The 72,089-nt window shown below is 36.5% G+C and overlaps 1 protein-coding gene across 1 annotated transcript; it reads left to right on the top strand.

Moving 5' to 3' along the window:
* The first annotated feature begins 21,356 nt into the window (after window positions 1–21,356).
* Window positions 21,357–48,338, top strand: LOC131944585 (DNA-directed RNA polymerase II subunit RPB1-like). Its single transcript, XM_059305271.1, has 3 exons — window positions 21,357–21,522; window positions 44,457–44,536; window positions 46,500–48,338. The coding sequence occupies exons 1-3, from the start codon at window positions 21,357–21,359 to the stop codon at window positions 48,336–48,338; spliced, it is 2,085 nt and encodes a 694-aa protein (XP_059161254.1).
* The last annotated feature ends 23,751 nt before the right edge of the window (window positions 48,339–72,089 follow it).

Here is a 72,089-nt window from a genome sequence, read left to right as displayed (position 1 = left end):
CGGAGCACAGTAAACTTTTCAGTCAAGAGAAACAGAGTTTGCACACCTTATTTTATTCTAGTTCTAATGCCATTTATTTTCTCCATTTGATTACTATATATTATGCAATTGATGGTCATGTCTTTGATGCTGTGTAAAACTATCAAATAAATTATTATTACTATTTTAAATGTTTAAAACAATTGAATTAATAAAAAAATAAAAAATAAAACTGTTTGAGGACTGCCATAGATATAGATGTTTGAAAGGGAAGAGTGTTTTGATTTGATGTGTCTCATTGTAATAACAAAACTCTTCCAAATGCTTAAATTTGTATCATTTAAATTCTCTGTATTCCCAAATTTATTTCAGCTCTACTTAAAAACCCTAATCCCCCCCTCCCCCCCTCACATCCCGCAACGCCCATGAAAAAAAAAATCCCTTGAATCATCATTTAATTACACATTTGCATTTCAGGTTTTTTTTTTTTTATATTTTTTTATATTTAGACGTTTTGTATTAGATCTATGTATAAGTAAACCATCTTAAATGAATGAAAGTAGGCTACATGTAAGAAAGAAATATTACTATTGTAAACCTGTATCAGTCCTCACAAGCCGATGATGAAAACTGTAATACTAAAGCGAACATGCCAGGCAAACTGACGCTGTAAATTACATGTCTGAGGCGGGGAAAAAAAGAGAGAGAAAAAAAGAGTACTCTTAGCACAAAGGAATATTATAGGTCTACATTAATTAAAAAAAAAAATGATTTCTAAAGTTTTCATAAAAGCAATCTTCTTTAGACTTAGCGTTCCATTGTGCAGGAGAAGTAGAGTTTATATATTTCTTGTCCTCGGCATATGAAGGGAAGGTGTGGTCGGCACTTGCCCACCCGACTTAACTTTCCCCAAATTGAGGTAGGTACCCATATGAGCTGAGTTGATTCAGGGACGTTCTACGCATTTTTCACGGCTCTCCAAACATTAATAGCATTGTAATGTGTCTTATTTTTCTTGGTAATGTATTAATGGTGGGAGATGTGTGTGTGGGGGGGAGGGGAGGGGGGGGGGGGATAAGTAAAGTTCCCTTTTTGAACCTGACGGTCCATGGGGAAAGTGAAGTAGAGTTCACGAGTTTCAGCATATAAAGGGATAGTGTGGTCATAATTATGCCCAACCGCCTTTACTTTCCCAAAACGTCAGTTCGGTATCCATCAAAGCTAGGTTGACTCAGGGACGTGAATCCGGATTCAAACTCAAGACTCTAAGGTTAATAGTCTAGCGCTCTACCGATAGACCACGCCGTCCCACATGAGCGAGGGGTACATGAACGCAATACCCTATACACCAAGTGCAGTTGTGTACGATTGTTTCCTGTAATTAAAACATGTGTTGTTAATCAGCAAGGTACAACCATCGCGTACATAGTTATCGTTCCTGAGAAGAACCCAAGTGAGACTGACGTCACAATTTTTTTTTTTTACGTCAGAGTGAGTATATCGCGCTCACGTTCTATTTTTAGACCCTCGTGTTTATCGCGCGCTACCTGCCGTGGAGTACATGGGCGCGCGTGAGGAAACGATCAAATGCGCGTGCTGTTGTCGACGTGCTCAACAAGCGAACAACAGCCACGGAGAATGTGTTGATATCAGCTTTGATAAGCCTTTCGTGGGGGTGTGTACATGGTATAGGTCATAGGGTTAGAGAAATGGGTATTGAAGTTACTGTAGGTTTTGGTTTCAAACAGAAGTTAGTCGGTTAAATAAGTTTAAGTTAAAGTTATATTTGTATGTTGTATTCATAAGTTTGAGGGTTAAATAGCTTTGTGTTGAGGCTGTAATTAGTATATTTTATACAGAAGTTAGAGGTTTTAAAAAACATTTGTTTTGAAAGTACATATTTGACTGTTTCTTATAAAGCTATAATGCTATTTAAATGTGTATTAAAAGTATAAATTGGCTATGGACAAAAATTTGTATTCTAGCTGTAGTGTTGGCTATACTTAATATAGATTTATGTCATAGATAAGGCTAACTAAATTCAATATATGGTGTGTATATCCAGTTTAATAATTTGGTATTATTAGCACACATTATTTTTCTAACAAAGACACCTTGAATCTGGATAAAGATTAGCTACCTTAATGTTTGACCTTCATGGGCAATTTGAGTACATAATAGTATTAAATACTTTAATTTATTTGTAATTTCTTTTTTTTTTAAAAACTACAGAAATAAGAACAGACATTTACAAAACTTAGCGATCTAGAGAAATAACGTGAGTTAGGTACCCATCAGAGCTGGGTAGACTCAGGGACGGTCTATTGACTTGAACCCGGATTCGAACTCGAGACTTACGGTTTAACAGTCTACCTCTCCACCACTAGACCACTTTACAAAACATAATGATCTCATTATTTTGCCACTTTTTTTCACAAAACCCACTCTTACAGAAGTACTTCCGTACTGATTTACCTTGTAAATATACAACCAATGTCTAATACGTTCTGAATATACATTCTAGAATCACCGCTTGGCTTATCTTGTTGAACTTGTCTTACATTTTCCTTTGAAGCTCCTGTGGAGCTAATGGTTGCAGCTATACCTCTTCACTTAGCTCTGTTTTGGGCAGCTCTCTTGAGTTAAGCTCACATAAGCTCAGCAGCCGCAGATTTGTTTTTAATTGTAAACGAATTTAAAACTATAAAAACAGCAAGCAGTTGGTTTTTGCGAACGCTTAACATTCTACTAAGCATTTGGAAGTTCCAGTGTGTTTACGCTTTTAGGTTTCATCTACTTGTGTGTTTGTCTGTTTGTCTTTGTGGGTTAGTCTGCCTCTCCCCCGTTTCATGCATCACGTGGGAGGTACCACTTGAAGCCATTACTTGTACCTGTCATTACGTCACTTCCCGCCCCCTACCCCCGACCCCCCATCTTCCATCAACGTCACCTGTGGTTTAGACATTCGCTTACATTCTACGCTAACGTCACGGGCAATTACATGCTTACATCGGCTGAGCAATTGTTCAACGGGCTCTGGTCTTGCTATGGTAAATGCGAATCGTCGTAGATATTCAGAGATTGATCAGTTTCAGTCTCACAAAAATATTTGATAAAATTGCATCTACACTAATGAGATTTTAATACTTATCGTTTTTCTCAGTCATAGATTCAGATGAACGATTTTTTTTCTTCTTCTAATTCGTTCTTAATTGTAATATTGGATTTGACTTTCCCCATCAACATAATTAAGTATTATATTTCAAAATTGTATGTGCAGTAAGGCCCGTTGACTGAGAATTCTGGCTGCTTTTATTTTGGATTTGCTTCCATAGCTTTTGTCACACTAGAAGTAACTACAAGGCAGCAGATGTTTGATTTTGGAGTTGTCATTCCTGGAAAGGTTGCTATCCGCAGCTAACACACCTAATCTACCCGGGGTGCGAACTCGGTATTTATTAAGTTAACAATCATACGTTCTTATGAAAATATCTATGAGGGCTATATTCTTAACATTAAAAGTAGTCTTTATGTAAAAGAAATGTCACGTTTACTTTGTTTCATGAAATAGGAGTCTAAAATAAATCGACTCAGTAATGTAAGTTAAAAGACAAAAGTTAATTACTGAATTTAAGATCAGAAGTCTGAACGTAGGTGTTAGGGATGGGAATATTGAGCGAGTTAAATCTAGAGTTTATAGAGTTGGAGGATAAGAATGATAATGTTCAGCTTCGATGGGGGAATCGATAGATGGATGTTTTGAATCTTCTTCTTCGTTATTAATTTTAGTGTTGGATGGAAGTCCCCTCCAACACAATTAAGGATACGTGTCAACGTGTTATGCGCCATTTATGCCATTGACTCCAATTGACCGAATGATGGATGATGAATGGATGGATAATTGATAAGCCAGTGAATGTATATGAACAAATAGAAAAACGAACGGATTGATGTTGGGATATATGGATGGATGTTGATGGATGAAGGTGTTTGATGCTACAGTTGATGTGAGGGGGGGGGGGGGGTGGAGCTTATGGAAAAATAGATGTATATTGGTTTGTGTGGATGCATAGTGGATGGATCGGTAAATTGATGGGTGAGCGTATGGATACATGGATTACATGGGTGTATGTCTGTATGGATTGATGGATGTCTGATCGTTGGTTGGGTGTATGTAATATAACGTATACAATTGGCAGTAAATATAGAAAGATTCGTGTATTGATTTAGTTGACTGAGAGATAAACAGATAGACATATGACATTTTAAAAAAAAAAGAAGATGCGACCTTGTCACATTGTCCTAATTATCGCTCCTACATCCGCTTTCAAACTCACACCTTTAGTGAAAGCAATCAATGTCTCTATCTCTAGACCAATCCCTTCCTATCAAGCGGATTAAGAAACAAATTATGTTTTCATCTACTACCTAATAACATCACTACTACAAGTTACTCTTACAAGCTACAGTAATATGATGATAAAACGCCCGAGGCCTAGGTCTTACTGTGTCGCATTAATTGGTATTTGCCTCATAAGCTTGACACTAATTCCACAATAGAAGAAAATTACATTTTTTTTATTGATAGCTTGACTGTACCAGTGCGCATGCCAGCTGTGTGACGTCACGTAATTAGCAGACGGTACGATTTTGGAAAGATGTAAAAAAAAAAAGTTAAATCAGTATTATTTTGTCATCTGATGTTGTGTCATTTTCAAAGCTTTGATTCTCGTAGCCTAAAGGCTGAAACGACGGAAAGATCATTTTTTTTGAGTTTTTAATTAATAAAAATAAATAGACACGCATTGCTTTTTTAAAATCCTTAAGATGATGTCAAGGTAATTAACTAATTTGACGTGAGATCTTCGTCATGATATACACAAAATATTTTTTAAACTTTATGGACGAATCTTAAGTCCTAAGCAGGATTAATTTAATTCGTCATCATCATATCACGTTCGTGCCTAAGATACACTGATCAGATGAAGTAGAGTTAATCATTTTCAAATACCTCGACATACAGGGTTGTAGTGTAGTCAACACACTATGCTCATACGCTTTAGTTACCGTAGAGTGAGTTAGGTACCAATCCGAGCTGGGTGGACTTCTACAGACTTGTTTCTGTGACCTCAGCATATGAAGGGATAGTGTGGTCAGTACTATGCCCAGCCGCTTTTTTTCCTTAGCGTGAGTTAGGTACCCATCAGAGTTGGGGGGGGGGGATTCAGGGACGGTCTACTGACTTGAACCCGGATTCGAACTCGAGACTTACGGGTTAGCATTCTCTCTACCGTTAGGCCAACCCCTCCCGTGGACTCATGGAGGTACAACCAATTTCAGCACGGGATTCAAACTCAAGACTTGCGGGTAAGCAGTTGAGCGCTCTATCGTTCAACAACGCCTTCCCAACACCAGCAAGCACTAAAAACCTAATTCACATTGTCCTCCAACTGACGTGTGTGGAGGCGCACAGCACAATTGCGGGCACCACAGCACAATTGCGGGCACCATAATTTCGGGCACAACAGCACAATTTTGGGCATCACAGCACAATAGCGGGCACCGATTGCGGGCACCACAGCAAAATTGCGGGCACCACAGCACAATTTTGTGCACCATAGCACAATTGCGGGCACCAATTGTGGGCACTACAGCACAATTACAACCTGTCGTGACGTCTCCATCATGGAAACAATACAACCACTTTTTTTTTCGAGCAATACACTTTAACTAATCCATGCACTCCACGCTAATTAGCTTTAATCGCCGGAAACACGATTAAGAAAAAAAAACAATTGAAAAACAATAATTTAGCCCGCTAATTTTTGAGACGTTTTCCTATTTTTGGCGTCACTGAGAAAAAAGACAAAACGATTATTTTTTTTTTTTAAGATTATTCGAAAAAAAAAATACTTTGAATTTCACAATTTTTTTACCAGATTCACGTGTGTTTTTTTTTTAAATTTCACCGCTCATTTTCTCACAATTTGCGGAATTTTTTGTACACGCCCATTGAGTTTTTTTCCAGCCCTCCTACCCCCGAATAAATATCTACCACGCCCCCATTCCCCCCGAAAGAAATAATTTACATGTAAAATATATACTTTTACCGGTGTCCGCCACCCCCCCCCCCCCTCTCAGAAATTTTAGGGCACTCCTTCCCCCCGATAATTTCAAGTGCCCCACGGAGAAAAATGTGTGGAATAAATACTGTACACGCCCCAACCAGAACGTCAAAATGCCAGAAAAGTTAAGCTACTTGATTCAAAACTCCCAGTTCAAAGTATTTGTCTTACATTACACCATTCTGTTGAAGGCATGTCTTCTTCAGTAACTCCTACCCCGACATACTTTGTCTACATGCCCCTCCCCTTCCCCATAATTAGTTTAAACACCCTCTTACCGAAATGTGATACGTCTTTCTTTACAAATCCCCCCCTGCCCCTACCAACCCATTGTCCTCAAAACCCCTTTCGCCTAACAACACTTGTAATCAAAACCCCCTTCCCCTACAAAATCCTTGTACTCAAAACATTTTTCCCCTACTAACCCGTCCTCAAAACCCCTTTCCCCTACCAACCCCTTGTCGCCAAAACCCCGTCCCTACCAACCCCTTGTCCTCAAAAACCCTTGCCCCTACCAACCTATTGTCCTCCAAAACCCCATTCCCCTACCAACGCATTGTCCCCAAAACCCTCTTCCTCTACCAACCCCTCAAAATCCTCTGACCCAACACCTACTTTAACACTCCCTGTCTAAACAACCCCCCCCCCCCACCTCCACCCCAACACCCCAAGTCTTAACTCCAGGCATTCGTCACTCAATCAATCAATACCCAACTACTCGCCAACGACTGTAATATCTTGGAGCGTGTGTAAAGCAATGAACGAAATAATAAACTAAACATGAACGGGATTAGGCTATCATGTTGTCCATTGGATTGGGGTCTGAGCTTTGGACGTGATAGAGTTGGAATTATTTCCCCTTACAAAACAGTATATAACGAAGCCAATTGATGCTGTTAACCTTTCATCTAGGTCAAAGTTCTAATAAAATGTGTTACAAGCGTGACTACAAAACTCAATCCAAGTACAGTAATCAAAATAAGTATCAATTTAAACCATACTTAATTAAATATGGCTCATCTTTTACTTATGCGTTTAAAATTAATACAAAAAAAAGAGAAAAAAAAACTACAATGTTAAAACACATAATAAAAAAAAAATAAAAAAAAGGAACTTTTCCTTAGAAATTTTATATTAATAATGAAAAAATGTCGATGATGAAACATAGCATCGAAAAAAAGCTACAATTATTTAACTTCGAATGTTCTCCTATGATTGTTAGACGGAAATATCTAAACAGATCACCTGAACATATATTTATCTAAAAAAAATAAATAAATAATTATCTATTCTTGTATGTTTTAAAAATAATTATATTGGCTAGAAACGGGTTTTGGAAATTATCTAAAACTCATATCTACAACATTGTATATTTAAACTGGAAACCTTAATGTAATATATATATATATATATATATATATATATATATATATATATATATATATATATATATATATATATAATATATAATATAAATGCAATACTACGCTATACACCATTGATCACTAATATGTATTTTTATCATGGAAAACAATTGTTCTAACTTGTTCCGGTTGACTTCAAATAGAGGTTGAGGGCAGTTTTTGAAAGTATTTGAATTGATAAAATCATTCTAAACGGCTTTTCAACGGCTTACATTCAATTTAGAAATTTAAAAATTAGTGTAATCGATGGTTCCCAAACGGCTTTAATTTTTTCAAATGTAACTTTAATATAATCGCTTGCCATATTTTAAAAAAAAGATTTTTCAAAAAAATGTAGTTTGATTACATATACATTCTATGCATATTCTTTGTATAATCTTGGGTTATTTAGAGTGGGTATCCATGTTTTGTTTTTTTTTTAATTGTTTTTTTTTAATTTTAGACAAACAACTGTTTGTTCTTAAACAAAAAGCCAAAAGAAAATCTCAAACATAGTTCCTATGCACCGAACTATTTTATTTCTTTCTTCACTGAAAATTCTCATCGATTTTCTCAAATTTTGACTAACCTCTCATCAATTTAAACTACTTCTTTCAGTTCAAACAATATAATTATATCCAAGAAATTTTGTTAACGATTTATTAAGGAAAAAAACATAGTGCTTGTCATTACCAATCTGAATATTGGAATTTTTAAGGAAAATCTGGTTCATTTAAGAGTATTCTCTCCCTTGTTGGGATCCGTAGATATTAATTGGGTCATATCGGACTTCACGTGAGCGGTATCACGCAACTTCAGGGTCAAGGAAGAAAAGAGTTGGTATTCTAGAAAGACAAGATGATTTAGTATAAATAGGAGGTAGTCAAGTGAAAATATCAGTTAGGAGTTTACAGTTTTTCTTTCCGGCCTTGAAAAATGACAACTTTTAAGTAGAACGAAATATTTAATGTCATTGAGACGATCATAATGTAGCTACGTAGAAAAAGTTTATAGATAACATTACAAGATTTGTTGCCAGTGTTATTATCTGTTTTGTGAATCCTTTTTAAATTATTTATGTTTAATATTTACTTAGCTAACGTCTTTTTATTTATATTAGATTTAAATACTAAATGTGAAATATCTCTAATATAAATTCTACACAAAGACTTAATAAAAAATTAATAATACTTATGTTTATATTAAAATATAATAATGATATTTATTTTGTTTGTAATGCTATTAAACTTCTTTTAATTTCATTCGCGTTAGTGTATATTATTGTAAGTTGCCTCCCTTGTAAAATTTAAATAATCAAAGTACCGTTATAGGGCTTGTAAGTCTCAATCTCTCTCGCTTAAATGTTGAAATATCTTTAGCCAAGAAGAGATACATTTTCGAACTAAATTAATTGTTTTGCAAACGATTCGCATATATGAAAAAAAAATATGGCGGGTATTTGTTTCTTGGCTTTGTTTCAAAACGACGGTACTGCGATCGCTAACTATAACTAAATTACGGAAAAAATCGGCTTTGGAAAAATGAACTTAGTTCAAATTAAAGAAGAAATGTATTTAGAAATTAAATACGCCCCCGCCCCCGCTAGTTCGGTGCGTATTCTTTTTTGCCGTTGTAAGTTAACCTCACATACCACGGACTGGGTAGCATACACATTGATTGTAGTTGATATGCATTACTGAAACATTTGTATATTTTTTAAATTTTTAAATTCTATTTTATGTTTGTTTGTTTGCCTCAGGCGTGTAATTTACAGCGTAAGTCTGCCTTGCCATATTCGCTTTGGTATTAGAAATTGTCGAATAATTAAAAAAAACAATATAAAACTGAAAATAATTTTAATGAAGTAGTGATTCAATGTTCTGTGGGGAGTTAGATGGCTTTGGGATAGTGTAAAAATATTTTCAAAAAGATAAATACATGTGAAATCAAATAAATATTCTAACAGAATGGCATCTTTACTGTAGGATGAGGGCATGTGCTTTTAGCTTAAGCTGTAATAATTTTTCGATTGAGAATAGTTATGTTTAATTTTTTAAAATTATTTTTTGCTAAAAGATTTTTTTCTGTTAATTGCCGACATTGATCAAAGAGTGATCGAAATAACCAGCCTTCTTGGGTCAACAAATGTAGCCTACTAATTAAACCTGTTAAACTTTTTAGGTTTACAATATAGTAAGACAATAACTCTAAAGTTTTATATTATATACATTACACTAGAGAATACAAAAAAAGTTATTTAATGCATGTAAATGTGTAAAAAACAACATAAATTCTATTATTTCAGTATTATGGTTTAACTTCTTTGTATTCAAATGACTTTTGGTCTCACAGTTTACGGTTGTTTCCCTTGGTTACATTTAATGACGATCGTGTGCATGTGTGTTTGTACACATTCAACACTATGTAAAATATATAGATGTACACAACACGTTTTAATGCCTTGTATCAATCAACGATGCATTTCTTTTTTTTTTTTACACGTTAGCATGGTTGTTTTATTCGTCAATATCTCCAGTAGGAAAGATTGTTTTCATGATTGCTTTTCTTTATAAATATTGAAACAATTCGTTTTGTATGCCTTCTTAAAACACCAATACTATTTTGTTGTTTGTTTTAAAAGCGTGCTCGTTTAATGCCTATATTAAATCCGTCTTAACCAGTGTACAAAGTGCATAATAAATACGTCACAAACGAGGTGCATTGAATATTCGTACACTCTACGCCAGTGGTTCTTACAGTGGCGTAGGCAGGGGGGGGGTTAGGGGGGGGGGGGTCATAACCCCCCCCCCCCCCCATAGACCCCTCGGTATATAGAAAAAGTATGAGGGGGGTGTGCAAATCGAAAGTTTGAGGGGGGAGTGCAAATCGAAAGTTTGAGGGGGGTGCAAATCGAAAGTTTGAGGGGGGGGGATGCAAATCGAAAGTTTGAGGGGGGGGGGGGGCGGTGGGGTGCACAGTTTGAGGGGGGGGGGGTGCAAATCGAAAGTTTGAGGGGGGGGGGTGCAAATCGTAAGTTTGAGTGGGGGTGCAAATCGAAAGTTTGAGTGGGGGGTGCAAATCGAAAGTTTGTCCCCGGGTAAAAATTGGACCCCCCCCCCGCCTTGAGACGATCCTGGCTACGCCACTGGGTTCTTAGCATTTTTGGAGGTACCGAACCCCAACTGTTTCATATGCGTATTTACCGAACCCTTCTATATAGTTCTATCGTCCACACTGACAAAATCCGATTGTGAATCATTCATTGTTTCTTCAAGACTTTTTTTCTCAGGGGGGGGGGGGGCACTTGAAATTTTCGGGTGGGGGGTGGCGGTAGACTTTCTTCGGTCTTCGGGGGGGGGGGGGACACACTGTAAAAAGTATATATTTTCTATCTAAATTAATTATAAACTCATTTCGTTGGGGGGGGGGGGGGGCGGTAGAATTTTTTCGGGGGGTCAAAGGCTCCTCAAAGAGATGCCTGGAAGAAACTGGAATCATTTGAGTCGGGTGTGTGTCTTGATCTCCGCCGAACACCTGAGACTGACTCACCAAACCCATGGTGGGTCAGTGCCCTCCACCATACCTAAGAAATAACCTGTGATTTTAAATGCAGACTATGAAATAAGCAGTAAAGTGCTAGGCTGTTATAACCTGAAAGTCTCGCGTTCGAATGCGGGTCCATGTCAGTAGAACGTCCTTGAGTCCACCCAGCTCTGATGGGTACCAAACACATGTTAGGGCAAGTAAATGGGCTGGGCAAAGTGTTGACCACACCTTCCTTCATATGTCGAGGTCAAGAAACATATGAACTCAACATAATCTGCCCAATGGGTCGTTTGTTCAAAGAGAATACTTTACTTATATCTGTATACAACTATAATGTCTTAACCACGTAGCGCCTGGCTTAAGATTAACTCTGATTGCTGGAATCTGCTAATGATTATAACCAGAAGTGAACGGACTGTGTCTAAGAGTGCCTGGGAAATTATAAAAGAGGCCCCTGTTACAATTTAATACATTTTCGCTATGCTTTTTTTCTTCTACAAAAGGTTTACGTCTTGGAATAAAGGAAAGATAAAATAGTAAAATAAAATCAAATCAAAACTCTAATAGCTCTATTACAGCACTGTTCCTGATGTAATTGATATATTTGTCCTGGGGCCAACGGGGATTTTTTCCCGGTAGACCGGCGAGAAAGTCCACAACTTAATATCACAGTAAATTAAAGTCATTCCTAACACAGAATCATTGAATCTACATAGCGGGGTGCACGTACACTAACTTAACATTTCCCTGACAAGAACCAACGAAGGAGATAGCTATTGTGTCAGAGTTTGACGGATAGTGGACACCCGAGTCAATTCACATTAATGCTAGTGTGTGTCTTCGAACACACATTTGATTTGAGTCAAGACAGTTAATCCCTGACAATAAGCCCGTATCCATGACGAACGTAGGATTACAGTGAAGAGTTTACGCTTAAAAGCACAAACATTCACACCATACATGAAAACAAAAATAAAATTATCTCACCTGAGAATCTAATTAGATTTATTATTGCAGCTAATGGAGATAATTAAACAGGTCGATTTCCAATTGTTCCACACGATTTAGAGATGATTCAATTATTGTAATCCTGAAATACAGTAAAAAATAACTCAAAATGTATATATATATATATATATATATATATATATATATATATATATATATATATATATATATATATATGTTTTTTTATGTGTGTGTGTATGTGAAGTAAAAAGATTAATCAGGCTGCTTATAATAGGATTTGCTGTTAACGAATAGTGCATCCTCTTACTGAAACAAATTATATTTTTATTATTTCGACATTGTGTTTATTTTTTATAAAAAAATATCTCATCTTCCGGCTTATTTGCTACTAGGCAGTCAATTTCCCTCTGTGGTGTTGTCGAATTAATGATGTGTAATGAGATTACAGAAGTACATGTAATTATGATTAATTATTTATTTTATTCCTCGTGACCGTTAACATCAGTTATATGGCTTAGAATGTGGAGACAGTTGGGACATGTGCTAAGAATGAAAGCTGAAGTATCGGCCATGACATTTGTCAGATAGACACTATAAAGCAAGGCAGTGGCGTAGGCGGGGGGGGGGGGGTTAGGGGGGGTCATAATCCCCCATAGACCCCTCGGTATATATATATATATATATATATATATATATATATATATATATATATATATATATATATATATATATATATATATATATATATATATATATATATATATCAGGGGCGGAACTAGAAAAAAAGGGCCACCCCGCAAAAAATTTTTTAGGCCCCCCCCATATATATATATATATATATATATATATATATATATATATATATATATATATATATATATATATATATATATATACAAACATATAAATACGAACATATGATACTTCATTACTGGCCTGTTCGGGTTTTGAGACAAAAAAAATTTCAATCAAAACAAATTACAAGATCATGTCATGTGTGTAAGTGCGTTAGTCAGTTTGTTTTGTGAAAATTAGTTTTATTTTAACTCTGCTATAAATCCTCACTCTAGTCGGTATAAGGAATATAAAACATGAAAGCTTTGTAAAAGTAATGGTGTCTCGTGTTATGTTTTTTTTTTTGTATTTATATTATTAATTTCCTTTTTGTACAATATCATTCTTTAGTCAATACTTTATGATGAATAATAATTAAGAGAAGTAATTCCTTTTTAATTTGTTTAACACAAATATATTAAAAGGAGCTTATGAGCACCACTATTTAAAAAAGGGAAATAAGTCATGGAAGTGGTTTGAACGTTTGCTTATCTTTGATAAGTTTGACTGTAGGAGAAAGAGGACTCGGCTTTCACAGTGGTTTAAAAACAAAGGGAAAAAGAATATACATGAGCCTGGGGTGGTATAGAATAAAGATAATCCAACCGCAGCTACGGTAATCTTTTTGCAAAACAACCATCAAGTCAAAAATGCTAAAAAATTATTTTTTTTAACTATAAAAAAATATTATGGTCGGCTGTGGACCCCTAAATGGCGTGGGCCCCCCCGCATTGCGGGGTCTGGCGGCACTGTAGTTCCGCCCCTGATATATATATATATATATAAGTATGAGGGGGGTGCAAATCGAAAGTTTGAGGGGGGGGGGGGTGTAAATCAAAAGTCTGAGGGGGAGGGGGGTGCAAATCAAAAGTCTGAGGGGGGTGCAAATCGAAAGTTTATCCCCGGGTAAAAATTGGGAACCCCCCCCCCCCCCCTTGAGACGATCCTGGCTACGCCACTGAAGCAAGGGAAAACGAAGACGGCCATAAAAAAAACATGGGGAAGATGTTGAAAATGTTGAACAAAAGATGGCTAACATTCGATCAGGTAGAGGTTCTGGGTAGAGACCAGATGAGATGACGTTTACATGTTTCGCCTCGTGCGTCAATAAGCGCTTAGAGATTATTTTTAAAAAGAAATTTTTCTTACATTGTATACAGCGAAATATGAATTCTATATGTTTTAAATTCTGCGAACTCTTAAGCTCTCAATTTAGTATACTAGCATAGAGGACAAAAAAAAAATAGCTCTTAGGTCGAGATGATCGCATTTCTATCACTTTAGTTGTCAATCCTGTTTTAGTCTGGGTTTTATTTTATTCCCTACAGCAGTTCGATTACATGTCGATCAACTTTCTCCAGCTGATGTTCCCAACTCTTGATTTTCAAATTGCGAGTACGTATGCTTCCCCTGCATCTTGTCATTCCCAATTATTATTTATACCAATAACAATTTTTTTTTCCGTCACAATTCCACCATGCAATTCCCAGATATATCATCAACACTATTTTATTCGACAAAATAACTATAAATTTCAGCGGCAGTGCTTTGTGGATAAAATGCTTTTTTTAGGTAAATCTAACTGTTAGAAAATGATTTTGCTTCTAACAAAGTTCTTTCATTCTAAATTAATGATATAGTTGAATCCAGCCACGATAGAATTTCACTTCGCTAATCTGAACTAAATATTTCGAGCTTTTGAAACTATATTTTAAGATGTACAAAATTTAAAAACATAAAAATACAAAAACCAACCGAAGAACAACAAAAAAGATGTACAAAATTTAAAAACATAAAAATACAAAAACCAACCGAAGAACAACAAAAGAAAATCCCCTCAAATAATGTCCTTGTGATAATTGACAATCGTCTGCTTTAAAAGTAGTTTCAAGGGAAAATCTACAGACAGAAGGTCATGGTGCCAGATAAATTGTTCCAGAGCGTGATAGCACGCGAGCAGGACAGACGGCAAGGTTAAACTGGTGGTGATACAGATCTGTGTCAGACATGGTGAGTCTAGTAGTACTCACGCTTTAATGATCTGTGTCAGACATGGTGAGTCTAGTAGTACTCACTTTATAATGAGCTGATAGTGATGGTGATAAGGTAGCAGTACTCACGCTATAATGGGTTGATAGTGGTGGTGATACAGGTCTGTGTCAGACTTGGTGAGTCTAGTAGTACTCACTCTTTAATGATGTGTGTCAGACATGGTGAGTCTAGTAGTACTCACTCTTTAATGATGTGTGTCAGACATGGTGAGTCTAGTAGTACTCACGCGGTAATGAGCTGGTAGTGTTGGTGATAAGGTAGCAGTACTCACGCTATAATGGGTTGATAGTGGTGGTGATACAGGTCTGTGTCAGACTTGGTGAGTCTAGTAGTACTCACTCTTTAATGATGTGTGTCAGACATGGTGAGTCTAGTAGTACTCACGCGGTAATGGGTTGATACTGATGGTGAAAAGGTAGCAGTACTCACTCTCTAATGGGTTGATAGTGGTGGTGATACAGATCTGTGTTAGACATGGTGAGTCTAGTAGTACTCACTCTTTAATGGGATGATAGTGATGGGGATAAGGTAGCAATATTCGCATTATATATATATATATATATATATATATATATATATACATATATATATATATATATATATATATATATATATATATATATATATATATATATATATATAGGCCTCTATATGTATATACATTTTATTTATATATATTAGCATATTTTGATTAAGTAAGCTTATAAATATACATAGATATATGCGTGTGTTTATGTGTGCGTGCGAGTGAGATTATGCATTTGCGCTTCCTTTTTTCAGTTGTCTAAGCAACTGTGTTTACATTTAACACACTTCGACTCAACCCACTGTCACACCTACGGGTTTTGGAGGTGGGGGTGAGGGGGTGGGAGGGTGCCAGAAGTGGGAGTCGGCTACGGTACAAGTCAACCACCGCAGCCCCCGCCCTTAATCAGCTTAACTGTCGGGGCACGCGAGATTTGGCGCTATTTGTCACCGTGTTTGTGTGGATGGGATCGCGGAAAACCAGGTAAGCCGATTCTGATGGAGATCTGGGTCCGTTTGTTACAGGTGTGTGGTTTAGGTGTTGGTTAGCGTCAGTGTTAGCATGGTTATGGTGATGGAATGATTTGCTCCATGTTACAGTTTAGGTTAAGCTAGTGGTATTGTTAGCATTATTACAGTAGGGTTATGCTTTGCTCAAACATGTTTTACCAGTTTAGTTTAGCGTTATTGATAGCATTGTTACCACAGCCGGCGCGACCTATAAGGCGAACTAGGCGGTCGCCAAAACGCATCTTAGGGGGGGGGGGGGCGCAAAAACGTGTAATCGCCATTATCAAAAAGTACCTAATAATTAATAACTGTGATCATCTTTTATAAACTATAGTTAGTAATATACAAAGGCGTAGCTATCTATTTCGGCGCCCGGGATGAACTACCAATTTTGCGCCTCCACCCCCCAATTAGGCCTATATAGGCCCATATTTATTCGCGATGGTGAGAATACAACCCCACCTTCCTAATTTGGAAAGGTCGGGGCGCTTTTTACCACTTACTTAGCATTTTAATTTGGCGTCACATAATTGGCGTCACAGAAAACGATTACATAATTTGGTACTTTTCATTTCGAGCTTTTCAAACGGTTATCTAATTTTAATGTTGATTTAGTGATCGCTCCTGCGTATGACGGGGCGTTCCAAAACACGTACAATTTTGGTTTTTAATAGGGCTTGTAAGTCTCGTTTTCTCTCACTTTGAATTAGAAATATGTCCTGGTGTATAGAGTTTTGAAATGACGGGGTGTTCAAAGTATTGTACTAGTTTGGTAAGTTTTGATGAATCGTTTAGAGTTGGGAGTAAAGGCGGAAGGCTGTTGCTGATGTTGTTTCGTAGGTATGAGATATCAGTTCTTGGAGTGGTAAAATGTCGTATATTTTTATTTGGCTGTTGTCGTGTAGTTGTAGGTATAGTGGGATTGTTGTTGATTGGGGGTATCGTTTGTAGAGCTTGGTGAAGTTAAGCCAGGTGGTGTCCAGAGTTCCTTCCAGGCATCTCTTCGGGGGGGGGGGGGGTCTTTCCCCCCCCTTCCCCCCCCCCCCCCCCCCCGAAAGAAATGGAATTTTATAGAGAAAACATACTTTTACCAGTGTCCGCATTCCCCCCCCCCCCAACTTTAATTTTTTAGGAATCTATATTACCACTCTTAAGGTGTTAATAAATAATATTTCATAGGCTGGAATTTATAACTTACCATAAAATTCGCTTTTTAAATTATTATTTTTTTAATATTTAAACAATATTTATAACAATATCTTAAACAGTTCCCCTTGTTTTTTTGTTTTTTTTTAAAGGCGTCCCTTTATTTTTGGGATCTATAACTGAGATTTGGCGAAAATTGAAGTAATAATTAGTAATTGCAAGTCATCGAAGTAGACTAAAAGTATTTTATAATAAAGCTACTATGTCTACATTTTCAAATAACCTACAGTAGAGTAGTCATTTGATAAAATATATTGTTTTGACAGGTTAAATAATTAATAAAAATGATAGTTATATTGATTATATAATGAAATTTAAAGAGTTTAATTGTGATTTTCAAGCATGTCTTAATTACACTTGGTAAATTTAGCTTTGAAAGTTTTTTTCCCTTGAAAAAAATAGTTGGTATTTGGATTTCCAAATGGGAGATAATTCGTTGCTTGACTCTACATTCATTTCAAATTCCCGCACCTTAGGTTGACCACTTACTTGTAAATACCACTTTAAGATATTATTTGCTATTGTAAAATTATATAGAGCAGAAGTTCTAAACAAAATAGTTTGGTAGGTTTATTTTTAACATTAACAACTTGAAAAACAAATACATCACTATCAGTAGCCGTTGTAGGTTGCAATACTTAATATCTATATATATATAATTCTCTTCTGGGATCAGTTAGAAAACAAGCTGCAAGCGCACCTTTGCAGTCCCCTCTCTTCCTCTCTATCACTATCACTACCACCCCCTCACATGGTTTGGTGAGCTGTGGTTCACGCTGTTTACATTTTACAATCATAGAGACGGGTTTGGTGACGGCTATTAGGGGCATATAATTGAGTTTGAAACGATTTTAAACGTAGAGGAGGTAACTAAGAGGAGGCTGCTTTCACGTGGGGGGGGGGGGGGTTAGTGTTTTTAAGCAAATATTTTCAATGGCAGCATTGGTACTGTCGAATTCACAAATTATAAATTACTGAAAAGTAGAAAAAAAAAACAACTAAATAGCGGCGTATGACACGCAGCGGGTCGGCTCGTTCATTATATTAGTACACATACAGTATGAGTGCAATAAATGCGTCGAAAACGTGTGTTAATCGCAAATTGATCATCTAATTAATTAAGTGTCTTTTCCATATTTTCTCCCTCTCCTAAAGGAATAGTATAAAACAATAGTATGCTGGAATCTATACCATTGTAAACTTTAATTTTTTCAAAAACAAAAAGTCGTTACATAATCACACAATACAGATATTTTGCAATTATAACTAAAGACAATCTAGCTTAAAATAGATAAGTTCCGTTCTGGAACTCACCTTGGGAGGTCTGCAGACTCGTGGACTTATCAATAATTTCAGTAGAATGTGATTGCGCTTCCACGATGGAATTGAAGCAGTGTTTCTTCCAGACTTTTTTTCTCAGAATGGGGGCATCTGGGGCGGGGATTGGGTGGACTAAAATTTCCGAGGGGGGATGGCGGACACTGTTAAAAAGTATAAATTGTATATATAAATTCCATTTCTTCGGTTGGGGGAGGGGGGGGGGGGGTTGGTAGACTTTCTTTAATTGGGGGGGGGGGGGGGGGTGGAAACTCTGAATTGAAGGAATCAGTAAAAACATCTGCGCCGAAGGAAGCAAGTATAATTTTATTTTGAAGACTACTTAAAACGTTTGTGCAATTGATAATCAATGAATATGTCACTGTTAATTATTTGTTTTCTTATAAATATGTTTCATTAATTATTTTGTGTTAAAGGGGGCGTTTTAATAAGTTTTGCCTAGGGCGCTAAATAGCCTGGCGTTGGCACTGATTGTTACTACAGGGCTTTGCTTCGTTTATATTGTTTAACAGTTAAGGTTAGATTAGGGATTGTGTTAGCATTTGTCATGTTATTGTTAAAAAAGTATGTTTAATTTATTAACAAATATTTATGTATTACCACCTGCTTATTTGTATACATAGTTTTACGTAAAAGTCTCTATTAGAAAAGGCATACTAGCTATAAAAAACAACAACATAAAAATGTATATAACCGTATAAGAAATATTAATTTACAATCGTATTTTATTGTGTCTTGTTTGAGAGGAAAGATTTAGAGCTGTAAAAAGGGATGAATTTTCACACATTTTCGTAGTTCGAAACGCACCCATAATAACTGGTGACAACGGTATGCTATTTTGTGTCTATAGTTTAAAAACTATTAACAAACGGGTTTAATAAACACCCTGAAACATATTGAATATGCTCTTAAAACTGTAGTGTCAGGCCTTAAGGTGTATGCGTTTCATTTTGTATATATTTACATAATTTAAGAATAATACAATCACTTAATTTAAGTGGCACTTATAAGTACCCTCAGTAGATAAAGGGTTAAGTTAAAATTAGATTAGGTTATTCACTAGTTAACAGGCAGAAAACACCAGACACCAGCTAGTTCTTCTCTAAGACAACCATCACATTTAAAAAAAAAATCCTAGTCCAAACTACTTGACTGACACAGCGACTGATAATCGCGGATTGCCTGTGCGAAGCCTTGTTTGTTCCCCAAAGCAAGCAGTCTGTAGAAAACACCGTTTGGCGTTCTTTATTTCGATTACAGGATCAAACGGTCTCATGTTACTATTCACTGACGCACTTGTGGTTTCAGAGTAAAAGACAATAATCAAAGTAAAAATAACATACCTCGACTACTGGGAACCAAAGTTTATATAAAGGCAAGGAAGACGCAATAAATAGGAACACAGCGCAATCAGTGAGGGGGGGGGGGGGGGGGGGGGGGGAGGGAGTTAATTCAAGACAGATCAAAGAGAGCGAAAGTGTGTATTTTCTTTTTTATTTATTTATAAAAACCACGTAAGCAATACATTTTTGTATTGAGTTTATTTTCTTTGTCTTGTTTACGGTTAGCGTTGGGATTAGGGTTAGGATTAGGTTTAGAGTTAGGATTAGGGTTAGGATTAAGGTTAGTTTTAAGGTTAGGATCAGGGTTAGGGTAAGGGTTAGGATAAGGGTTAGGATTAGGGTTATGATTATGGTTAGGATTAGGATTAGGGTTAGGATTAGGGTTACGATCTTGGTTACTGCTAATGTTATGTTAATGCTTAAAATAACAAGTCAGCGTAAGCAGTATTAGAAGTACTGTTGCTTCAATCTACGATATTTAGACTTTGTGCATTACGTAAGAATTATCACACGATAGTCACAAATAAAAATTGTTTTTATTTGTTAGCTCATATTTTACCCATATGGTGTCATGAGAGCTAATCTTGAATGGCCAGACACGAATAAGCCAATCTTTCACAAAATAGCATACAAATCAACATAACAAAAATTATTTGGCATGAGGAAGTTATAATGAACATTGTTGTTTGAAAAAGCTGGCACATAACCGCCTGTTTATCAGTTAAGCTAAATCCTCATGTTAATTGTGTAGGCAAATGGGCCCTAATAGATATATTTTCCATGTTACTAATTGGCGTTTTTCAAAATTTAAATGAGTGCACTGCTTCCTTTATCAAATTTAAAATTCGAAATTCAATATCCGATAAAGTCACATAAATTTTAAGCTATCTGATAAATGGTGTGATTTCTATTATGTTTATATGTATAATATATATTTGTATACATATAAGTTATCTCCCTTGGTGTAATTATTATACTGCGATTTTAACGTAAGGGAGGCAATGTATACATTTTGTTTTAAATGTACAAGGGAAACTAGATTTTTTTTAAAAATCAAAATATACAATATTTAAGTCTGTTTCTTTTATGCATATAATGTTATTAAAATACTTATTCATGAAAATGTAAAATAATTACATTTCTGAAAAAAAAATTAATTAAATTTGTATGTATTTAAAAAAATAATGTGTTAAAGTTTATGTTTAGTTAATCAAATAAAGATGCACATCCACATTAAATACACGCTACAGAATATCCTCAAACATCTAGTTATATTTTCATAGTTATAACAACGAAAAAAAAAATAGTTATAACAACGCATTTAAAAAAAAAACGCATTTAATACTGTTGCACAACATTATTTAACTCTTACTCTGATAACCAACACAGAGAAAAAAAAAAAATTACGTGTCTGAGGCGAAAAAAAAAGAGGAAAAAAGAGAAAAAAATTAATGAAAAACGAAAGGAAACAGTAACTACAAATTAGAACGAAAATGGACAGTGAGTATCAGCGTGATGGATAAATCATGGATATGATAGAAGAGAAATGGTGTGCTGACCAGTTGCCCAAGGAGGATATTCAGGTACCTATAACAGCACGACCAGAACCTGAACAAGACAATGGTCAGAGCAATGAAAGTCTACGGGAACAAGAACAGAAATGGCTGGATCTTGCTCTTTCATCACTCAACAGTATGCCACCAACATCAGCACAGAGTTGACAAAACATGCATTATATTGACAATAGATTGTAAATACATTGTACATTATTTAATTATATATATAAAGCTAAAAAAATCATAGTTTATCAATCAATTAATCAGCATTGCAAATTTAGTTAAAACAAACAACACTTTAGCTATGATATATGAACAATTGTAAAATCTATGTTTCGGTTAATGTTTAAAATGATGTTAATATTGATGTTTGTGTACTTGTTTTATAAATAAAAAATTTTTTCAAAATAAAAGTAAAATAATTTTAAAAAATCAATCAATCTACGCATTAGAATGGCAATGCCCACCAAACAGGTGGATCACCCAAGGGACTCAAGTTCTTGGATGTCTCCAAACGTCCCCCCCCCCCTCCCAACACGTATTAAACTTACACACATTCGACAAATCCAAACAGTGTACCCCTCTGGATACGCATCAATGACCGAATCTCTCCCCCCCCCCTTTAATTTTAACGATTTCCTTCCCATGACCCCCCCCCCCCACCCGCGCTATGCCTCTGGATCTGGGTGAGGGGTGGGGTCATGGGAAGGGGGGCGGGGGGAACATATGTCCCCGAGCGCCGAGCTTAGGGGGGGGGGCGCCAAATTGAAAGTTTGAGTGGGGGTGCAAATGCAAAGTTCGAGGGGGGGGGTGCAAATCGAAAGTTTGAGGGGGGGGGGGAGTGCAAATGAAAAGTTTGGGGGGGGGGGGGGGTGGTGCAAATCCAAAAAAAATAAAATAAAATCCAACGAAAAAAAACCCACAAACCAAACAGATCCTATGTTCAATCTATAGCTGACTGAAGTGTAACGATTAAGTAGCAAATAAAGTGAGGTTCCCTTTCGTGACTTGACTGTCCATGGGACAAGTCAAGAGGAGTTCACCAGTTTCTGTGACCTAAACTTATGAAGGGATAGTGTGGTCAGCACTATACCAGCCACCTCTACTTTACCTAACGCGAGCTATGAACCCATCAAAGCTGGGTGGACTGAGGGACGTTCAGCTGATTTGAACCTGGATTCGAACTCGGATAATTGGGGTAAGCAGTCTAGCGCTCTACTTCTAGACCACAGCGTCCCATTTGTGCTAGTAAAAGTAGTAAAGTTCCCTTTCAAACCTGACGGTCTATGGGGCAAGTGAAGTAGAGTTCACTTGTTTCTGTGACCTCGGCATATGAAGCGATAGTGTGGTCAGCACTATGCCCAGCCGCCTTTACTTTCCTTAACGTGAGTTAGGTACCCATCAGAGTTGGGGGGACTAAGGGACGGTCTACTGACTTGAACCCGGATTCGAACTCGAGACTTACGGCTCTCTACCGCTAGACCACTCCATCCTATTGTGCTAAATAAGATTTATTTTCCCTTGTTTTTAACAACGAATTATTGTTATTTTCAATTAAAAATGTAAATAATAAAAAAAAAATTAAAAAAAATGAAAGAAATTTTTTTTTAAAGAATTAAAAAAAAAAATGACGATGACGTCATATGATGACGTCAAAATACCTCCTGTGCCGAGTCAGCAGGTACGCCACAAGCCACACGGCAGGGACACGCGTCTTGTTTGCAAACAGTCAAACACAGGTAACCTGCCTGTTACACCTCGTCGCCCTGTCACTCACAATTAGCCCTGCACTTCTGCAACCTCTGCGGCTGCGCTAAATCTGCATCAAACGGTTGTACGATGCTGTTGGCGTCACTGACACACGGTGGAGACACGATCACGTTTTATTAGTAATTTATTTGGTGAAGTTTATGTTGAGTGGCGGTGTATTGGTGTTAAACACTTTCTTGTTAACTTGAGACCAGGTCATGAACAGAGTATCTTCCAGGCATCTCTTCGGGAGGGTGCTATAGCCCCCCCCCCCCCGAAGAAAGTCTACCGCCCCCCCTCCCCGAACGAGATGTATTTTATATAGTAAACATACACATTCATTAGTGTCCGCCCCCGAAAATGTTGACCGCACCCCCCCCCCCCTCCCCCCCCCCCCCGAAAATTTCAAAAGCCCCCCCCCCCCCCCGGAAAAATAAAAAATAAAAGTTTTGAAGAAACACTGGTCATGAATTCTGTAGACCGTTGGTCGTCATTTGACGAAATTCCCCCCCCCCCAACCCTATATTTGTACCAGGTGGTATATTGCATGGCTGGAATAAAGAAAAACGTACTGGTGGAGGGGAGGGGGGCAGGGGGGGGGAGACACATATACAGTTCCTGGCCAATCGGATGCCAGAAAGTTGAATTCTATTTCCTGTTGACGTGTGCGAAGTTTTAGAGCCTTGTTCGAGTTGGTTATGTAAGTATACATCCGGAAGGGAGAAAATGAGATAGGGTGTGTGTGTATGGGGGGGGGGGGGTGAGGGAAGAGAGAAAGAGAGTGAGTAGACAAAGAGATATGGGGACAAAGAAACAGAGATAAATTTCTAGAGAGAAAGAGATAGAAATACGTATGAGTATAAATAGAGAGATAGATAGATAGATAGAGAGAGAGAGAGAGAGAGAGAGAGAGAATGTTAAATATATATTTTAAAAAAATACAGCAATGTTTGCAATGTTTCAGCACTTCACGGCAAGTATTTCCATTACCATCTTCTAGATTGAAAGATACAATTAACTAAACCATAAAAATCCAAGTAGATTACTATAATAAAGGGGAATAAAATGTAGCTAACTATTGCAACATTTCCGTTTTAAAATGTAATTATGTTGTAATTTTTAAATTTTTAAACATAAAAAGGAAAATTCCAACTCAAAATATTTTAATTATCTAGATAATTAATACCTTTTTATTGCAAAATTTCAGTAAAACCGAATTCGGCCTGTAAAGAGGAATCATTTCGATTTTCCGGGGTTAGCGTGGATTACGGTCCCTGAAGCCGAGACAGGCGTAATGATCTCCCTTGCGTTGTTTTGAAATCAATGTTATTTTTGTCGCTAGTAACTATGAGAAAATGGGTTTGGTAATTACGCGGAAGAAAATTAGTGCAGAATGTAATCATAGAATTACATCTCTTTCAATGCGTTGATGTAATTTGTAGTTAATCATGATTTATTTTTTTCACCGAATAATATCTCAGATCAGAATAGCTCTAGGGAAAATAGATGTTTATTTACATTAGAAGAATCTTAAGGAATTAGATCTTATTATGTTATTTGATGAAAAGCTTAGTTAAAATAAACCCAAGTTTTCATCTATTTTTTTACTTTCTCGTATATACGTAGTATAGAGAAAGTATTGTAATCGTGCAAAAAAAAAAATCGAGATTTTTACAAATCTCGACGTTTTACACCTCACTGATACGGAAAAACATAATTTTGCAATCTTGTCCGTATGTCTGTGTGTGTGTGTGTGTCTGTCTGTCTGTCCGTGTGTAAACACGATAACTTGAGTACCGTTACAGCTAGGTTGATGAAATTTCATATATAAGTATTTTATCAAAATCGTAGATCCGTATCAACTTTTGAGCGATTTCCGATAACCGGAAGTGGTACTTTTCCTACTTTGAATTTTTCAAAAGCCTATAACTTGAGTACTATTTCAGATAGATAAATGAAATTTCACATGTAAGTAAAAGATCTAATTCTCTACCTTCTGTTAAATTTTGAGTAATTTCCGTTGACTGGAAGTAGTAATTTACGCTACTTCCGATTTCTCAAAAAACTAATGTAAATTTTTAAAGTACTAATAATATTGCGCACTATTATACGCGTTTTTATTCGGCGTTTGCTTGGTGCGCCATGTTTTTTTTATGAGATTCTATTCTATTTTTAAAAGTTTAAGTATTTAAAATGGATTAAAAATCATAACTATATCCCCAGTTACCATCCCCTGTTGTTTTATATAAGAATATTCGAGAAAGTTTAGGGGAGATCACTCCCGGTTTATTTTCTTTAAAGAATTGATGAAGTAGAAACTTATCTAGATAAACTATGTGTATGAGCATGGTTTAATGACATGAGGATCAATATGGCAGTGACGTAGATGTTAGGATAGATAAAGTAGGTATAGTCAGTGAAGTAAAAAGCAGGTGTAGTAGAGTTACAGTAATTTTTTTTTTTGGATAGAGAAGAGTGATGGAAGAAGAAGTGCAGGCTGCTGGCAAGACCTGGAATGAATTAAAGTGGTCTCCCAAGACAGAGTGGAATAGCAGAGATTTGTTGCTGCCCTATACTCCACAGGGAGTGATGAGGATTAAGTAAGTAAGTAAATTTAGTCACGTATAATGAATTTACTACTGTCATAGGATGAGATTACAAAACAACACAACAAAATTTCATCTTAAATGTTTAGCTTTGTGTAATGTTGGAAGTCGTAGAAATATAGTATGCATCATTCAATAAAGGTTAACACTTTCATTACACATTTAAAGTTTAATAGTTTGCTAGCCATAACTATTTTAAAGCTAATGTGACAGCTTCTTGGTTTTAATATCTGCAAGTGATGAAAAATTGGGATACGAAGATGGGGTTGGGTAGGTCACACACTGCACAGGCAGCTAACCAATGTCACTAGGCAGGCATTGAAGTAGAATCTTCTAGAAAAGGGTAAACATTTTATCATCTAAACAACTTGCCTACTAAACATTTCATCAACTTGCCTACTAAACATTTCATCAACTTGTCTACTGAACATTTCGTCAACTTGCCTACTAAACATGTCATCATCAAAACAACTTGCCTACTAAACATTTCATTAACTTGTCTACTAAATATTTCAACATCTAAACAACTTGCCTACTAAACATTTCAACAACTCACAACCCTCCTGCTCAACAAACCATCCAATCAATTAACCTACAACACCTTTATCGCTGAAACCAACCACCCGAACTAATCACCCCACGTAGAATTAATTACACACCATCAAGGAACTGTTGTTTAATTTCACGTGTGTTCCACCTCCACGTCAGGCGGCTCGTCAATAATTAGCTTGCCACGTCTGCTGAAAGACAATTAAGTCAGGGAGTGCGACAGTAAAACACGAATACCCCCACCGCCAGTCAGGAGAGAATCAATGTAGTTAATCGCTTGTGGCTAGCAGGCTTGAAACACAACGGGGAGAATGCGTTCAGTCTATTGTATCGTTCCCGGAATAGTTTCATCAAAGTTACCATTTGGGATTGGGTGGTTTAAAAAAAAGCAGATGAAGTAGAGTTTATCGCTTTCTTTAACCCTGAAATGTGAACTCGTTGTGTGGTCAGTTATGTATCTACCTAGCTGACATTAAATATATTTGAGTAAGGGACCTGTTAAAGATGAAGGGGGGGGGGGGAGTGGGGAGGCAATGGACTCAAATCCTGGAAATAAAATGATCTTAATACTATTAGCAATTTTACAGTATTTGTATTTTAATTTTATCATCTAACATGCTTTGTTTTGGAGAATAGTTAGATTGTTAAGATATCGATTTTTATCTAAAGTAGCACAACTCCAATCGTTTTACTCTTTTACTTCTTTAAAAAAACCATAACATCTGGGGATGTAGAGTTAAAATTAATAAAAGTTATAAGTAGAAAATTAAACGTATTTAAAGTTTTTATTTATAGGAATTTTAATGGGATAATTACTGCAGAAAGGTACCTAATAGCGCTAGGTGGACTCAGGGGCACCTTACAGAGTCCTGCCAGGTACTTATTAGAGCTAGACAGACTCAAGCACAGCCCAGATAGTCGACTTCCATAATAAAACTACAACACAACTCAGACGCTCCATGTACTACATTTCATCTTGAGTTATCTTCTCCTTGAACTCTTTTGTCTTTTGAAAGTTCACAGCGACATGAAGACACCGAGAGCAGTATTGATTTTTTTGCCAATAGAATTGTCTTCGCGTCATTTTAATTCGGTCAGTTTGACAAGGGAAAAGGACAACTTGTCAATGAGAAATCTGACAAGTTGACCTATGTTATAGTGACCTGCAATTCAGGTCAGAATGCAGGCTGATTAATCGCAAGCAACGTATATTCTTTAATCTGAAACCTATTTTTAGACCAAAAAATCATGTTATCAGATATAACAAGATGCATGCAGGTGCGTTGCTACGCATGTGTGCAGAATGTTCAAGTAGGTTCAGGTGTACTGGCACAGATAAGTACACCTATTGTTGATATTTCAGGTGTACTACGTACATCTACTGGTGCTATTTCAGGCATACACCCACATCTATGTACACCTATTGTAGATATTTTTGTTGTACTGCCATACCTGTGTAAAGCTATTGTAGATATTTCAGGTGTACTACAAGATATAGGTACATATATTGTAGACATATAAGGTTAACTGCTATACCTAAGTACACCTACTGTAGATATTCAAAGTGTACTGCCATACCTAAGTGCAACAATTCTACATGCTGATGCGTACTGTCTTTCAAAGTGTACGTTCCTAATTGTTCAAGAGACTGTCATACTTTTGCGTACACATTTAAAGCTGGTTTTAATACACTATCCCAAAAAAATGTACAAACTTGTACACATCTCAGAGACTATTTAATAAAAATGATATCCGGAAGTCAATGTGTTGTTAAATACATTTTGTGCAACCTTATAACACATTTTCACTATCACGCAATAACAACGCTATATATTTTTTACTATATAAAAAAAACAACCAGGCCTTATATTTTGTCCAGCCCTAAAAAAAACCACCCAACATTTTTAACACAACCACTAGAACAACCATACTAACTTAGTACAACCCTAAAATCTACACAACCTATAAAACAACAACCATCAAATCAACCTAACCTATAAAACAACAACCCTCTAATTGAACCACCCTATACAACAACAACCCACAAAACAACACAACCTATACAATAACAACAACCCTCACACTACCTAACTTATAAAAACTTCGAAAACAACCCAACCTATAAACCAACAACAAATTAAACAATCCATCCCACAAAACACCCCACATATCCTGTACACCTCTAATCAAACACTAACACACCATAACCCATATTTTATACACCCCCAATCAAACTTCTAACCAATCACAAGACCCAGATGATGAAACAACTTCACCACTAATTTGCTACACAAACATTACACAACTCTACTTCACCTGCCGACCTCATTCAATTAAAACAACCAACGTGCACCTGACGTCTTTTCGTCTACTCCAGTTCCTATTGAAGTTCCGACCCCCGGAAAATCGTCATACAAGTATTTGACAGTTGTTCTCCCATTACGCTCTGCACACAGTTTCTTTGGGACTAATTAACTTCTCCTTGATTCGTTTTCCACACAAGTTTTCAAAAATTGTACTCAATTTTTTTAGACGAAAAATGGCCGACAAGGGGAAATAATTATTTAACTGGACACGGCTGAACGTACTGTAGCAAAAACTCTTCAGCGGGGAGGGGAAAAAATATTTAAAAAAAAAACCGAGATTTGATTTATGAGGAAAAAACTCAAATGGTTATATATTTAGCATGAACAATTTTTTAAAGAAAGGATTACGCCCACGCAAACATATTTTAAAATGTTGTAAACTGTGTGTTTAATGGTTTAGTGTGCTTATAATCACATTACTCACTATACGAATGCATTTTCTGACACGCTTAAATTGGTTGAATTTTTTTTATTTATTTTATGTTCAAAAGTGCAAGAAAAGGAAGAAATTCTACATAAACTTGTTGTGACGAAAAACAAAATATTTTTTTTTTAATTTTTGTGTACAACTAATCAAATATTGTATTAATTGAATATATTTTTTGTATGATAACACAGTGTAGTGAAGAAATTCTACATAAACTTGTTGTGACGAAAAACAAATTTTTTTTTTAATTTTTGTGTACAGATAATCAAATATTGTAATAATTGAATACATTTTTTGTAGGATAACACAATGTAGTGAAGAAATTCTACATAAACTTGTTGTGACGAAAAACAAAATATTTTTTTTTTAATTTTTGTGTACAACTAATCAAATATTGTATTAATTGAATATATTTTTTGTATGATAACACAGTGTAGTGAAGAAATTCTACATAAACTTGTTGTGACGAAAAACAAAATATTTTTTTTTTAATTTTTGTGTACAACTAATCAAATATTGTATTAATTGAATATATTTTTTGTATGATAACACAATGTAGTGATTTGTGAGATAGCATTAAACATAGCGCAGTTTTATGATACATCAAGCAAAGCACAACACTCAAGAACAATCTACAAGGCAGCAGTTGCCTGAGAATGGAGATTCTCTGATAAAGTTTTGAATCAAGAGAACTAGTCTCTTCTTCCCTGGTGTCCGAACTCGGGACTTTTGGGTCAGCAGTTAAACGCTCTTCCGATCGGCCACGTCGACTCCAAATAAAACGACTAGGTAACATTTATCTATTGATCAATAGAAGTAAAATTTGTTATCATATTTATTAGATGATGTCGGTTGAAATGTGTTAAACAAGTGGTGATGGTAAAATGTGTTGCAGTTTTTAGGTTTTAATTAAAAAGTTTATGATGATAGGTTAATGGTGTTGCAATGTTGATTTTTAATTAAATAGTTGGTATTGGTTAGGTATGTAACGGCGTGGCCTAGCGGTAGAGAGCTAGACTGCTAACTTGAACGGAAAAAGGTTGATGATAATTGGTTAATGATGTGGCATTGTTTAGTTTTAATTAAATTGGTAGTGTTGATTGAGTGCGCTGGAGTGCTAAGTTTTAATTAAATAGGTGGTATTGGTTAAGTATGTGCAGTGCTTAGTTTTAATTAATTAGGAGGTATTGATTAAGTATGCGTAGTGCCAAGTTTTAATTAAATATGGGGTGTTGGTTAAGTATATGTAGTGCTTTGTTTTAATTAAATAGGTGGTATTAGTTAAGTATGTGTAGTGTTAAGTTTTAATTAAATAGGAGGTGTTGGTTAAATATGAACAGTGTTATGTTTCAATTAAATATGTAGTATATTATTGGAAGTGTTAAGTTTTAATTAGAGTGTCTGAGATTATAGTTGGGTTGTGTAGCTCATCAAATCAAATATTCAATGGCTTTAAGTTACGTCGGCCTGAATTAGACACACTCTATAGCTGTTTTTTTAAAGGAAAGTTCTATTTTGGATAGTTTATATGTGTGGCAAATACATCTACAATATTCTGCGATTTCTGTTATGAACATTTTTTTGTAATACTTTTGTAAAAGCTTTCTGTAAACGATATGTTTACTGTGAAAGTTTTTTAAATTAATGGTCGAAAATATCTATGGTGGATAGTTTGTATTTGTATCCAATACAATATTCTGCTAATCCTAGAAATTTTCATTTCGGTTATTTCTGTTGAAAAAGCTTCCTTTAACAAAGTATTTTGGAAAATATTAATTTCGGAAATTAAAAAATTGGTAAATACAAACTTTCTAGTATTGAAAATAAACGTACACAACGAGAAAAAAAAATTAATCTTTAATCTAAAAGCTTACTGCAACAAAGTATTTCTACGGTGATAATTTTAATTTCGGAATTTTTAAATTTTAATTTCGCAATGAACCATTTTTGAAAGAAATTGTAAATAACATCGTTCTAGTATTGAAAATAAATGTACATCACTAGAAAAACAATTTGAAAAAAAGATATTTAATCTTTATAATCTAACACCATACTACACTTTCCAATGCTAATGAAACTTCTATTTGTATTTATAACATTTTTCTACTATTGAAAAAACATGCACATCACTAAAAACACAATTCGAAAAAAAAGATAATCTTTAATCTAACACCATACTACACATCCCCTAAACTAATCCAACCTCTAGCTATGTTTGATCACACGAATATAAAAGCAACGCCTTTACTTGTAAATAACATTTTTCTTCTATTGAAAAAACATGTACATCACTAAAAAATTATTAAAAAAAAGATATTTAATCTTTAATCAACCACCCTACTACACATCCCCTATACTAATCCAACTTCTAGATGTGTTTGATCACACGAATATAAAAGCAACGCCGTTAATTGTAAATAACATTTTTCTAGTATTGAAGAAAACATATAGGCCTACATCACTAAAAACACAATTCGAAAACAAAAATCTTAATCTAACACCCTACTACACACCCCCTATACTAATCAAACTTCTAGCTGTATTTGATCACTCGGATATAAAAGTAACATTGTTACTTGTAAATAACATCTTTTTAATATTGAAAAAAAAACATGTACATTACTTGGAAAACAAATCTGGAATTTAAAAGATAATCTTTAATCTAACACCACACTACACACCCCCTATACTAATCCAACTTCTAGCTGTATTTGATCACACGAATATAAAAGTAACATTGTTACTTGTAAATAACATCTTTCTAGTATTGAAAAAAATATGTACATCACTAAAAACAATTCGAAAAAAATAATAATCTTTAATCTAACACCCTACTACACACCCCCTATACTAATCCAACCTCTAGCTGTGTTTGATCACACGAATATAAAAGCAACACCGCTCTACTAATCGGATTCCTCAGACCGCTGTCGGTGCCAGAACCCCTTTAACTTTCGCCCCGACGACAACAGCCCTGTTTTGGTACCCGCCATTATCTCAAGTGTCGCCATTCACGCAGTCGATGGCTGGGTACTTAAATTGTCTGGGCTACTGTGCTAGTTACGGGACGTATCGACCCCCCCCCCCCCCCCCCTTCCCGATCTAGGTCGGACCGCGCGTCAGAGTGAGGCCATTTTAACCTGTTTCAACCTCGTGAAATTTCGACATTACTGTAATCGATATGCAAATTACTGGCTGTAAGGTTGTGATCGTTATTTTTTTTTTCACATAGTGCTGAATTATTATTTTTTTTACTTTAGTAAAGTTGTGACCATAACTGTTTACAAATATACCGAATTTTAATGTTTGTGTTACGAGCTAGTGTGTTAACCCGAAAGTCTTGAGTTCGAATCCGGGTTCAAGTAAGAAGAATGTCCTTTTACTACACTCAGCTCTGATGGGTACCTAACTCACGTTAGGGAAACAAAGGCGGCTGGGCATAGTGCTGACCACGCTATTCCTCATATGCCGAGGTCTATGAAACAGATGAACTCTGCTTTATCTGCCGTATGTGTCTTGGGCACGCACGGGAAAAGATCATGCTGATTATGAAGGTTATGTTTGTAAATGTTTAAAAAATATAGCTAATTTATATTTGCTTTATATCAATGAGTTTGTAATTATAAGTGTTTGTTAACTATACGGAATTTTGTTTTAATTATATTATCATATTGAATATACGCGTTTAAACATGCGTCTAAGTATGTGTTGAAATCAGTATCTTACCATGGTGATGTAGAATACAAGAAGAAGCTTAGATAAGGACAAGTGTACTAGCCTTTGTACATAGACACGTTACAACTAATTTTAAATTATTAGTGTACCTACCGACCCACACTCATTAAAAAACATTTTTTTTCTTTCAATATTTTGTTGAATTTAAACTATGATAATTTTACCTATCGTTAATTTATCTATTCTAATGTTGTTTATCTTGATTTCTTCTGTTAATATAATTCGAGTTTCTTTTTAATTAATATATTTAAAATTTATTAAGCATTTTTTATCCTTTGAAATGTATTAGAATTTATTTTATCCAACCGAAATCGCACCTATCCTTATTTAAATGTATTCCATTGCATTATTATTTGATGATGTATTCAAATTCAGTGGCGTAGCTAGGTCGGGTGTAACCGGGTGCGGCACTTAATAGTGTCATACCCCTCCCCTCCAGAGGCGTTTCGACTTTTCCAGGGGACAAACTTTCAATTTTCGTTTTGCACCCCTCCACTCAAACTTTTCGATTTGCACCCCCCTCCCCCCTCGAACTTTTGATATACCTCCCCCCCCCCCCCCGCTAAACTTTCGATTTGCACCCCCCTCTCAAGTTTTTCTCTATATATTTTACTATTTTTTGCCTTGGTGTCACCCCCCCCCCCCTTAAATGGTGTCACCCGGTGCGGTCCACACCCTTCTCGCTACGCCTCTGTACAAATTACATGTCTGCATGTTGGTAAACCTGTTTTAGAAATTCTAAAGTTACCTACTCATTTTTTATTAAAACGTTTTTCTTAACTCAGCTTCGCGTTTGTTTGTTTGGTTGTTTGGATGTTTGTTGTTAAAATTGACATCGAAAATTAGCCCACTTCTGATTGTTCTAGAGACCTGAAATTTGGCATGCATGCTACTTTCGCCTAACAATTTCAGATGCAATCATAAAAACTAGCAATTAGTGACCGTAATTAGCTTAATTTAATTACGCCCCAAGGACCATAAAATTGAGGACATGATTTCTAAAGATACCGACAAGACTGGAGGCCTATTGACACACTTACTTCGGCCCCAATCGATGTGAGCGCGCTGGCCGTGAGCTTATAGTGGTTAGTACTTCGCGTTGTGGCCGCGACAACGCAGGTTCGAATCCTGGTCGCTCAAGATTTTTAGTCCGTGTATTTATAAACACTTTTTTAAAAACCACGTTTTTCATGTGTAGCAACGGACTAAAAAGGAGAAAATAAAATACTTAAAAAAAACTTTTTAAAAAACCACGTTTTTCTTGTGGACTAAAAAGTAGAAAATAACTATTTACATACATTTGATGACAAAAAAGGTGGGTCGGGCAGATGGGTCGGGAAATTTGATGGTGAACGTACCCACGTTTTTTGTCATCAAATGTATGTAAATAGTTATTTTCTACTTTTTAGTCCACAAGAAAAACGTGGTTTTTTAAAAAGTTTTTTTTAAGTATTTTATTTTTTCTCTTTCTAATTCTTTATGTAGACTGAATGTTGGCTGGATCGTAGACCATACGACTGCTAACCCAAAAATCTCAAGTTCGAACCACGGATTCAAGTCAGTAGAACGAAACTGAGTCCACCCAGCTCTGATGAGTACCCAACTCACGATAGGCAAAGTCAAAGCTGCTGGGTATAGTGCTGACCACACTTTCCTTTCTGTACCGAGGTCAACTCTACTTCAGCTTCACCAATTAATTTTCGAAAAGGGTACTTTACTACTTTACTTTGAATGTTATTGTGGGTGTAATTAATCACATTCAACATGACAGTAACGGTTAATGTCAAAAAATGTGATCTACAATACTGGCAAATATAACAAGAATAGTTAATCGACGAGTAACTATCAACCTATCAAACTACGGGCCATTTACAACCTGCTTATTACATTAGCCAATTGATTCTTCATTCATTAAAACTACATTATCAATATGTGTACACTAATGACATAGATTGTTTATTCCTTACAACTAGATCATCCAGATCGATAGCAAAGCTTGATGTAGATAGTTCATTTTTAAATTATCAAAATTTATTTGCTTGCTTGACATAGATAGCTCATTTCTTATATACAATTTGTAAATCATGGAGACTTACTTCCTTGCTTAACGTATATTGTTTATTTTGTATACGTACATTATCAAGATTGTTGATTTCTGAGGAATAATTATCAAGATTTATCCACAAACTTGATATTGAATGTTCATTTCTTATCATGAATTATCAGAGTTTATACACTAAATTGACACAGATTGTTCAATCCTTTAAATTAGATCATCTAGATCGATATACTTTCTTGACATATATTTCTTGAACCTCTATCCACGGGTTTCAACATTGGCTTTATTGTATTTCTTGTATTTGATTGATCCGGCTTGAATTGAATGTTAAAGAAATGTTAATGAAAGCGAAATGAGGAGTTTAAATAAAAAGTTAAAACTTCATTACAGTTATAATCTCGTCCAGAGCATTTTGTGACGTCTAATTTGCATATTTATTACAAATTTTGAAAAAAAAAAAGAGTTTTAAAAAGTATTTTGAAAAAAAAAATTATGTTTCGTTTCAGCACATTGTCTCCGTCTCGGTGTTTCTTTCATGCATTTCTATATGGGTGGGGGGTAACGGTGGCAACGTATCCACCCCCAAACAGTGTTTCTTCCAGACTTTTTTCTCCGGGGGGGGGGCACTTGAAATTTTCGGGGGGGGGGGGGGGGGGGGGCGGACACTGTTAAAATTATATATTTTCTATATAAATTATATAAATTTCATTTCGTTTGGGGGGGGGCGGTAAAAAAATTTCGGGGGGGGGGGGGCTTTGCCCCCCGAACAGATGCCTGTAATAAACTCTGCCCCCAAAACACGTCTAACTCCCCCCCCCCCCTTTTCTCCCATCCCAATAAAAAACCAACGAAATATAAATTGTATACACAATATATAGCTAACCAGTGTCCGCAACCCCCCCCCCCCCCTCCCCTCACAACAAGAAAGTTTCAAGTCCGTTTACTCCACCCGGAGAAAAAAAAACTCTGAAAGAAACACTGCACCCTCTGCTAAAAATATATTTTAGTTTTCAAACAACACATTGATGTCCACTTTGTTCTTATGTTATGTGTATATCACGCAGAAGATAACGATATCTTTCTTTTTTTTTTTTTTTTTTTTTTTTTGCCAAACGGCCGAGTTCCATCACATGTCTAGAACTTCTCAAAGACCAGCAGACAATAATGTTTTGATAAGACTCAAGGGTGTCTACGATACGTCTGGTTCGAGTCGTTTGTCCGTGGCTTCTATCTGAAGGGTCTTCGGTTCTTATCTGGGTTGTTCGCTTCTTCAATACGTCGCTTTGTTTGTCTGTTTGTTTCTCTGTGTGCGCGTCTTTTTGTTCGCCTCTTTGTTCGTCTTGATTGTTCCCTTAGTGGCTCAAATATATACCGCAATAAGACACGGCTTGGCATTTTCTACAAAGGTCTTTGTTTATAATTTAAAGAAAAAAAAACAACTCATTGTTAAGAATGTTTTGTATACGTCATAAGCATCTCTTGTCATTTAAAAAATAGACTTGTTTTTCTGACGGACACTATAGAGGTAGTTGCTCATAAAGAATAAGATAAATGAGTATTTGAAGTACTTTTAAGAATAACGTGAATGAACAATATTCCGAGATTTTTGCCTGCTTCTGTGGCATAATTGGGATGGTAATTTTTTTTTTAAATAAATTATTTTAAGTAACAATATTTTAAACTATATTATTAAAATAACCGACTGTGTTCAACATTTTACTGTCTGTTCGAATGTTTTATTTACATCATTAGATTGTAAATATGGAAAGTTACCCATATCGTACACAACCGTACATGGAACAGTTGAAGTAGAGTTCACCTGTTTCTTTAACCTCGGCAAATAAAGGGATAGTGTTGTCAGCACTATGGCTAACCGGTTTTACCTTTCTTAACTTTAGGTAACCATCAGAAATGGGTGGACGCAGTTTAGTGCTTCTTCCAGACTTTTATCTCCATAAAGTGTGGGGAGACTTGACATTTTCGGGGGTGGTGGGGGAGGGCGGACTAAAATTTCCGGGGGGGGGGGCAGACACTGGTCAAAATATATATTTTTTTATATAGATACTATTTCTTTGGGTGGGGGGTGGTAGACATTATCGGGGGGAGGGGGGGGGAAGCTCCGCCCTCCAGAAGAGATGCCTGGATGAAACTACTCAGTGATGTCTATGGTAAACCAGATCTCGAAACATTCGGATTAGCAGTCCAGCGCTCTACTGCCCGACCACGCCGTCCCACAATGCTAAGCATTTTTCTCTAAAACAATAGAATCCACACATAGTAGGACACTATAGGCCACGGTAGGTATTTTTGTTTACGTCAAGTAGGATGTAAATACACTGAGTTATTTACGCGATGGCAGCCGATACAATCAGCTGTTTAACTAGACAGACTTGAGAAGATTGTCTGTCGTCGTGTGTGGTTGGGGTGTAGAGTGGGACGTTGATGTGTGGTTTTGTGGCAGAGAGAGACATTGATGCTGTGTGGCTGGCTGGTTGAGTGGTAGAGAGAGACATTGATGCTGTGTGGTTGGCTGGTAGAGAGAGACATTGATGATGTGTGGTTGTGTGGTTGTGTGGTAGAGAGAGACATTGATGCTGTGTGGTTGTGTAATTGTGTGGTAGAGAGAGACATTGATGATGTGTGGTTGTGTGGTAGAGAGAGACATTGATGATGTGTGGTTGTGTGGTAGAGAGAGACATTGATGATGTGTGGTTGTGTAGTTGTGTGGTGGAGAAAGACATTGATGTGTGGTTGTGTGGTAGAATGAGGCATTGATGCTGATAACCAAAATCGTTTTAGGGTTTTAGTTAGAAAAAAGTTTGATGATGTTTACATTTTTTACCTAAATTTTGTAAAACATTTTTAATGAAAAAAAAAAGATTTTATAATTTAAAAAAAAAAATGAATACCCAGTTCATTTATGTTCCTGATTGTAAAGAAGTTTTTTTCCCCATCTTTCTGTGTTTACTTATACCGTGGGTTACCAGCCAGGGGGAAATGATTTACACTTTAATTTACACCTTAATTTGGTTGCGCCCTCTATGGGACCGAAACTGTTGATGTTATTGGTATGCTCTTCTTCCCATGTCATGTGACCTCTGGGACTCTGGGTAGCTGCGACTGTGTCACCTGGCATTCAAACCCCAACCTGCGGGTAGCCATGACAGTTGCTGACATGGGCATTGAATAACGAGTTATATATAGACCTAATAGCAATGTAAACAGAAAGTGATATTTCAACGCCAAGGGTAGGCAACGGTACAGAATATAGTCCAAGTAAAGACAGAATATTTCAGTTACAACGCCTGCTTCCACCCCCTCTACACATAGATCTAATGAAAGGCTACACGTACTTGTATTTGTACTTGATTTACCTATCTATCTATGTACTTGTAAATTGTACTATTCTTAGCAATGCTGTGTATGCAATAAATAAGGATCCGCAAGTAAGCAGCGTCGTTGGTTATGTTGTTGAGAGCACCCCACGAAGGTCGACCAGTACCCCCCCCCCTCCTCTAAACCCGACAATATCAAGTTACGCTTATTTTTTTATTTTTTTATTTTATATTTTTTTTTATTTTTTGCTTCAGACATGTAATTTACAGAGTCAGTTTGCCTTGCATGTTCGCTTTAGTATTACAGTTTTCATTATCGGCTTGTGAGCACTGATACAGATATAAAATAGTAATACTTCTTCCTTACATGTAGCCTAGTTTCATTCATTTAAGATAGTTTACTTATATATAGATCTAGATCTAATGCAAAACTAATTACAATTTTAGTTGTAAACCTCGAAATGCAAATGTGTAATTTATTGGTTATTCAAGGATTTTTTTTTCATCGGCGTGGTGGGTTGAGGGGGTTTAGGCTTTTATATAGAGCTGAAATAAATTTGGGGTTTGAGAATATTGATATTATAACTATTATAAACAGCTGGAATGTTATGTTGAGTACAACAAGACACTCAAGATCAAACATTCTTCCTTTCAAATAGCAGTCTAATTTACGTTCAGGAAACGTTAGAACATCCAGTATCAAACAAGCAACGAGTGAATTAATTTTGAATCAATTTTATTTCTCTCTTTTCAGAAATGTTTTACTATAGCTGGCAGAGCAATAGCATATATATTTTAAAATAAAACAAAATAAAAATAAAACAACAAAATCTTGAAAGATCTATAGTAAAAGTAGTAGTGCAATTTGTAAAATTTGCATTTCATCTGCTGTATGCAGTCTTAAATTTCGATTGTTATGCTTTTATCTTTGAAAAAGAAAAAGACAAAAAAATAAAAAGAGTTATGCACCTTGAATTTCAATCAGACCTGAGTAACCCATCTTTAACATTTTATCAGGGGTGATAACTTGCATGATAAAAGTGGAGGCTATATTATGAGGAATTCTTTGCTTGTGCGATTCGTTTACTTTTATTAAATGATTTTTTTTTAAATATTAGATTTAGTTTTCCTTGTAAGCTAGCCTTTTTTATATCCTGAGTATTCTTTTATAACCCCAGGAAATATTTCAGCTCTAAGTTTTTTTTCCGCTAAAATTTAATGGCAATTTGTATTGTTATACACATATTTTATAAAGAATTTCAAATTTAAAACCAATTTGATAGCTGGGGACATTGGACACTTTTGTTAGACGAAGCAAGTAATTTATAATCATTTTTAAATTCTGCTTACAGATTGCATCTTGATTTTTGTGATTTTTTTTAATGACAACAAAGAGTTGTCAAAAAGTTGAAGGAGGGTCTATATAGATATTGAGAGTCTATATAGATATTGAGAGTCTATATTGATATTGAGAGTCTATATTGATATTGAGAGTCTATATAGATATTGAGAGTCTATATTGTCTTTGTGTTAGAAATTTTGAAATGCACGTTATTTTTTGTTTTGACCGTGACTAGATTTATTTCTATCAAACTTAAGGAGTCGTATAACAATCATACGTGGATAAAATCCACTATTTTACTGCATAGGTCGCTATGTAGACCCGATACCAGAGGCGTGGCGAGGGGAGGGGGTGGGGGGACATATGTCCCCGGGCGCCGGGAAGGGTCGCTACGCCTCTGCATATTATAATCACACAAGTAGATGCACTCACACAATATATATATCTCTCTCTCTCTCATACACACACACACACACACAGACACACGTAGTAATGTTTAGCTATTGGGATAATAATACCGAGAAAAAAAACAACAACGCATTTTGGAACGAAACATAGAGTGTAGGGGCGTCCCATATGACAATCGCTAACGAAGCAATCACGGCTGTAGTTTGTGACTATAACGCAAAGAATCCTATTTAGACCTAGCGATCGATAGGGCAGATGAAGTAGAGCTTTTATATGTTTCTTAATCTCGGCACATGAATGTCTGTTGTGATAGGGACTATAACCAGCCGTCTTTACTTTTCCCAACGTAAGTCGATACACAAAGTGTTTCTTCAAGGCATCTGTTTGCCCCCCCCCCCCCTCCAAGAGAGTGTACCCCCCTCCCCCCGAACGAAACGGAATTTATAATAGAATATGTATTTTAACAGTGTCCGCCCCCCCCCACCCCGGAAATTTTAGCCCAGCCCCCCAAAAATATCAAGTGCCCCCCACCTACCCCGGAGAAAAAAAAATTTGGAAGAAACACTGGGTATCAGAACTAGATGGACTCAGTGATGTCCTACAGTTACATCTGAGCAGAGATCTGAACTATGGCCTAGCATTTAAACACTCTATTACTCGACCACACCGTTCAATAGTTTGTAACTCTAACTACACAAAAAGAGAATCCGCCCCTGACGTTTAGGTATATAGATACGCTGCTGCCTACACATAGACCATACATAGCTGCCGTCCTGCAGTTATTGATTATGAGATCGTTTGTTTTAATTATGTGCCACAGGGGCTCTCCAACTGGAGTGGGCAGCCTCCGCGGTGTGTGATTGACAGTTAATAAGACAAAATTTGCTGCCTTAAGGCTCAAGCAATCAATTTTTTTTTTGTTGCGGTAAAAATTGGGATACAATTTCTACACAAAATAGCAAACCACGTATGTGTTTATAGTTTTATGTTCGAATAAAAACAAATAAATTTCATACAAAACATAACAAATAAACGATTCTTCAATAGACGTAGCGATCCATTGGACAGGTGAAGTAGAGTGTATGTGTTACTTGACCTCTACATATGAAGCGATGGTGTGGTCAGCAATATGCCCAGCTGCCTTTACTTTCCCTAACGTGAGTTAGGTACCCATCAGGAGAAAATTTACTGTCACAAGTCCAAATCGAGATGGGCGCTTGAGACTTTCGGGATAGCAGCTACAGTCTCAACCATTGGACCATAACGTCCTACTTATAGAACATATCAAACCACATACATATAAAATATATAGTATATATATATGTATATATATATATATGCATATATATATGTATATATATATATGTATATATATATGTGTATATATGTATATGTATATGTATATATATATATATATATATATATATATATATATATATATATATATATATATATATATATATATATATATATATATATATATATACACTTTGCTTGGTGGTTACAGAAATAAAATGTCTTCATAAAACATCAGAAATGACATATATATTTGTTGTTTTGTGGTTTAAAGAAATAAAATTTCTACACTAAACAAACCAAACCGCGCGTCTATTTATCGAGTGAAAGGAAAAAAAAAAAACTTTAAAAGAGCAACTAACTAGAGAGCAATTTGAAACTATAAATTTGGTCTTTCATTTTTGGAGTGTGGGCGGAGAGGGTGTGTGTGTGGGGGGGGGGGTCTTGTACTTATCTCCAGCGTGGATTCATGTTCTCGAACTATCTCAGATAACGGGGTCATGGACATTCCCTTTCTGAACTTTTGCACGACTTAATTAGCAAGCACATTAATTTACATCGGGTTTTAATATCTAAGCCCCGTAACACTCAGGTCAAGTTGAAGTTTTGTAGAAAAATAAAATAAAATCTCCAGCAAATGGTTTAATATGTAAAGCGTGACTGAGAGGTAGAGCACTCGACTCTTCACCCGAATGTCTCGAGTTTGAATCCCGGGCTCGAATCTGTAGAACGTTCTTGAGCCCACCCAGATCTAATAGGTACCTGCCTCAAGTTAGGGAAAGAAAAACGGTTGAGCATAGTGCCGACCACATTATCCCCGTGTATGCTGAGGTCATTACAACAGATAAACTCTGCTTCATCTGCCGTATATGTCCTGGGCACGAACGAGAAAAGATGGGAAACCACTGTTACGTTATTTCTTGTTTCTTATCGTTACGTTATTATATATATCGTTGTTGTGTCCCTTGTATACTCAATGTTTAGGCTGTTGCGGAAGTATAGCTGATGTGTACCTGTAAAGCAGTTCACTACAGATAGAGCGAGAGACTAAACGTGTCGTCTAAGCTGTCTATAATCTATCTATATCTATAATTCTCTTCTGGGAGACGCCAGAAAACGAGCTGTAAGCGCGCTCCCTACCAACCAACCCCTACATGGTCAGGTGAGTTGTGGTTCACGCTAAATGTTTACATAACAATCGTTTAGTAAGGACTATTAGGGGCAGATAATTTAGTTTGAAACGATTTTAAACTTAGGGGAGGTAACTAAGAGGAGGTTGCTATCACGGGGGGGGGGGGGTGTAGGGTAGGGGTTGGTGGAAAGGAGGGTGGGGGTAGTATCGTCCTTAACGCCCTACTGATAGTGTTTTAAAGCAGATATTTTCAGTGGCAGCATTGGTAATGTCGAATTCACAAATTATGAATTACTGAAAAGTAGAAAATAAAACAACTAAATAGCGTCTAAGATATGCCGCGGGTCGACTCGTAATAAAAAATACCAAAGTTAACTCAGAGAATAAAGTTTGCCTAAGTAATGTAACTTCTTCTTCTTCTTCTTCGTTCTTAATTTTTGTGTTGGAAGGAATCCCCCTCCAACACAATTAAGGATACGTGTCAACTGGTTATGCGCCATTGAGGTTATTGACTCCGATTTCAGCCAGCTTTTCTTTTTGGATTTGCTTCCATAGCCTCCAACCATGAAAAAACTACAAGACAGCAGTTGTTTTAACCCGAGGATTCGAACCCGAGACTTATCGGTTTAGTAACCATGAGTTTAACTGACTCGACCACGCAAGCGCCAGTAATGTACCAATACTTTATCATTAAACTGCTCTCAGCCTTAAATCTACTACAAAGTTCCTTTGTAATAACGTGAGATCCCTTGAAGTAATTCCTTACTAATAAGACGGTGGTATGACAATGGCTCTCGTTTTAAAAAAAAATCCAATTAGTTATCGCTGAATGCAAATCGAAGCAACCCTGGGCATCGATCTCACTCACCTTCCCCCCCTCTCAACAAATCGTTCTTGCAGACCTCTCACACAATAAATCACGCTCTGCTACGGCTCGCGGTTACTCATGCGGAACGATGGAACGCAAGAAACGCCGACCTCGCGGTTTACCATTGTCGATCGTTTTCTTTTTATCCGACCCGCCACTTCAAAGAAAGGTTTAGAAAAAAAATTATTGCACGTCGATATAGGGTGACACGCCCACTCGTTACTATAACTCGTACATTCTTTTTGAATGGTTGGTAGTGCAGGTATAGGGGACGGAGTGGCCTAGTGTATAGAGCTAGACTGCTACTAGGAAGTCTTGAGTTCGAATCCGGTTTGAAGTCAGTCGACCGTGCCTGAGTCCACTCAGCTCTAATGGGTACCTAACTCGCGTTAGAGGTAATAAAAGCGGCTTGGCAGAGTGCTGACCACACTATCTCTTCATATGGCGATGTCACAGAAACAACGAAACTCTACTTCACTTGCCCCATAGACCGTCAGGGTTTGCAAGTGGAACCTTTATTTTTAGTGCAGGGATACTATACAAAACGAAACGACAACAATTTTGATAAGGTGTTTTTTTTTTTTTTTAAATTTAAAATTCATTCCAGTATGACCACACTTCGCTACTGTACATGTTCTATATTTATGGTTAGTAATGTTAAACTTAAAAGCAGACAAAAATAACTAAATCAACTATCTAATGTGATTCTTGGTTGCAATAGTTACTTTAAAAATGACATTGCTCCACTTTGATTAAAGAACCATCTTTGAATAGCAATCTATATGGAAGAACTTTTACAGAAAAAAAAAACTCGACTTAAATTATTCATAATGATAAAATCACTATTACGGTAATTATTTAACAATCAAGATGTATTTTACCGTAATTTTACGAGATTTTTATTTATAACAAAATATAGAACAAATACAAATTTTAAAAAACAACATAAAACTAGAATTTTTTTTTAATTAACCCAAATACGTTGCTTACTCCAAAGACTTTGGACATCAAACATACCCTTCTATACCTAAAGAACTATCTATGAATAATTATTAATGTAACGTCTCAAAATCGATTCATTTAATAGCTCCTAATTGCAAAAGGTACTTAAAATTCAAAGTGTATCAGGTCTATAGAATTCTTTTTAAAAAATCTGGGTCAATCGATCCATTGTTTTCCTCCTGTCTTTTTCTTCAAGGTGTAACAGTACACTCCAGGTCACCTTGGTTCTTGGAGGTCAAGGCTGCCGGAACTTCTTCGTCCTTTCGCTTCGTTGATGTAAGCTTCGTTTCATCGACAATCATAGTTATGTTTCCCTTATGGTGCAAGTGAAGTAGAGTTCATCTGTTTCTGTGACCACGGTATATGAAGATATAGTTTGGTCAGCACTATGCCCAGCCGTCTATGATTTCCCTAACAGGAGTTAGGTACCTACTAGAGTTGGGTGGACTACTGGACGGTCTACTGACTTGAATCTGGATTAGAACTCGAGATTACGGGTTAGCAGTCTAGCTCTCTACCGATAGACCACTCCATCCCCCAGACTATAATAACTAAATCAATAAACTGCGTGTATGTGGTTTTAACATTAATAATGAGTCACCAAATTCTACGTGTATGTCTATATGTGCTAGAACTACGAGTATGTATGTCCATCTGTATGTCTAGAAGTGTTGAAACAATGTTACTGTATGTGAATGTCTAAATGCGTTGTAGCGAAGATACTGTATGCATATCCCCAGTGGTAGTTAAGCCGAAATTATGTATGTGTATATCTAGAAGTGTTGGAGCCATGATTCTATATGTGTATGTATAAAATGTCACGATAATGTATGTGTAACCTACCTCCAGAAATATTGGAGCCTAATGTATGTATATGTATGTATGTCTTGAAGTGTTGTAGCCCCCAGTCTATATGTGCATACTTAGAGTATGTGAGACACTACCCTGTATGTATGTCATAAAAGTGTAGATATTCTAAGCTGTATGTGTATGTATGCCAAGAAATGCGACAAATACAAGCTAAAGCAGGTAACATAGCTGTAGTTGTAGATGTACTAAACTGACTTTCATACATTTTTCTCGATTAAAAGAAAATGACATGCACAATACGTTTGATTACTCATAATGTATTCATATATTCTCTGTGTTTTACTTCATTAGCTTACGTGAGGGTAAAATTATATATATATATATATATATATATATATATATATATATATATCGTTTATATACCGCACCATATTTTTTTAACGCCTGCTGATACAATTTGACACGTGAAGCACGCCAAGAGTTATTGTATAAATGATTTCTCATGATAATTTTTTTTCATGCAGCTTGTGCTGTTACGCTCAACACTTGCTTCTGTTAATCAGATTAACATTTCCAGCGGTTAAAAATGTAACCTCTGCCCTTTGAGACAGAACAAGATGGCAGCTTCCGTCAACTCGTCAATCTAGCGAATTTTTTTTTTCTCTTTAGTTGCAGGATCTTCATTTTGAGAGTTCAGAAATTCGCTTTCCGGGAAATAGAAATTAATGTGCGAAATTTCTTGAATTGTCCGGTGTTTTGCGGAAGTTTTTCATAACCTTTATTGAGGAGTGTCTTTAAAGTGTAACATATTTAAAACTGCGTGACTTTCTTGCAGCTTGACTGTCATTTTATTATAGTGGAGCTAAAGTAAATAATTATGTTTAGTTGTTTTTTTAGGCGCTTGAAAGATTCGACTAAAACAGATCCTATTTGGACTTACTCTTCGTTCTAAATATAACATTAAAGGGGATATCTGCATAAACAATGCATCAAGCAAAGTACCCTGATGGTACAGGAAGCAGGTGAAGTAGAGTTCAACTGTTTCAGTGACCTTGTACAATAAACGGAAGGTGTTGTCAGTATAATCCCCAGCCGACTTTACTTTCCTTAAAGTGGGTTGGGTGCCCTTCAGAGCTGAGTGGACTCAACGACATTCTACAGACACGAGCCCCGGATTCGAACTCGAGACTTTCGGGTTAGCAATCGTATGCTCTACCATCCGACCACAATACAAACTCATTTAAAAAGCCAAAGTGCAATACCTATTTTATCAATATTACAAACTGATATAAAGAGCTAAATATAATCTTAATACCAGCTTTTCACTCAGCATTCAAAATATTAGCTAAGATTATGAAAATTATCAATATTTCACCGAATATACAAACCCCAATCCTAATCATCTAATATCTAATCACTATTTCCCCAGCTCTACTACATCTCAACAGAAGAGCCACTCACTACCCAAGAGCTGCTCACTACCCAAGAGCTGCTCACTACCCAAGAGCTCCTCACTACCCAAGAGCTCCTCACTACCTCCTCACTACCCAAGAGCTCCTCACTACCTCATCACTACCCAAGAGCTCCTCACTACCCAAGAGCTCCTCACTACCTCCTCACTACCCAAGAGCTCCTCACTACCTCCTCACTACCCAAGAGCCCCTCACTATCTCCTCACTACCCAAGAGCTGCTCACTACCCAAGAGCTCCTCACTACCCAAGAGCTCCTCACTACCCAAGAGTTCCTCACTACCTCCTCACTACCCAAGAGCTCCTCACTACCTCCTCACTACCCAAGAGCTCCTCACTACCTCATCACTACCCAAGAGCTGCTCACTACCCAAGAGCTCCTCACTACCCAAGAGCTCCTCACTACCTCATCACTACCCAAGAGCTGCTCACTACCCAAGAGCTCCTCACTACCCAAGAGCTCCTCACTACCCAAGAGCTCCTCACTACCCAAGAGCTCATCACTACCTCCTCACTACCCAAGAGCTCCTCACTATCTCCTCACTACCCAAGAGCTGCTCACTACCCAAGAGCTCCTCACTACCCAAGAGCTCCTCACTACCCAAGAGCTCCTCACTACCTCCTCACTACTCAAGAGCTCCTCACTACCTCCTCACTACCCAAGAGCTCCTCACTATCTCCTCACTACCCAAGAGCTCCTCACTACCCAAGAGCTGCTCACTACCTTCTCACTACCCAAGAGCTCCTCACTACCCAAGAGCTCCTCACTACCCAAGAGCTGCTCACTACCTCCTCACTACCCAAGAGCTCCTCACTACCTCCTCACTACCCAAGAGCTCATCACTATCCAAGAGCTCCTCACTACCTCCTCACTACCCAAGAGCTCCTCACTACCTCCTCACTACCCAAGAGCTCCTCACTATCTCCTCACTACCCAAGAGCTCCTCACTACCCAAGAGCTGCTCACTACCTCCTCACTACCCAAGAGCTCCTCACTACCCAAGAGCTCCTCACTACCCAAGAGCTGCTCACTACCTCCTCACTACCCAAGAGCTCCTCACTACCTCCTCACTACCCAAGAGCTCATCACTACCCAAGAGCTCCTCACTACCTCCTCACTACCCAAGAGCTCCTCACTACCCAAGAGCTCCTCACTACCCAAGAGCTCCTCACTTCCCCCATCACAACCCAAGAGCTCCTCACTACCCAAGAGCTACTCACTACCCAAGAGCTCCTCACTACCCAAGAGCTCCTCACTACCTCCTCACTACCCAAGAGCTGCTCACTACCCAAGAGCTCCTCACTACCCAAGAGCTCCTCACTACCCAAGAGCTCCTCACTACCTCATCACTACCCAAGAGCTCCTCACTACCCAAGAGCTCCTCACTACCTCCTCACTACCCAAGAGCTGCTCACTACCCAAGAGTTCCTCACTACCCAAGAGCTCCTCACTACCCAAGAGCTCCTCACTACCCAAGGGCTCCTCACTACCTTATCACTACCCAAGAGCTCCTCACTACCTCCTCACTACCCAAGAGCTCCTCACTACCCAAGAGCTCCTCACTACCTTATCACTACCCAAGAGCTCCTCACTACCTCCTCACTACCCAAGAGCTCCTCACTACCTCCTCACTACCCAAGAGCTCCTCACTACCTCCTCACTACCCAAGAGCTCCTCACTACCTCCTCACTACCCAAGAGCTCCTCACTACCTCCTCACTACCCAAGAGCTCCTCACTACCTCCTCACTACCCAAGAGCTCCTCACTACCTCATCACTACCCAAGATCCGCACGTGACCGATCCCGCGTCTTTGTGTGAGTGAATCGAGACAGTCATCGATTACCTAATCGCTTCGACCTAACGGTTCGTTACCTCTTAACATTTCACCCAGCGTCGGTGACCTGTGACCTTTAGCACGTGATTTCGCCCCTTTCCCTGATCTGTAATCACTTTCTCTTACGAAACGTTATATGTTTGAACTAGCTCAATAAGAACAATTGGTTCTGATTGATTACCAAATCAACAATAAGTTAATTAAGCACATGTTCATTGTTTTTTACTAGTTTTTTCTTCTATCACAATATCCGGATCCTTTTTGGTGGTCAAATAATGTTAGTCAATTTTGATCCATTTATAATGAACCGATTTCTTTCTAACATTTCATAGCGATGCATCTATAATGCCAATGCTCGAATATCTAAAGTGCATATTATTTTTTTTTTGGTAAGATTATGTTAAATGTTTGAATATTATTGTCTTGTAAACAACTGCTGATTTGGATCATTGGTATTACCGATGCCCGGCAATAGACTGTACCGAAAATAGGTGTGTTAAGTTGTTAGCTGACATGTAATCACAGGTTTAGTTTTATGGCTAGACATTACGGTTAGGGCTTTAGTAAGACTTGGGTTGTGGTAAGGGTTAGAGATAGGAGTAGCATTGATATTAACAAGTTAGATGTGTGTTTAGTTAACTAACATTCATTTAACACACTTTTTAAGAAGAATATTCAATTATTTTGTGATTATCGGACACATGTATAACACATACCCGCAAACGTGACTACGGTCTTCTTCTTCTACTTCTTCGTTCTTAATTTTAGTGTTGGAAGGGATCCTCTCCAGTACAATTAAGGATACGTGTCAACTGGTTATGCGCCATTGAGGCCATTGACTCCGATTTCAACCCGAGGGTTCGAACTCGAGACTATTCGGTTTAGCAACCATGAGCTTTACTGACTCGACCACGCTGACCCTTTATCTACGGTAATAACCGTCAGGTGAGAAAGTGTAATTTTTATTTAAAATAAAAACAAAGGCAGTTACAAAATACAGTCGCTGAAGTTAGGTAGGAGTAACAAAAAATTAAGGAATAAGACCATCATTGAAGAAAGTTTATTAAGAATTAGCTTCGGTAAATTGTATATACGAGAGAGAAAGAAAAGAAGATAAAGAGGATAAAAAAATAACAAGAAAAAGAAAAAAATACATCCTTGAAAAATAACACTGCATCTCGAAGGTGTATAATTTCTGCTATGTTCTGAAAATAGAACCTCACAAATAGCTACGTTGTAAAAATTAATTTTAATTAGATTCTCCTGATGTTACCCTAAAGCTGATACTAATTAATAATAAATTAATTCATTTTTTATTTTTCGTAGGGAATGTTATTAACATTGTAAACATTGTCATTGGAATCAGTCATTGCGTAATATCCATCGTTTTTGTTTTTATTGTATTCATCTTTCAAAAGAATTTAATTGTGAATGGGTGTAACGTATTGCTCCACAGCTCATTTCCTGAAACTATGTGAATAATTTTGATCCTCTTATGATCACTCACCTAGATAGCAGTTGGATGTTTCACATAATGTTTCACAAACAAATACGGACATTACAACCTAACAAAAAATACGGACATAACAAACTTTCATACGTTTAATACAGTATCTCCTAAACATTAACACTGACAGCACATGATAGATACAAAATATCTTCCAATGGTATCATGAACAGTTGAATGTTTACACAAACTAGAGAGAGTAAACAATTTACTACATTTATTTTTTTTTAAATTGATTATTGACTCATAATATCGTGTACGTAGTTCATGGCATCGTAATTTGTTCCTTTAGGTGATTGACACGTGCTCATTAAATCTGTTGACCAATTATCTAAGTCCTGTTTCCAATCGTTTATATAGTACATGCTCAACTTAACAAACAGCCTTCACCTCTTCTTATACTAAGTCTAACCCTATTAGCACGTAATGCTAAAATCGTCATCATATGATCATTAGATCAACTTTTTGAATATGTTTAGTGACTGTACGATATATAAGTGTGTACATACATATACACACGCGTGTGTGTGTGTGCATGCGTGTATGTGTGCGCGCGTGTATGTCTGAATTTCGCTCATGTGTATCCACTTTGTGTTGGCTAGTCTACAGAGAGAACAGCTACATACATTTTAAAAACAAACATGTTTTTTTATTGACACACCCACTTCTACTGCTACAACTACCAGTACTAACATCACAACAACTACTATTTTAAACATTGTGTCAGAGGCGTAGCGACGGGGGGGGGGGGGGGGGTAAATATGTCACCGGGTGCCGACCCTAAGGGCGCCAAAATGGGTTGAACAAAAAATTAAAAGCTCATTTTGGCTGCAGTTTTGAATAATTAATATAAAAAAAAAATATTTGGGGGGGGGGGGGGGGCAAATTGAAAGTTTGTCCCCGGGCGCCGGGAGGGGTCGCTACGCCTCTGCATTGTGCTATACCGACTCTATCAGGAATATGGTCAAAATTCATACCCTACTACTGAAAAACACAAACTCTAACTTTGTAAGCAAAACCCATCTATTATGAAGATAGTCTCACATCATACCCTACTACTGATCTACACAAACTCTCTAACTTTGTAAGCAAAACCCATCATTGCCAAGAGATATGAAAGCTATTTTTAGATTGATTGCTTGAAATAAATGCTCACGATAAGTGTATATCATCTCCACCCACGATGTTTTTAAACACTTCAGGTGTTCATGTAGTCAATTGATATCGTGTGTAAACTGAACAATGCCTGAAATGGGTATATGATCTTGTAATCTATTACGTTTTATGTATCGATGTAACGCATTGCATCTTATGTAACTCGTTGCATTTGATTATGGATTGTGTTTTTTAGCGCTATTGCTATGAACAGAGTTTGTGATTTTATACTTAGAAAAACATATTTAGCTTCAATTAAAAAAAAAACAGATATTACAATCTTACAAATACATTACATATAATAAAAACCATTTCTTACGATATAATCTTTTACATCTGATACAATCTTTAGGTTTTATTTAACCCATGATTTGACCTATTATATATTATATATCACATTAAATTTTTTTTTCTGATATAAGGATTACATATCATGTAAGCAATCACATTATATGTAATTATATTTATTGTAATCCATAACATCATATTTTTCCTTTTACATAAATTACATCGGATGTAATTGATTTTTTGTTTGTACACATTACGTCCATCACATCTAATATAATTCACTAAATATAATGTATATATGTATTTACTCCTTTATTGCTTTTTATTACAATATTTTGTTTGTTCGGTCAATGTGTAAAAAAAGACCTCCGTGCCTACTGTTGTAACCGTAATAAATAAATAAATAAATTGAATGTAACCCATTACATATTATTTAATCCGTTAAATATAATGTAATCCATCTCTTCTGAATTTTCCCTTAAACCAAATACATCTGATGTAATTGATTTGTTCTTTGTACCACATTACATCCAGCACATCTATATATATAATTCTCTTCTGGGAGACGCTAGAAAACAAGCTGTAAACGCGCTCCCTACCATCCCCACCCCTACATGGTCTTAGTGAGCTGTGGTTCACGCTATGTTTACCTTCGTGGAGTCAGGTTTAGTAACGGCTATTAGGGGCAGATAATTTAGTTTGAAACGATTTTAAACGTTGGGGGGAGGGGTCCTTAACAAGCTACTTATAGTGTTTTAAAGAAATATTTTCAGTGTCAGCGTTGGTACTGTCGAATTCACAAATTATGGATTACTGAAAAGTAGAAAAAACAACAACTAAATAGCGGCGTATGTTATGCCGCGGGCCGGCTCGTATTATATAATCCAATACGTCTATCGTAGCCCAATACATGAATTAACACTTTAAATATAATATAACCCATTACACTGATTTTTTTGTTTTAAACCAGAGGTAACCAATTACATTAAATGTAATTGATTTGATGTTTGAACCACATTACATCAATGACCTTTTATAAAATCAATTACATCTAAAGTAACAAATTACACCTAATGCAGTCAATTACATATACATGGTTGCTGGTTTAAGGGAAACTATTCGGTACCCAATATCAATAGCTTTAAAAAAATTCACTTCCCAACTTCGCATGATTTGTACCTATTTTTAAAAATGTTTATCTTACGTTAGTGTAAAAAAAAAAAAAATAACTGCATGGTGTATAGAACAAAGACGCTTCAATTTTCTGCTGAGGTGTTTGTTTCAGGTTTAGCAGTAAAAAAAAATTTCACGGAATATTTGGAATAATTGAAGGGAAATGTAACCCGCGCAGTATTGGCAAGTCGAGAGATTTATTTCCCTTTGATGATAGATTCATATCTTGTCTTTCGACACACGTATTGAGACATGTTCGAATTTTAATAAGACGATTCGGTAATCATAAAAAAAAAATCAGGTGTAGACGTTAAAAGCAGGAAGGAACGAAACAAATTGTTATATAAACAATGAGTGTATTTTTTATGTTTTGAAGCGTGTTAAAAAGATTACTGGAATAGACCTAAAGTTAGAAATATTTTTTTTTTAAACTTTTTTTTTTCTCTGTGACATTATTGAACAAAACGTGAAGAATTCGTGAACTTAAACAAGACCACGTGTCACGCGGAGAATGTGTGTCACGTGAACCAACATAGATGTTGGGGTGAGGGGGTGGGTAGGGGAGGACGTTAGAGGGCGTTAGAGTTAACCCGACAGGTAATACACAAAGTGCAGCAAGGGCGATAACCAATACACACCAAAATAACATGTACTGGGGTGGGGGTGAGTTGGAGTGGTTAGGGCTTTTTTTGCAAGAAAAAAAGAAACATTCAATACTATAGTCACCAGTATGGGACGGTATGGCCTAACGGTTGATTCTTAACTCGAATGTCGCGAGTTCGAGTAGAATGTCTTTGATTCTACTCTGCTCTGATGGGTGCCGAACTCACGTTAGGGCAAGTAAAGGCAGCTGAACATAGTGCTGACAGCACTGCCCTTTCATTTTCCGAGGTCACATAAACAGGTGAACTCTAATCTACTTGTCCCATAGACTTTCGGGTTAGAAGTCTAGCTCTCTACCACTAGGCCACTCCGTCCCATAATTCTCTGTTCCTGAAGGTATTGCATGGACATGACCATTTTAAGACTAGAGAAAGCCCATATGTGAATATAAGTACAAAAACATAATCCTAGCAAGTAAGAAGTTTGCATTGGGATAAGGGCTAAATATCCATTTCATCAGTTTTTTAAAGTATTATTTTAGCAGAAAACGAAAAAAATAATAATTTTCAAGTATATAAGCGCATAGTAATAAAAATAAAGGGGATTTTCCATCATCTAAAAATAACCTATCTGATCTAGCATGTGTGTATTTCGGTAATTTCCCAATCCTTTTTTTTCGCATTTTATTATGAAGTAGAGTATTGAGTTCTTAATTCTTTTGGCAACTCAATATTTTTAGACGGTGTTTTTTACCCACCTGAAATACAGGCAACAGATAAAGTGTAAGGTATAGGATAAGGTATTTACGTGCACGACTTAATAGCAATCACGGGGGTTTAATGGACTGGAAATTGTTGAACGTTCTGTTTTCTACGCCGATAAAATATCCTTGGATATATTTTGTTTGAAGATTAGAGGCGTGTGCATTAGGAGCGATTAGGTGCTTAGAAGTACACTTAATTCCAAGTTACATGGTCTTGTGATAGCGAAGTCTATCTCAGTTAATGTTACTGGTCTGGTACATTAGGACTAAAATGAGTATACACATCGCCAATAGGGCTGGTAAGTAGGTCACCAACCAGTTCGATGGCTCCTGCAGTGATTTTTGAGCCATAGAACTTGTGGGTGACCTACTTACCAGCCCTATTATGACTTGACTCAAGATCAAACAGCTTTAGATAAATATGACTTGACTTAAGTTTAAGTAGGTCTTTTGATACTTTTCGTGAAAGGTTAAGGCGAATGGTTATTTTGCCTAAAAAATACTTTTATTTTAGATTACTGACCAAACAATCGGTATATGTAAAGTGCTGACCACACATTCCCTATTAAGTGCTGCACTTAATATGTTGATTTGACCATACTATCCCCTCATATGGAGATTTCTGATCACATAATCCCCTTATATAGAAAGTGCTGACCAAACATTCTTTTTATATGGATAATGCTGACCACAATGTCCCTTTATATTGCGAATGCTGACCACATACTATCTATATATGTAAAGTGCTGACCACAATGTCCCTTTATATTGCGAATGCTGACCACATACTATCTATATATGTAAAGTGCTGACCACAAACTCCCTTTATATTGCGAATGCTGGCCACATACTATCTATATATGTAAAGTGCTGACCACACACTCCCTTTATATTGCGAATGCTGACCACACACTCCCTTTATATTGCGAATGCTGACCACATACTATCTATATATGTAAAGTGCTGACCACACACTCCCTTTATATTGCGAATGCTGACCACATACTATCTATATATGTAAAGTGCTGACCACACACTCCCTTTATATTGCGAATGCTGACCACACACTCCCTTTATATTGCGAATGCTGACCACATACTATCTATATATGTAAAGTGCTGACCACACACTCCCTTTATATGGAGAATGCTGACCACATGTTCTCTATATATGTAGAGTTCTGACCACGCACTCCCTTTATTATTATAGTGAAAACAAATATCAACACTTACCATAAAGTCATAGGAAGACCAAACGTGTCAGTGTATGAAAGTTGCTCATACTGTTTTCAGCTTCATGTGTACATCGTCATTGACAGCGATTGACAATACATCTGAAAAATAAAAGTTGCTCCTATTATAAATATCTATTTCATTGATTTATTAACGTATAAAATTTCTATTTCTTCTCACATTAAATCAAACGGACCACATTTATTTATCAAATTTCTTTAACAAATTCAGTAAACTGGTGTAATTATTTGGTTTATACTATAGTTTAGTACAAGGAATAAAGAAAAGCCCTACGTATTAACCTACAACAAAGACAATTCATATAAAGATAAAATATGTTATTTAATAAAGCAGAATAGTATATAATTAGGTACGTAAAAAGAAAAAGTATAGTCTATTAAGTTTAAGTCTCTTTAAAAAAACAATAATACAGAGGAAAATAAAACGAGCTGATATGTGTAAATGTGAACACAGAGATAGGTTTTACCCCATTTAATAACTCTACATATTATAACAAGTAACACAAGATAATTGAGTTCATTTCGTCTTCGATTCCTCGTCGGTTTAGCAAAATAACATATCGTTGCAAATCCACTGATTTTAACGATTTATATTTCTCAAAGTGTATTTCATTAAGGACATTCAACACAACGGTATATCGCTGATATATGGGGAAAGAAATATGTAGTTCTTTAACCCAAAGGGTCGGAGTGATCGAATGATAGAGCGTTCGACTATTCACCCGAGTTCAGATCCCTGGCTCAAGTCTGTGGGACGTCCCTGAGTCCACCCAGCTCTAATGGGTACCTAACTAGAACTAAGAAAAGTATAGGTGACTGGGTATTGTCCCTTCATATGCTGAGGTCAATAAAACTGGTGAACTATTTTACTTTTCATTTAGTCTTTCAAAGCATTTGATATATTTTATTTGATATGATTTGCCCATAAATCATTTGTCTCGTCGATATATATATATATATATATATATATATATATATATATATATATATATATATATATATATATAAGGCTTTACATACAAATATATATCTGTGTATTATATACATCATAAGGATTTAGCAATAACCCACTATGTCAGTGTCAAAATATCGACTATTGAAGAAAAACACTGAGGTGCCTTGTCGTAATCTAGAATTGAGAACAGGCACCATTACCTAATGATCTATGACAGGTTTCTAAAGCCCCGTAACACCACCGTCCCGCCGTGGATAATTACAAGCCATTCTTCGTTACAGCGGCGCCAAGTCGTGTCGCTAATAATAGTTTTGGCTCTCCGGGGAGAGAAAAAATCTGGCACGCTAAGTCACGGGGATCAGCCTTTACAACCTTGCCACTTGACTGGAGTTGGCTGGTTGGCTTTTTATTTATTTTTTTATTCTTTTTTTTTTTAATAACGCGAGTCTGTGTTGAATATCGAAATGAGGGTTTCACACTATCATCCAAATAAGATAGACAACACAACAGCATAAAAAAAAATTAAAAAAAAAAATTGAGAGCTAAAATATTGTATTGCGTAAGAACGCGGGAATGAAAACTTTAACCCGAGCCAGTTTAGCGTTTACTTACTTAAATTTTTATGTGGAACAAACCATTTTTTTAAAGGAAATACAATTTTGTAAACTTACTATTTTTAACGTAAATAAAGGATTTTTTGCGTCCGGAAATTCGAACCGAAAGGTGACGTCATCCTCTTTACTCATTAAGCTTATTATTATCTGTATAGATTGCGAAACTTAAAAAAGGTTAAGACCAATAATTGTACATGGATTTACTAATTAGTTAAGAAAAACTCGTCGTCCATTAATGACGTCAGACTTATGGTGAAGATTTTTTTTAGAATTACGTGACGTAGGCTTTGTAGGTAGGGGGGGGGGGGATAGTGGTGAAGTAGAATTTTTTTTTTTAAGAAAAGAAACTCTAGCGCGTGAAGATTGATGTTGAAGGGATTAAGAGGAGGGGATTGGGGTGGGTGTGGAGGAAGGAAGATGGAGACGATGACGTCAGTGAGGTTTGACTTGTTGTGACGATAGGAAGGGATGGAGGTTAAAAAATTTCGGTTAAAATGATTTTCCAAAAAAAGCATTTAATTTACTTTTTTAATATACTAATTTAGATATATAAGGTTTTGATAAATATAATCACACATACATTCAACACAAACACACACGCACATAGAAGCTAACCCACAGTAGCATTACTTATCATAAATGAGTTAAAATAAATTGATGTCTAAAAAATAGATGTCCAATGTAATGAAGTGTTATACTCAGTGTTATACTCATTGGTATATAAATACAGACCAAAAAAACAACAACACAAACACCTAGAAATACAAACACATACACCATTTCGTGAGTATTAGAGCTGGGTGGACTCAGGGACGTTGTACTGACTTGAACCCGAATTCGAACTCAAGACTTTTGGGTTAGCAGTCTAGCGCTCTACCGCTAGGCCACACCGTATTTTTTTTTAAACCAACACAATAAATCCAGAACTAAGAAATAAATTCTTTGTTTTCAACCATACACCACCATACTTGTCACAAGAAGGGTACGCCGCATAATGTCACAGCTTCAGATCGGGTATGAAGTTTTTATTTATGATTATTACCACAGATGGGCTATTAATAAATGAAGCACGCATGTAATGCGAGGGTGTGTGGAAAGGAGTTGTGTGGGAGGGAGGGGGGCAATCTCTGTGATATAATCGATGTAAAGGGTTATAATCAGCAATGATCGAGTGATATTTTTTTTTAATATTTTAAATAGTTGTGAAATGTCATAACTGTGTATTGTAGGCTGATGTGGAACTAATAAAAAAGTTAGCAATTTTTGTTTATTTACGGCTAATAATTTTACCTCCTTAAAATCTGATGGCTATAATTAAGTTTAAAATTAATTGTATCGTTCATCACGAAGGCTTAAAGTCAGGAAGACACGGTTTTCATTCAGAAAACCTACAGCAGCATTCGATTGCAGGTGAAGCAGAGTTCACGAGTCGTCACGTGAAAGGTTTGTGACTTCTTAACAATACACTTTGTCTTTGGTTTCATTAGCTTAAGTTAAGCAAGGTACCAATTAAAGCTGAGTGGACGAATGACGGACTATATCCTAGAGTCAAACGACAAACCAATTGTGCTAATTTTACTATCACTTTCTGTCTCTTTCTATTGGTCTATCTTTATTTCTGTCGAATATATTTATATGTATATATATAATTATATATATATATATATATATATATATATATATATATATATATATATATATATATATATATATATACATAACCTTCAGCTACCCGTTTCTTCAGTAAATCATCTGTATCATTCATCAAAATGCCGACTCTCTGCACGTGAAATCGTAGAAAACCAAACGTCGTCATTTCCTGCTAATCAAATTCCCTGACGATAATGAACGCAAATTTCGCGCACTTTAAACTGCGGGCGTTGTGTTCTGAACTTGCCTTGGGTTTTAAACTCAATTTATGTTTTTTTTTTTTTTGTTTGTTTTTGTTTTGTTGTTTTTCTTCACTGCGGTTACACCTTGATGTAAAATACCGCAGGTAACCTGCAGATTTACCTGAACAGAAAATGAACACTCGCGATTACGTAATGATGTGAGACGCTTGGAGAGAGATCTTTCATCAAACTTACAGGAGAAATGCGTTCTATTCGCAAAGGGGTGGAAAGCACGCATAACAAAAAAAAAAAAAAAAAACAAGAATGGTTGTTTACTAGCGAAACGAAGTACGAAACTCATGTTTACGTTAGTTTATTTACATCCAATAGAAAATTGAAGAAAACAAAAATTAACGAAAGACTAAGACAAAAGAAAAAAAAACCAAACACACATCGAAAAAAAATATTAGTAATTTTCTTATTTTTATTTCAGTTTTAATGGTCGATTAGTAATTATGGTTGCGTCTTGCAGAAGAGCATTGGCTCTTTTTCATGTATAGTCTTTTTGACAATTATATTAGTGTAAGTAAGTTATGTTGGCATTTGTACTGTTGTGTTGACTTTGGTTACAACATAAAGGAATACGTTAAAAGTTTTGAATACTTCACACGGACAGAGACAAACGCACATATATAGGCCTACAGACAAACGCACACACACACACACTTGCAGATGCAAACACATACAGACAAACACACATATACACCCACAGACGCACACATATACAGACAGACGCACACATATACCCACATACGGACAAACATACAGACCAACACACACACACACACAAATACACACGGACACACATATACAGAGGGACACACATATACAGACGGACACATATACAGAGACACACATATATACACACGGACGTACACATACACATTTATCTCTGATACATGCAGACGCCCACAGATACACATTAAATACACCCCTACACCCACAAACAAACACACACATTCTCACAAACACCCACCCACACAAACCTACACTTAGACCATCACATGTTAAAACGAACACGTATACATTTAACCACGTTAAAAATTAATTTCAACGTAATTAAAACAAGATGCTTTACCCCAAGAATCCAATAATTTTTTTTTTTTGTAAAATAGAAACAAAAATTGTTTTCCTCTAATCGAAACGTCTTCAATTGTCCCTCGTTTAGTTGCGAACACGCTATAAATACTAATTACCTCATTAAATAATAATAGCTCGGGTCCCGATACTTCCTCAACAACACTACAATCTATTTCCTTTCCCGATCATGCAAAAAAAAAAAAAAAAAATCCCGATAACATTTTTTTTCACAGCAGACGACCTCCCAGTTGATCACGTCTGTAAATACCTCCACACGGGGGAGCCAGGCGGAGACACCCCCCCCCCCTATTGAAATACTCCCCACACGGGGGAGCCAGGCGAAGACACACTCTCCCCCTATTGATGGGGTTTTTATTTTTGTTGTGTGAGAATCTCGCTGTGCGTGCGTTCAAGCCTCGATAAGAATATATCAGTTCTATTGTTAGCTAGACTCGTCTTCCGGTTCAGAAAAAAAAATTGTAAGTCGCAAAGTGAAACTAGGGTTGATGTCGTAAAGAGTTTGTTGGCTGTATTGAGAGTATTGATGTTATCAGTGTCTGATGAGGGGTCGGCGTGTTCGAGTCGGTAAAGCTTAAGTTGCTAAACCGAGAAGTCTTGAGTTTGAACCCTCGGGCAAATGAGGCTCGTTAGCTGAGGACAGCCACTCCTCTCTAGGAGAGACAACTCCAAAATCAAACAATTTCTGCCTTGTAGTTTGTTGGACAAAGGCTATGAGCATGTAGATCTATACCTAATTGTGTTGAAGGCGTGGTTGAGTCAGCAAACCTCATGGTCGTTAAATTTGAAAACAAAGACTTAAGTTCGAACCCTCTGGCAGATAAAGCTTCCAACACTAAAAATTAAGAACGAAGAAGAAGAAAGAAGAAGTGTGTGATAATGTATTGTATGTGAGTATTGATGCTACCAGTATCTGATAATAGACTATACTAAAATACGGGTGTTATTTCCTCGTAGTGTAGTAATATCAGAATTAGTATAAAAAGTAAAGTTCCCTTTTTTGAACCTATAGGTCCATGAGTCAGCCCTATAGGGCTGGTAAGTAGGACACCAAACAGTTCTATAGCTCATTCAGGTTTTATTGAGTCGTAGAACTGGTTGGTGACCTACTTACCAGCCCTATACCCAGCCGCCTTTACTTTCCCTAACAAGTTAGGTACCCCTTAGTGCTGGGCTGACTCAGGGACGTCCTACTTACTTAAACCTAGATTCGAACTCGAGACTTTAGAGTTTGCAGTCTCGTGCCGTCTCTCGGGATTAGCATTGAGGTCAGACATTTAGGTTATGGATATCTTAGAACACGAGTTATAATTTGGATCAGATTAACAGTTTTGTTTGACATAATTACCATCGATTATTTAAATTTATTAATTATCATTTTTAATGCACTACACTTACTAAACCCTATTTTGAAAAGACGCATTACGCTTTCAAGATTTCAAGTTGGGTAATTTAAAAGCACCAATTTTTTTCACAATTTTCCATTTTTCTTAACTCTTTAAAAAATAGAAAAAAATAAATCTGTGTGATCAAATGGAAAATGTTTAACTCACAACCAGAATGATATGAGTTCAAATCTTGCTGCTGTGATGACCTTTGTGATTGAACCGTGTGCAATGTATTTCGCACATAGTCTAAAGATATGATCAGTTCTTATATAGGGACTTAATAGCTATATGGTTGAAAGAAGAACAGTATGAAAGTTAACAGCTCTTCTAAAACGAAGTCATTAGCTACTAACGGTAGTGTGTGAATATTTCCATTTAATATTACACTGAATGGATATCATTCATTTAATAACCATAATAATAACAATAATATATTTTATAGCATGCAATTTTTCTATCCTAGTTTAAGATCTACTAAATTTACCGTCTGCTTTAAAAATTAAGCTGAGGCTAGAATATTTCTATCAAATACGCCTATTTATCATGTTAATACTTACTACCTAAAGTCCAGTAGGTTTTTCTACATATTATAATATTATAAATTGTTAGTCTCCGTTTCAAATTAAATTAAAGTTTATTTATTTTTAATTATCGAATTGTGACAACCGTTAAATTCAAATTGAAAAAAAAAATCACCATAAACACACAAAAACAAAACAAAGAAATAAGAAAAGAAACAGGGAGGTAAAAAAAAATAATTACAAAACTCAGTTGTCGGGGTTAAAATTCAGAGCACGAACGAAAAACAGCGAAACAAAATTTAGAAAGTTTTTTTTTCAAGGGAAAGAAGAACGTCAAAAAGACAGCGGGGATTCCCGCCGAAATCAAATCACATAATCACCATCTGTCCTGGGGTCTCGCTGTGTCACCCTAGGCGACCCCGCTGTGTCACCCTTTTGGGGGTGAGCCAACAAACAACGAGGGATAATTGCGGATAATGTGTGGACAGGAGGCTTGGTTTTCAATTCGATTTCTCCCGATGGATTATTATTCCTTATGATAGGGAGGGGGTGGCGATAGGGGGGAGGGGGGATAGGAAATTGCATGTGCGAAATATTTTTTGTGGGTAAAAAAATCTAGACATGTGTTGATGTGCCGCTAGGGTCGTATAAACAGGGTAGGGCGTGAGGGAGGGTCGGGATTAAAAGGGTGGGGGGGGGCTGGATCGAGAGAGGTTGAAAGGAAATTCATGTGTGAAATATTCATACAATAGACATCTTTTGCTGTTCCATTGAGGTCGTTGGGGTTAAAAAATTAATTTCTTGTCTGGTTCATGGACGAGTTTGGCGTCAGATTATATTTTAGATTATTCATCAACTATATATATATATATATATATATATATATATATATATATATATATATATATATATATATATATATATATATATATATATATATATATATATATATATGATGTGTTCGTTTTAAAAAATCTCAGCTTTGTTGGAGGAAAAGATGAATCATTAACAGAAAACATTTCTGCAATTAAGTGTGCTATAATCAATGCGTTGGCCAGCTGATTCCTTGTACTGTGTAATTAATTCTATAGAATGTATTGAACGGTGAATATCTTATTTTCTCTAAGCTAACAACCAACCGCCTTTCACTTTTCTTAACGTGAGATAGGTTAGGTACCCATTAGAGCTGGGTGGACTCAGGGACGTTCTATTGATTTTGAACCCAGATTAGAACTCGCTACATCCAGCTTAGCAGCTTAGCGCTCTAACGTTAGGCCACGCCGTCCCATAGTTTTGTGATATAAATGGTCACATATTTATATCTGTTTATATATCACTAGTCCGTGACTCGACAAGGAAACCCCTATATATTAGAAAAAAACTTTAATGTTCTCTGAAACCAATATATAATCTAACACCCCTCTGTATTGAGACACCACAGGATCGTCTTACACTCCTCTATCGTATAAAACCCTTTACGTTACTTAACACTCCTTCAATACATTTATATTGTTTATCACATTTGTCATAAAAATAACTTATATTGTTTAACTTCTTATTTGGTCTTACGTCCCTCTGTCGTATTAAACCTCTCACATTACTTAACACCCCTTCAATACATTTATATTGTTTATCACATTTGTCATACACATTCCTTATATTGTTTAACTTCTTATTTCGTCTTACACCTCTCTGTCGTATTAAACCTCTTACGTTAATTAGCACCCCTTCAAAAAATTTATATTGTTTATCACATTTGTCATACACATTCCTTATATTGTTTAACTTCTTATTTCATCTTACGTCCCTCTGTTCAACAAATAAACCATTATTGTGTTTAAAGCACCCGAACTCCTAACTCATGTGTCCCCTAAATTGTCTAACCTTTCTGTCACTAAATCCATTTATTACCTAGTCCTTCTGTCATCTATACCCTTATACTGTCTAATTATTATGTCCTCTAAACCCTTATATTGCTTAATCCTTCTGTCCTCTAAACCAGGGGTCGGCAACCTTTTAAAGTGGAAGAGCCAAAAGTTACAATTTTCAAAATTTCCCTGGTTTTAAAGAGCCACTAACATTTTTTTATTTCAAATGTTTTATTTTTTTTATTAAGATTATTAGTATTTGTGCAAGGAGCTGGAGAGCCGCACCTTGATATCAAAAGAGCCGCATGCGGCTCGCGAGCCGCAGGTTGCCGACCCCTGCTCTAAACCCTTATATTGCTTAATCCTTGTCATCTAAACCCTTATATTGCTTAATCCTTATCCTCTAAACCCTTATATTGCTTAATCCTTCTGTCCTATAAACCCTTGTAATGCCTAGCTTTCTGTCCTCTGAAACCTTAATATTACTTAACACCCCATTCCTCAATACCCCAAATAAGTACTTCCTTATATTTTACCACCACCCCACACCCTGTCCTTCTCTACAACTCCCCCCCCCCCCCCAACTAAAATCTCTCCCCACAACAAATCGAACTCACCGTGAGAGCGGACACACGTGCGATGGGTGACTTGCTCCTGGTACCACCTCGATAGAGTTTTCGACCCAAAAAAAAAAAAAAAAAAAAACAAGAACCCCCCAAAAAGGTACGTGACGTCATGAAAAAGACTTGGGCCGACGGGTAATCTTGACCAGCGCTTCCCAGCTAATTAACAGTGATGGGTTAGACAGGGCTGTTTCCGGTTTGGCGTCCTGAACACGAGGGGAGGTCACCTCGGCGACCAGCACAAACCAGTTGCCGTTCTTGTGGTGTTTTTTTTTTTTTTTTTAGATAAATATTTCAATCAGAAAGGTACCAAAGGGTGTGGGAATGAAGGAAATGTAGGGACGGTTTTTTGAAAAGTTAAGCGTTTCTTGTCAAGATTTACATAGAGGCATAGCTACATAAACGCATAGTTAAGGCCATAGCATAATAACACAACTCATTTGTAAGGACTAATGATTAAGACCTTCAGAAATGTATTCTATAAATATCGCCCCATTCACATTTACCACACAATTGCACCCTATTTGTGACTACCCATTCACGAAACTATCGCACCCAGCTTTTAAGACCCCATGAAATATCACATGGTTGAGAATATAAAATATCACATAAGAGATTGTAAAGTAAAATATCACAAGTATGTGGTCGGGAATTACTAAATGAATGTCAGAGTGAATGATCACATATTATTGGACGTGAACTATCACGCGTGTGGGAATGTAAATTATTACGTCACACTGAATGAAAACCATCACAAGTTTTTATCTCAAGTGTGTCGATGTAAATTGGAATACACCTAGATCTTGTTTTATAATAGTTTTCAGATTTTAACATTTACTACCATTAAGTGGCCTGCTAAACATAAGTCGCGAGTTCGAATCACGGGTCCAAGTCAGTAGACCCTCCCTGAGTCCACCCAGCTTTGATGGGTACCTCACTCATGTTAGTTTAAAGCAAAGGCTGCTGGGTATACTGCTGACCACACTATTCATCTATATGCCGAGGTCACAGAAACAGTTGAACTCTACTTCACTCGCAACATAGACCGTCAGGTTTGGAATGGGAACTTTTACTTTATCCTTGAGGTTATGTAATGCTCTATGAACAATTGTGATTTTTTTTAAAAAGTTACCTTTAATTTGTGTAAAATACTATGCACAAATTATAAAAACATGCATTTACAAATGTGTCCTGAAAATAGCTCCGCTTACATAAACTTAAAAGACATCAATTATTGAATAATACGCTTCGTTACGTATCAAATATTTTCTCAAGTTGTAGTGCTAAATTAAATTCCACGTCCATGCATTATTTTTTTTTAATTGGCAACAAAGAAAAGAAAAACAAGAGCTGAGAAAACAAAGAAATTTAAATGTTTCTTCAGCGTTTTACTTTTAGCATTCAGTGAAATCTACAATAATAAACGAACCAGTTGATAATTTTTTTTCATTAATGTAGGCTATTTGTTGATATCGAACATTTGTCGATAAGATGTACTTTTACATGTTTTTTTTTTTAAGTACAAAATAAAGCCTTTTATTTAGCTTTCTTTTTCTGTCTGTCTATCGTGCTTGCTTTTGTTGACATGGGTATATTATTTATTGAATTTCTTTACTGAAATTTATAAAGCGAACCTGTCTTTTCTTTATAGTTATTTAAATAATGATGCAATGTTATATATTTATATATATTATTTTAAAATGTTTTGTGCATAACTATATAAAAGCATGTTATATAAGAAATTGTTTACATGTTGTGCAAGTGAAAAGATTTTAATATAAAATATAATAAATCACTCAATTCATTATTTAATGCAATTTTAATATTTAAAAGTATATATGACTTACACGCATGAGTTGTGAAATACGTAATACAATAATTTTGTTTTGTTTTTTATATTTTGTTGAATTGTTATAAATGTGTCCGTTTTTTTATATATATGACATGTATCCATCAATGTATGCTAATCCTGGGGCACGTGACGTCAAAATCATCACAATCTTGACTTCCGTACAGGACGTAAATACTCGGTGGTTTTATAGCGCGAGCTCACGTCAAAACCTAATGACGTCATCTGAACAATACGGTTGCGATGGTTCTAAAATTATAGTCGGGTAGGGGATCATTGAAGCTGAGCAAATCTTTATGAAGGGGGACAGGATTTGACGGAATGTGGAATCAAGTTGTTTTATCTGACGTGATTGTAAAGGGAAAATAATTGCCGGTCGTTGAGGTGAGTTACCATTGATGGGTAACAGATAAGGTGTGTTTTGCTCGTAGAGCCGGATAATTGCCGGCGTATGGTTGAGAGGTGAAATTCCGGTTTTACACGTAAGTGGTAAACCGCCGGTTTTATAGGTGGAAGGTGAATTGCCGGTTTTTACAGGTGTGTGGGGAATTTCCGATTTTACAGGTGAGTGCTGAATTGCCGGCTTTACAAGTGAGTGATACATTTCCGGCCTTACAAGTGTATGATAAGTTGCCGGTTTTACAGTTTAATTGTGAATTGCCGGTTCAAGATGAGTGGTAAAATGCCGGTGTAAACAGGTTCGGTTTGAATTTCCGGTTTCAAGATGGACGGTGAATTGCCGATGTTGCAATTAAGCGAATCACCGGTTGAACTTGCTCATGGACTACCTAACAGACACGACAGACACTGTTTCCCCCCAACCCGTCTCCCATCTTCCGGCTAGGTGTATCATCTAGCCGGAGCTGTTTGCCGTGTCAATAGTTTCATTAACCGCTGTGGGAGAATGGAAGACACCGGATACCCCGATACAACGATGCAGAGCGGGGAATCGATTCCACCCGCGAGTTGACTTTAACCTGGGAAACGGCATGGTGGTTACAATACGTAGCAGTCTTATCCGGTAATCGATTACCCAGAGCTATCAGAACGATTATCTCTGGTGCTGCATGCCAATGAGGGTCAGATATCGTTTGTGTGTTCTGTAAGGGTTGGGTTTTTAAAAGTTATGTTTGTGTTTACACAAAACCGACAACAGTAAGAAAAATGACATTTCAAGGGAGGTAAAAAGCAAATTTTAATACAATCAAATGCATGTTTTTTTTTAGATGTAAAAATAACACATCATCGGATTTTTTTTAATGTAATATTATATATTAAAATATCTTTCTTGATAATTTAAGTAACAGAAAAATAATATTATTCATTTCATTATTTTACTTGTAAAGCAATTCTTTTTCATGCAGAAGTCGAAAACTTATTTTAGTTAGTATCACTTTTATTTAATTAATCAATCAATATATTTATTCTACATTCGGCGGTGTAGGCACCTGCAGTTTGCATTTTGTTAAATATTACCTTTTTTACTTTCTCGTATATACGAAGTATAGAGAAAGTATTGTAATCGTGCACAAAAATCACTTGAAATTTTAACAATTTTCACCGTATTACACCTCAGTCCTTCATCACATCCGAAGTATAGAGGACTTATTTTAATCGGGCAAAAATTATCAATCCAGATGTATCCAAATTAAGAGGTTTTGTGCGTAATCCAGTCTGAAAAACTGGGCTTTGCAACTCTGTCCGTATGTCTGTGTGTGTGTGTGTCTGTGTGTCTGTCCGTGTGTAAACACGATTACTTGAGTACCGTTACAGCTAGGTTGATGAAATTTCATATATAAGTAGTTTATCAAAATCGTAGATCCGTATCAACTTTTGAGCGATTTCCGAGAACCGGAAGTGGTACTTTTTCTACTTTGAAATTTTAAAAAGCCTATAACTTGAGTATTATTTCACATAGATAAATGAAATTTCACACATAAGTTAAAGATCTAATTCTCTACCTTCTGTTAAATTTTGAGTAATTTCCATTGACCGGAAGTAGTAATTTACGCTACTTCCGATTTCTCAAAAAACTAATGTAAATTTTTAAAGTACTAATAATATTGCGCACTATTAAACACTCTTTTATTTAGCGTTCACTTGGTGTGCAATTCATTTGTCTACGAGATTTTATTCTATTTTTAAAACTTTAAGTATTTAAAATTGATTAAAAATCATGTCTATAGCCCGAGTTCCCATCCGCTGTTGTTTTTTATAAGAATATTCGAGAAAGTTTAGGGGAGATCACTCCCGGTTTATTTAAAAATAAAATTAAAAAGTAATAAAATATCAGTGAACAGCTTGTTAAATAACGCCGTTTATATGTAAGGCATACATTAAAACACATTGATTGGTCCCCATAACAACTCCATTTGCTCGGATTCGAAGGGAATTCACTACCATTATTATAGTTCAGGGGTCGGCAACCTGCGGCTCGCGAGCCGCATGCGGCTCTTTTGATATCAAGATGCGGCTAGCTCCTTGCTCAAATACTAATACTCTTAATAAAAAAAATTATTTGAAATAAAAAAATGTTAGTGGCTCTTTAAAACCTGGGAAATTTTGAAAATTGTAACTTTTGGCTCTTCCGCTTCAAAAGGTTGGCAACCCCTGTTATACTTCAATTCCTTATAATTATTATACCCTTCATTTGTGTACACATCCTTAGCTTCACCATGTTATTTGCCATTATTATATTCATAACCGTATCACTTGCATGTACATTTTGTCGTTGTAAAACCTCTAAATGTTTCTACAGACTAATGCACTCACAAACATTGTTGTAATGTTTTATTGAAAATTAAAGTTTAACTGTAAAGAAAAAAAAAGTTAAATATTACTAATTATATTTCTCATACATTACAACACATTGATTTGACCCCCATAACTACACGAAATAAATTATTTGCCTAGATTACCATGAACGATGGCTTAGTCTGATGGTAGAGTGCACGGCTGTTAACCAGAAAGTCTCTAGTTCGAATCCCGAGTTACTGTCATCAGAACGTCCCTGTGCCCATCCGGTTTGAACTCGCGTTAAATGTTAGTAGAAAAAAAGCGGCTATGGATAGATTGTGCTGACCACACTACACCTTCATATGCCGATTCCATGGAAACAGGTGAACTCTACTTCGTGTACCGTTAGGCTCAAAAGGTAGGCACTACTTATTTTAAATATGACCATACTGGATCTAAGTAAACAATACAAGCATGACTGTTTAAAACGGGTGCCCCCCCCCCCCCACCGAAGAAAGTCTACCGCCCCCCCCCCCAACGAAATGAAATTTATATAGATAATACATACTTTTAACAGTGTCCGCCCCCCCCCCCAAAGAAAGACTACCCCCCCCCCCCTGAAATTTCAAGTGCCCCCCCCCCCCCCCGGAGAAAATAATCTGGAAGAAACACTGCATTTCTTTGAATGTAAACATCGGCTATAATATTAAAAAAAAACGGATGCTTTAAATACATTTTAAACGAATGATATAAAATGTATTTCTAAAAGAATGTCATGTAGTTTAGAAACAGCTGATAATTGCTAAAATAACCAACGGCACTGTGTTATCATTCAATAACATAAAAAAAGGGAAGTAACATCTGTAACCGCGTTCAACCATGACGTCCCGATAACAAGAGGGGAGAAAACTCAGTCAGCCGTGAATAAAATGTGTTTTTTTTTATGCCGCTGTTACTAAGAAAAAAATGTACAAAAACTTAAAAATTGTAGATATTACATTTTAGAAAGGTAAAGTATGTATGTAATAACCAGACTGGTTTTACGCGAGATTTCGAGGCTTCGCTTTAACTTTTGATTTCACGTTGATCCTGTAGGATGATCATTAATAAACATGCGTCAAATTGTAAGATGTTTTTTTTAAACTAGAATTAAAATCTAAAGCTTTCTATAAACACGTTTAGATTATAAAAATAGTATTAGCTGTCGTTCACGAAAAATGTTATTTAATCATGTGAAAATACATTTTAGTTATTTTAGCTTTAAAGTTGACGCTTCTCATAAAGATTTCTATTTGGTCAAAGAATATTATGGATAATATCATAACTATCGAATCGGATAAGGAGCAAAGGACACAACCATAGCAGCAAAAAGACGCAACCATAGCAGCAAAGGGATGAAACCGTTCCAACAAAGAGATGCGACTACACCAGCAAACGCACTCAACCATACCAGCAAAGGGACACGATTATAACAGCAATGGACCGAAACCATTCCAGCTAAGGGACGCAACCATTCCAGCTAAGGGACAAAACCAAACCACCAGAATGACGCAAACATTCCAACAGATGGACGCAACAATGTCTATCCTTTGGACTACACTTTCGAGTAAGTATCAAAATTGGGTCTTGACATTCCAATTTTTTCTCGCTCATTAAACGGATCTATCCCATAATTGTTATTTATTAAGCGTTAACGTTAAATCAAACTAATATACCTTTTACAATACTAACTTTGACGGATAAAGAAGCTTTATAAAATTCCTTCACTATCTCAACTTCCCACCCCAATCCCTTTTGAATCCCCTGACACCGTTCTTCCCTCACAACACCACACACGGCAACCAAACACTGACATAACAATCCCTGTCCCTAAAACCTAAAAAAAAAATCTCTCTAATTTTTTTCTCTCCGTTTCCTTCCGGAGTTTAGTCCTACCGGTGTTGTTGTCGCCGGTAACTATAGTAACGCCGGACTGTTAAAAGCTTGAACTCGATGATAACGAAACAAACATGAAACCGTGAAGGCATAAATAGACAGATGGGCTCTTCGTTGTCTGTTTTCTTCAGATTAGTTTAACTGTCTGTTGTCTTTCTCACGATATAATAACGGCTTTGCTATCTGCATTTGAACAAATTAAACTCTTTTTTTTGGTCCAATACAATACAATGTCTGTTTCAGCGATGTCAGTAATAAATTTAGTAATTTTTATACATCACTTTATGGACTGATTTAACGAGTAAATAAAGCAGGAGTGAGCTCCCTTAAACTTTCTAGTATATTCCTATATAAGAGTGAGGGTTAGGATAGAACTTGCAGTGAAATAGGGCTGTTTAAATGGTAGGTAAGTTTTCGATAAAAAAATTTATCCCGTTATATGCCAAAGTCGAGGAAACATGTGAACTGTACTTCATCTATCACATTGATTTTCTGGTGTGATTCAAATGTTTACCTTCATCATCTAACGCAGGGGTCTCCAAACTACGGCCCGCGGGCCGGATGCGACCCGCGAAGTTCTTTCATCCGGCCCGCGGAGATCTTTTTGTCCAAGGAAAAATCATTTGTTGGTAATAGCTGAAGAACTTTACGCAGAAAAGAATCAAAGATATGCCTGGAAGAAACTGGCCCCCGAACTGAAATTCGATGGTTAATGCGGCCCTCGGACTGAAAAGTTTGGAGACCCCTGATCTAACGGATAAAAAGGCAGATTTTTTTTTATCAACAAACGATAACATTAACACATGTTTTAATGAGCTAGAACTCCCTGACCCACAATACAAACCCGCATGTTGGTCACATATTTAACGTCAACTCGAGACTAACGTGAACGTTTAATCTAAGTCTAGTGTGGCATGGGATGGTCGAGGGGTAGAGCATTCGGCTGTAGTGGAGTGGAAGTTAAGCCTGGTGGGAACCGAAGGACAGAAGCAACTGATACAAAGTAATCAAACCAAGATACAAGCCAGTTAGTCGGCGTTTGCCGTGTTGAGGCCTGCCTGGCTAATGGGAGACACCTCCTGAGCCGGTGGTGTCCGTAAAGAAAAAAGAAAGAAAAAGCATACGGCTGCTAACCTGAAAGTCGCGAGTTCGAGTCTCAGATTCAAACCCGTAGAACGTACCTGAGTAGTTCAGCTCTGAAGAGTGCCTGACTCACTCGCGGTAAGGAAAGAAAAGGCGGCTGGGCATATTACATAGGGCATACCGAGGTCACAGAAACATGTGAACTCTACTTCACTTGCCACATAGACCGTCCAGTTCGAAAGTGTATTCACATTTTTTAGAACTTGCACTTAATTAAAACTTTGTAAATAATGTACTAACCAGAAACCCCAACCCCCTAATTACCCGGAAATAAGATTTTTCTTTAATTAGCTTTTAAGCCGTGAACTTAGACAATGTCAGCGACTTTCTCTACGGGGAACACGTGACAT

The sequence above is a fragment of the Physella acuta genome, unplaced genomic scaffold, assembly GCF_028476545.2.
Source record: "Physella acuta isolate Inbredline_101_S28 unplaced genomic scaffold, ASM2847654v3 ptg000498l, whole genome shotgun sequence".
Taxonomy (NCBI): domain Eukaryota; kingdom Metazoa; phylum Mollusca; class Gastropoda; family Physidae; genus Physella; species Physella acuta.
This window is presented reverse-complemented; position numbering and strand designations above follow the sequence as displayed.

Coding starts and splice junctions, on each gene's coding strand:
- LOC131944585 (XM_059305271.1), top strand. CDS start 21,357: ATGGATATGATAGAAGAGAAATGGTGTGCTGACCAGTTGCCCAAGGAG. Junction 21,523..44,456: donor TGCTCTTTCATCACTCAACA/GTATGCCACCAA, acceptor TTTTTCTTCAAG/GTGTAACAGTACACTCCAGG. Junction 44,537..46,499: donor CGTCCTTTCGCTTCGTTGAT/GTAAGCTTCGTT, acceptor CTATTTCCCCAG/CTCTACTACATCTCAACAGA.